General features: G+C 42.6%; 1 pseudogene; it reads left to right on the top strand.

Annotated features, from left to right (window-relative positions):
- Nucleotides 1–33,121: 33,121 nt before the first annotated feature.
- On the top strand, nucleotides 33,122–68,588 carry LOC131502054 (small ribosomal subunit protein uS9-like; annotated as a pseudogene).
- Nucleotides 68,589–72,089: the final 3,501 nt, after the last annotated feature.

The raw sequence follows: 72,089 nt of genomic DNA, 5'->3' as shown, positions 1-72,089 counted from the left end.
AAATAAATAAAAAAAACGTTAAAAAAAAAAAAAAGAAAAAAAAAAAGAAAATGATTTCTTTATTCCATTCATTAGGAAGATCTTTATGTGAAGCTATTTATAATGCCATCAGAAACTGCTGCATAGTGAGATACAGTTCTGCTTCGAGGGGGACCTACACTGCAAACTCACTGAGTGAACCCTTGGTTAGGTACTCATAAATAAGTGCTCAGTTTATGAAAGGAATATGATTTTCACCAGGAAGATGACTTAAAATTTTTTTTATATATTTATGTGTTTTTGAGAGACAGAGAGAGGCAGAGCATGAGCAGGGGAGGGGCAGAGAGAGAGGGAGACACAGAATCTGAAGCGGGCTCCAGGCTCTGAGCTGTCAGCACACAGCCCGACGCAGGGCTCGAACTCACAAACCGTGAGATCGTGACCTCATGATCAGAAGTCGGATGCTTAACCGACAGAGCCACCCAGGCGCCTCACAAGGAAAATGACTTTTAAAATAGACTGCTTTCTGTAGGGTTTTTTGATCTAGGGTTTGGTTGAGCTATTCTCACTTCCCCAGCTCGTTTTTATAGGAATGTAAGTGAAGTAAACAATGCCATCAATATCCTCTTTCTTACCACTCAAATGATTTAGGTGAAATCATTTAAGTTAAAAAAAAAAAAAAAAAAAGGAAAGTAAAAGGTTTTGGAAATAGACAAAAAATTGAAATGTGTGTTTTCCTGACTGTAGGAGCCAGAAATTGACAATATTGAAGGAGGGCATTTTAGTTTCTGTCCAAAACATGTAATCATTAAGCATAGAATGACTTCGGAAAACATGGTACACAGATTATTTGATCTCTATGGACATATTCTTCTAGCCCGCGTGCACCACGAGAGTGACACAGCTCTGTCACCAGGTGACTGCGTGACCTTGAGCAGATTCTTAAAAGAGCTTAGCCTTGGTTTTCTCATCTGTAGCGTGGAAGCATGTCTAGGGTTTCGTGAAGCTGTAATTAAAACCAGTGTAATCTTTTATGGTAAAATCAGATAGCCAATCTTGACAAAGAAGACGAGACCTCCGGGGTCGAAAAGTTATTTACGGTTTACATGTCAATAAATACGCACACCCTATAACTTGGTATTCAGGTGGAAGCTAGCCACCAAAGAAGTTTCCTAGGCAAAGTGGTGAGATCTAGGGCCTGAGAGACTTCCTTCCTTCCTTCCACCTCTCTTATTTTCCTATCAAATGTATGCCTGTTGTTTAAATTGCCAACTAGTTCTATAAAGCTTTGTTGTGAAAAACCACTTTTACCTTTCACACTGCTATTTTGGCACTTACCTCCCTCTGTCTAGATCAGTGCCATCCAATACAAATATAATGCAAGCCACATACATAATTTTAAATTTTCTATTTTTTTAAATTTAGACAGCACGAGTGGGGAAAGGGGGCAGAGAGAGAGAGAGAGAGAGAGAGAGAGAGAGAATCTCAAGGAGGCTCCATGCTCAGCACGGAGCCCAACACAGGGCTCGATCCCCCCACCCCGGAATCATGACCTGAGCCAAAATCAAGATTCAGATGCTCAACCAACTGAGCCACCCAGGCGCCCCCTAAAATTTGCTGATAGCCACATTAAAAAAAGTAAAAGCAGGAGGGGCACCTGGGTGGCTCGGTCGGTTGAGCGTCCGACTTCAGCTCAGGTCATGATCTCGTGGTCTGTGAGTTCGAGCCCCGCGTCGGGCTCTGTGCTGACGGCTCAGAGCCTTGAGCCCGCTTCGGATTCTGTGTCTCCCTCTCTCTCTGCCCCTCTCCTGTTCATGCTCTGTTTCTCTCTCTCTCTCTCAAAAATAAGTAAACATTAAAAAAAATTTTAAAAATAAAAAATAAAAAAGTAAAAGCAAACATGCAAATAATTTTAATAATACGTTTTATTTAGCTCAATATACCCAAAACATTATCAATTTAGCAGGTAATCAATATAAGAAATCACTGAGATAGCTTACATTTACTAAGTCTTTGAATTCCAGTGCATATGTTACACTAAGAGCACATTTCAAGTCAGATGTTAACGTTTCATCGAAAGTACTTAATCTGTATTTAGAGTTTATAAAACTCGCTATCGAAAAGGTAGATTTACCTGCTCAAGTTATTCTAAACATTAAACTGAAAATTTCCAATGACTCAATATACTGAGTGTCCAACTTATTTATTTACTTACTTATATATGGAGAGAGCGAGCGAGCGGGAAAGTGCACGTGTGCATGAGCAGGGAGGGGGCGGGCAGAGGGAGAGGGAGAGAGAAAATCCCAAGCAGGCTCCAGGCCCAGTGTGGAGCCGACTTGGGGACTGAACTTAGAACCGTGAGATCACGACCCCAGCTGAAATCGAGAGCCAGACGCTCAATCGACTGAGCCACCCAGGCGCCCCTGGGATATTCTATCTTGAAGCAGATAGCAGCTATGTAAGCAGTCCAACTGGCCCGAGTCTGCCAAAGCAGCCAACACGGAGTGACTACACTGAGAGATGCTGAGATTACACGAGGGAACCAAATGCGGTCAGCCCAGCTATTCCAGCACCAGCTGCCATCAGACCATGATCCAGTGAGACTTCAAACTAGAACACCCCAGATGAGCCCTTCCCAAGATCCCGACCCCCAGAAACCAAGCAAGGTAAAATGAATGGTGTTGTTTTAAGTCTCTAAATCTGTGGTGATGTGTTACACAACGATAGTAACCAGAACACAAGCTGTTACTCGTTCCTCTGGGACATTTTGGTACCCCTTCTCCAGAGCTCAGTGTCTGTCTTTCTTTAAATGTTTATTTATTTTTGAGAGACAGAGCGTGAGCAGGGGAGGGGCAGAGAGAGAGGGAGACATAGAAGCTGAAGCAGGCTCCAGGCTCTGAGCTGTCAGCACAGAGCCTGACGCGGGGCTGGAACCCACGAACTGGGAGATCGTGACCTGAGCTGAAGTCAGAGGCTTAACCCACACTGAGCCACCCAGGCGCCCCTTACATCTGCAAACCATTTTTCATAATTTTTTTTTTATATCCATTATTCCATTTAATCCTCCCCAAAGACCTGTGAGGCAAGCAAGGTGGGCGTGAATGAATGAGAAATTGAAAAACAAGTTGCATAGAGACCCGATACTTGAAAAACAGACTGGAAGAATTGAAAGCACCCTGGGTGACAATTCCTTTTGAAAGATAAGGAGACAGCTGTGGACATTTTAAATGATTGGTCCACATTTCAGATAGGTAATGGAAAACTGGAATTAAAACTAAAATCTCCTGATCTTGGTTTAACTCATTAAAATCACAGTCCATTTTGCTTTAGATTAATGCCCTGATTATGTCCACATTTATTTTACCCTGAGACATACTAAGTTGTCTGAAGCTTGACAGAAACCTGCTGTTCTCCTGTTAATCAAAATTTTTTCTCGTTCTTCCTTATTTGCCATCTTGAAAACTTTGTTAGTGTCTACAACATTTCACCGAAGTGTTTCATTTCAGTGTTAACTCAGACACAAGTGACGATAATTATGTTCCAAAGTTTAGAAAATTATGCACAAATTATCAATTAAGCAAATGCTTCAACAGTTATATGCCTCATCAAGAGAAATTATGCAAACTCTGGGAGAATGACAATTTTACGCAAGATGTTTTTATTTATTATGTTTCCTAAATTGTTGTGGATAATTTCCAATAACTTTATCAAAATATTGCACCATTTACATGCCAGATGAAATTTTGTGACGCCAATCTTACACGTGGGTACGAAGTATGAAAAGTTTGTCAGGCTCGGCGTATCTGAGACTGAACTCCTGTTTCCTGCACATCGGCTTTCTCAGCGTTTGTTGTGTTGGATAACACTATCGTCAGGTGCCTACTCACCTGAGTTATAAATTTCGTAATTAGTTCTATTGTTTTCTTCTTCCTCTACCATATCTGATGTCACCAAATCCCATTGACTCGCTCTCTGAAATATTTTATGAATCCGTCTTCTCTATTCCCATTCTAATTTAAGTTCCATATTCAGACAGCCTGAGGCAAATACACAAGCTTTAAAAGGCTGCATATACAGGCATGCCTCATTTTATTGTGCCTCGCATTATTGTGCTTCACAGATACCGCGTTTTTTACAAATGGAAGGTTTGGAACGACCCTGCATCAGGCAAGTCTATGGGCGCCATTTTTCCAACGGCATTTGCTCACTTTGTGTCTCTGTGTTACATTTTGGTAATTCTCACAATATTTCAAACACTCATTATTTAAAAAAAAAAATTTCTTTTTAACGTTTATTTATTTTTGAGACAGAGAGAGACAGAGCATGAACGGGGGAGGGTCAGAGAGAGGGAGACGCAGAATCTGAAACAGGCTCCAGGCTCTGAGCTGTCAGCACAGAGCCCGACGCGGGGCTCGAACTCACAGACTGCGAGATCATGACCTGAGCCGAAGTCGGCCGCTTAACCGACTGAGCCACCCAGGCGCCCCAAACACTCATTATTTTTATACTTGGTACGGTGATCTGTGATTAGTGATTACAACTTGCTGAAAGCTCAGATGATGGTTAGCATTTTTAGCAACAGTATTTTTTTTTAATGTTTATTTATTTTGAGAGAGAGATCATGAGCGGGAAAGAGTCAGAGAGAGAGAGGGAGAGAAAGAATCCCAAGAAGGCTCTGCACTGTCAGCACAGAGCCCAACATGGGGCTTATCTCACGAAATGTGAGATCATGACCTAAGCTGAAACTGAGAGTTGGACATCCCCCAAAATATGTATGGAAATCAAAGGTCAATAAAAATAAACTATAAATCAATAATTTGGCTACAAGTTAATTGCAGGCAATACTAACTTATGGAACAGTCAAAGATTTAAAAAGAACTATATCATGGGACGCGTGAGTGAGGCTTCAGTCAGTGAAGCCTCAGATTCTTGATTTTGGCTTGGGTCATGATCTCACATCTGCGACTAGCATGGAACCTGCTTAAGATTCTCTCTCTCCCTCTCCCTCTGCCCTCCCCTACTCATTCTCTCTCTCTCTCTCTCTCAATAAATAAATAAATAAAAAGAACTATATTAGGATGTTCAAAAGGGAAGAACAATTTTTATTCACAAGTACACCGAATTATAAATAAAAACAAAAAGAAAAGAACTAAGCAAGGTTGGAAGTGAAAAAGAATCAATTATACATTTTTAAATAAAAATATAATTGAAAACTAAAAAAAAAAGTAACAGATGGGATAAACTAGATCAAATACAATTAAAGGGACAATTTGGGAGAATTAAAAGGTAGTCCTGATGAATTCCGCTGAAGCAGAGCACAAAGAGAAAAAAAAGATTAAAAACAAATATGAAAGAGTAGTTAAGAGACATGGAAGATAAAAATAGGAATTCTAAATGAAGGGAGTTGGGGAAATGGAAGAGAATCATTATTTCAAGATGTAAAAGCTAATAATTTTCCAAAGTTGAAGACACGAGTTTTTGGGTCGAAAGTGCTAAATACCAAACTGGATAAAAGAATCTACAGCCAAAAACAATGAAGTGAAATTGCAAAGCATCAATGACAGAGAGGAAATATCAAAGGTTATTGCAGAGAGTGAAAAGTTACTTGTAAAAATACAACAGTAGACAATAGAGTAGTATCTTCAAGGTATTGAGGGGAAATAAAGGCAACCTAGACATTTATTTCACATTAAAATATCATTTCAGAGGCACCTGGGTGGCTCAGTCAGTTAAGAATCCAACTCTTGGTTTCAGCTCAGGTCATGATCTCATGGTTTGTGAGTTCGAGTCCCACGTTGGGCTCTGTGCTGACAGCGTGGAGCCTGCTTGGGATTCTCTGTCTCCCTCTCTCTCTGCCCCTTCCCCGCTCATGTTCTTTCTCTCAAAAATAAATAAATATTTAAAAAATATATCAGTTTCAAAAAACGGGGAGAAAATAAAGAGCTTTTCATACATACATGCTGGAAGAATTATGAAATGGGAGAACGAAAGTGAAGCCAGAGGGAAGGCTTAGGGTATAAGTCATAGAAATGAGAAGAGAAACTGACAAAATATGTCAACAAATTGAATTACCTGTTGACAATTACCTTAAACAGAAAATAATTTATTATACTAAAAAAGCAAAAATGAAACTCTAGATAAAAATGTAAGTATCATAGAGGGAGATGTTATTTTTTTTTAACACTTTATTTTATTTTTTAAGAGACAGAGAGGGACAGAGCACGAGCAGGGGAGGGGCAGAGAGAGAGGGAGACACAGAATCGGAAGCAGGCTCCAGGCTCCGAGCTGTCAGCACAGAGCCCGACGCGGGGCTTGAACTCGTGAACCGCGAGGTCATGACCTGTGCTGAACTTGGACGCTCAACCGACTGAGCCACCCAGGTGCCCCAAGGGAGATGTTATTTAATAGAGAGTTAAAGGGTATTAAAACCCATGTTATTTTCAGGAGGGGATAAAAATACTGAATAACTTTAGACTTGGTTAGAAAAATTTATAGTTACGTATTGATGTAAACATTAGGGATAACCACTAAAAGCATAGAAATGCAATTCTCAAAATATTTACAGATAGACTCAATAAATGACAAAGACTGTCTGATTGAGTAAATGGAACAGAGTCCAGCTACAATCAGCTTATAAAAGCCACAGCTAAACAAAACCATGCAGACAATTCTAAAATAAAGAGACGGAGCAGTTTCTTCAACTTTTATTTTACTAACAACATCATTTCAAATGGATAGAATTACAAGGAGAAATTTACAATGGACAATTACATTGTGAGAATTTAACAAAACTCTCCTCTGATTTATATCGATAGATTGTGCAAACTAAAATATATATATATATATAAATAAATATACAGAATATAGAGGTTGAATGTAGGACTTAGAATATTTATATAGCTCATACTTACCTAGCACCTGCTGTGTGCCAGGTTCCATTGCAAGTGGTTTACACATATTAACTTGCTTAATATTCACAACAATCCTTGGACATTGGTTCTACTCTAAATCCATTTTACAGGTGAGGAAAATGAAGACACAGAGAAGTTAAATAACTTGCCAAGGTCACACAGCTACTAACTAACTGAGTGCAACGATTCCCACCAGGACTCTGTCTCTGAGACTTAGGCTCTACCCCTGTGCTGCCCAATATGGTTGCGTGTGTGTGTATAAGAGAGACAGAGACAGAGAGAGACACATAGAGAAACAGAGAGAGTGAATTGCCCTTGGTTGAATTAGTGTTAAATTTGCAGAGACAATATTTTCTGGACTAATGTTTTACCTCTACTTCAATCCTTCTAAGTGCGTCCATGGAAACCTGTCTTAATGAGGTCACGATGATGTACGCGACCCAAGTGAGTAACAACCAGAAATTCTTATTTGTAATAGATGTCACATCTGTGGTCTCCGTGAAATTTTCTTTAGTGGTTTTGGGAAAAGGACAAACTCATGATGATATTTACAGTTTTGCGGTCCTAGATACTACCTTGACTTGTTTTTGTTTTTTAATGTTTATGTATTTTTGAGAGACAAAGCACGCACACCAGAGCGGGGGAGGGGCAAAGGGGGGGTGGACAGAGGATCCCAAGCAGGCTCTGCACTGACAGCAGAGAGCCCGATGCGGGGCTGGAACTCACAAACGGTGAAATCACGACCCCCGCCAAAGTCGGATGCTTAACTGACTGAGCCACCCAGTACTCCATACTACCCTGACTTCTAACACTATAGATTAATTTTGCCCGTTTTTGTGCTTTACATCGAAGGTTGGTCTATTTTTCCTTAAGGAGCTAGATGCACAGATGAATGAGCGTGACTGTGTTTGTGTTTCAATAAAACCTTAATCACCAAGACAGGTGGCCAGCCCATGGGCCGTAGTTTGATGACCCCTGCTTTCTGTCGATGGAATCCTGTAGTACATATCATTATTTGTGGTCAGGCTCTTTTGGCTCAACGCTCCGCTTGTGAAATTCAAGCGGAAAATTGAATTGTGAAATTCATTCCTCAAAGTTGTAGCTCATCGTTCTTATTGCTGTATCGTGTTCTACGGCGCGAATGAATTAAACGGATTTGTTTCTCCATTCCACCATGGATGGTTATTTGGGTTATTTCCAGCAAGAGGTTTTCATAAAAAGTGCTGTTGTGGGGGCACCTGGCTGGCTCAGTTGGTTAAGACTCCAACTCTTGATTTCGGCTCAGGTCATGATCCCAGGGTCGTGGGATCGAGCCCCCCTCCCCCCACCCCCCATATCGGGCTCCGTTTGGAGTGTGGCGCCTGCTTAAGACTTTCTCTCTCTCCCTTTCCTTCTACCCCTCCCCCGCTTTGTTTGCACACCTGCATAAGCATGTGCAATCTCTCTCTCTCTCTCTCTGTCTCTCTCTCTCTCAAAAAAAAAAAAAAAGTGCTGCTGCGAACATATGTGTGGGTATTAATACCTAGGAGTAGAGTCGCTGTTACAGGTATGTTTATTTTTAGTAAATACTGCCAAATCGTTATCTGAAGCGATTATGCTAAATCTGTGCCAGCAGCCTATGGGAGATTCAAATGCATCATATCCTTGCTAACACTTGATATTATCTGTCCTCTTCATTTTTTTTCTTTCTGGAGTGTGGGTGGAAGTATTGCATTATGGGTAGAAGCACTGCATTTTTAGTTGCACTGACCTTAAACTACCTGCGATCCCCAAATTGGAAGGTCACGTGCCAATATCAAGGAAAGAACATAATGCAAAAAGATATTGTTTCCGTATTGCTCTGTAATGTTGTAATACTTACTTCTCTAGTTGGGGGATGCACCAAAGCTTCTTATTCTTCAGAGAATCTTAATCAGAACACTTTAAAAAAAAAAAAAAAAGGAAAAGAACATTTTTACTGTTGGAAACCATCGCTTGAGTTAATTTAATCCCACGGTAATTATTCTTCATTTCACTGAACTAATTATTATCTCTGTCAAATCTGCTACAGCTACTGAATTTTTTAATTTCTCCCCATGACTTCAGTCACTCAGACCAAGACCAAAAGGATCAGAGTCATATTTGACTTTTCTGTGTCTTACCAGCATTGTTGCTTCTGTCATCGAGGCTCTGCCTTGGACCTCATTGAAGTTCTCATTACGTTGGACCAGAGCAATCCCAAGAAGAAAGGTATAACTCTTTTTTTTTTTTTTTTAATTTTTTAAAATTTTATTTTAGAGGGAGTGAGAGAAAGAGAGAGCATGTGAGCTGGGGAGAGGGGCACAGGGAGAGAGAGAACCCCAAGCAGGATCCATGCAGGATCCCACAACCCAGGGACCATGACCTGAGCAGAAATCGATAGATCCTCAACCAACTGAGCCGCTCACGCACCCCCTGGAAGGTATTACTTTTTTATTTTTATTTATTTATTATTATTTTTTTGATGTTTCTTCATTTTTGAGAGAGAGAGAGACAGAGACAGAGCATGGGGGGGGGGAGGGGCAGAGAGAGAGGGGAGACGCGGAATCCGAAGCGGGCTCCAGGCTCTGAGCTGTTAGCACAGAGCCCGATGCGGAGCTTGAACCCACAGACCACGAGATCATGCCCTGAGTTGAATTTGGACACCTAACCGACTGAGCCACCATTTAAAAAAAAAAAAAAGATCACCCTCACCAATGTGAGTGGGAATCCTCCAATCAGTCGAGGGCCTGCATAAATCCAAAAGGTGGAGGAGGAGCTAATTTGCTCTCTCTGCTTGAGCTGGAACGGCCATCTTGTCTTGCCTTTGGGCATGAGCCCTTGGGTTCTTGGGCCTTTGTACTGGGACTGAGACCTACACTACCCACTACCCTGGCCTTCAGGCCTTCAGGTGGGGGCTGGAATTACACCCTGTAATACTCCTTTAAAACATCTTTTGATAAATAGAAATTCTTCTAGCTACGAGCTATGTCATCATAGCTCAATGTATAAATATTTTCCTTTACATTTGGTCTTTTGAGTGCCTGGTTCAAGAACTATTTCCCTACCCTGTGCTTATGAGTGACCCGAGGACTGGAGTCATGAAAAGACTATCCTTGGTCAGGTTTTCCTGCCCATCTACTTGAGGGCATACCGGAAAGCAATGCTTACGGGATTCATGGTAGGATTTTTTTAGTGTAATATTTTTTTGAGCATCTACTCTACATGATGACTGAAAAGGGTTTTGTGATGTGTGTTTTAAAAGAGCTTTATCTGGCGGCTCCTGAGTGGCTCAGTCAGTTAGGTGACCGACTCCTGATTTTGGCTCAGTTCATGATCTCATGGTCTGTGGGATCGAGCCCTGCGTCGGGCTCTGTGTTGACAGCTCGGAGACTGCTTGCACTCTCTCTCTCTCTCTCTCTCTCTCTCTCTCTCAAAATAAGTAAATAAACATTGAAAAAAAAAGCTTTATGTCATGAAAATTTTCAGCCATACACAAAAATACTATATATTATCCAGTGTCAACAATGGCCAACATTTTTCCATTCTTGTTTCCTCTATCCTGCTCTCATTTTTCTCTTTTCTCTGGAATATTTTAAGGTGTATTCCAGAGATCAGACACCAACATCATTGGACCCATAAAAGTTTATGTAAGTACTCATAATTAAAAAAAAAATATATATATATATATATAACCGTAATACCATGATTAGACCTAATAAAATCAATTATAAGTCCTTAATATCTCATCTGTATTCAACTTTCCCTAAATGTTTTAATTTTTTTTTCTTATAATCGGGTTGTTTGAATCAGAATCCAAACTCAGGTTACACATGTCATTTGGTTAATATACCTGTTAAGACTCTTTCTGGGTCATTGTTTGAAGATATTTCTTATGTTCTCCATTTGGTCAATCTCATCCTTATGGTATCCCATGTTTTCATACTCCTATGGAAGCTTGACTGAATTCATATTTCGTTCTTTTGGCAAGAATACCACATAGGTAGCCTTGTATTCTTCCCACTGTATCACATCAGGAGATTTCACTTTGTGTGATGTTAATATGGATCAAAGGGTTTAGGTGTTGTCGGTTAGGTCTGACCTTTCGCCTAATGGCTCTAGAAGTCATTGATGATCTTTGTCTCCTTCCGTGATTTCATTTGGGGTTGCAGAATGGCAACATTCTACTTCTAGCATTCCATTTGCATTTATCGCCTAGAATTAGTTTATAAAACAGAATGTTCTCTCTGGGTGGCTGGATGGCTCAGTCAGTTAGGTGTCCGACTCTTGATTTGGGCTCAGGTCATGATCTCATGGTTCATGGGATCGTGCTGACAGTGTGGAGCCTGCCTGGGATTCTCTTTCTCCCTCTCTCTCTGCCCCTCCTCCACTCGCACACTCTCTCTCAAAAAATAAGCAACGGAAAAAAGCGTGTCCTCCTACATATTATTACCTTGTGTTTTGAGGCTCCCCGCCCATTCAAAAGTTGAAATCCGGATCCCCAATGTGATGGTTTTTGGAGATGGTACCTTTGGGAGGTCATTAAGTCATGAGGGTCGAGCCTTTGTGAATGCGATTAGTGCCCTTATAAGAATTGACGTGACAGAGCTTGTGTCCTATCTCTACTCACACCGTATATGGACACAACAAGAAGATAGCAGTTTGTAAACCAGGAGGCAGGTCCTGACCATACAAAGGATCTGCTGGCACCTCGATCTTGGACATTTCCACCTCCGGAACCACAAGGAATACATTTATTATTATTACTGTCATTATTATTGCTATTATTATTTGCTATTTAAGCCCCCCAATTTATGCTGACTTGTTTTAGCAGTCCAAACTGACTAAGATGCTTTGAAATACAGCTTTTGCCAGAACAACAGGACACATTTGTGGTATTTTCCCTGTTGGATTCGTTTTCTATTGCTCCATAACAAATCATCACAAATGTAGCAGCCTTAGTAACACTCATTTATTATTTTACAGTTCTGGAGGTCAGGGTCTCACGGGGAGCTCTGGAGAATCTGCTTCCAAGATCATTTGGGTTTTGGAGGAATGCGGTTCCTTGCTAGTATAGGTCTGAGGCGCCTGTCTCTTTGCTGGTTGTCACCAGCAGCCACTCTCTGCTTCGAGAGACCACCTGCCTTCCTTCTCATGTGGCTTCCCCATCTTCAAACCAGAAATGGCCATGGAGTCCGACTCATGCTCTGAATCTCTCGCTTCCTCTTTTGCCACCAATTGGAGAAAACTCTCTGCCTTTAACGGGCTCACCTGATTGGGACGAGCCCATTTAGATACAGCTCCGTATTTTAAGACTAACTTGAGATCTTAATTACGTCTGCAAATCCCTTTCACAGCAGTACCTACCTTACTGTTTGAACAACAGTAATTTCTACTTTTTTTAGTGGACAGAAGTAGAGAAATGAGTCTTTTTCTGAAAGAGAAAAAAAAATCACAATTTATACAGATATTCCCAGGTCAAGTTTAAGATTACAGGGTTTCAGGGTGCCTGGGTAGCTCAGTCGGTAAAACATCTGACTTTGGCTCAGGCCATGATCTCACAGGTCATGGGTTCAAGCCCCATGTCGGGCTCTGTGCTGACAGCTCAGAGCCTGGAGCCTGCTTCGGATTCTGTATCTCCCTCTCTCTCTGACCTTCTCCCGCTCATGCTCTGTCTGTCTCTTTCAAAAATACATAATTAGTTAAGAAAAAGATTGTAGGGTTTCCCTTTGATTGTATATTTGTAGGTCTTTTCTCCCATGCTATAAAATTTGATTTCTAGTAACCATAACATAATTGCTTACTGGTTTTCTTTCATTTTATGCACACATATACATATATTTTCAAAGTAACCATACTGATATTACTGTTAACAAGAAGACCACTGAATTCGGTTTTGTATTTCCTTGCAGTTCTTTGTGTCTTTTATCTATATCCCCTAGGGATTGTAGCCAAATTACTGGGGGGGAAAATTGTTTTTGGCTGTTTTTTAACAGCTTGCTGAGATAGAGTTCACTTAATATGTAATTCATCCAATCAGCACAGCCTAATTTTAGAACATTTTCATCACCCCCCCTGGAAGAAAACCCACACCCATTATTGGACCCTCCTCATTCCTGCCACTGCACAAACAGCTCTAGGCAATGACAATCACATATCCACTTTCTGTCTCTCTATATTTTCCTCTTATTTATTTTTTATTTATTTATTTAAAATTTTTTTTAACGTTTATTTATTTCTGAGACAGAGAGAGACAGAGCATGAGTGGGGGAGGAGCAGAGAGAGAGGGAGACACAGAATCCGAAACAGGCTCCAGGCTCTGAGCTGTCAGCACAGAGCCCGACGCGGGGCTCGAACTCACAGACCACGAGATCGTGACCTGAGCCGAAGTCAGATGCTTAACCGACTGAGCCACCCAGGCGCCCCTCTATATTTTCCTCTTGCAGACATTTCATATAAATGGAATAACAAAATAGGTGGTCTTTTGTGACTGGGTTCTCTAAGGTAGCATAATGTGTGCAAAGTTCATCCCTATTGTGGAATATAAAAGCACCTCATTCCTTTTCATGACTGAATAATATTCTTTGTTTTAACATTATTTTTTTTAATGTTTATTTTTGAGAGAGAGAGAGACAGAGCGCAAGCAGGGGAGGGGCAGAGAGAGAGGGAGACACAGAATTCCGAAGCAAGCTCCAGGCTCTGAGCTGTCAGCACAGAGCCTGATGCGGGGCTCAAACCCACGGACTGTGAGATCATGACCTGAGCCGAAGTCGGACGCTTAACCGACTGAGCCACCCAGGCGCCCCTACATTTTTTCTTTTAATGTTTATTTATTTTTGAGCGAGAGAGACAGAGTGCGAGCAGGGGAGGGGCAGCAAGAGAGGGAGACACAGAATCTGAAGCAGGCTCCAGGCTCCGAGCTGTCAGCACAGAGCCCCGATGCGGGGCTCGAACCCACGAATTGCAACATCATGACCTGAGCTGAAGCTGGAAGCTTAACTGACTGAGCCACCTAGATGCCCCTCTTTGGACTATTTAGTAAATTACTAATTCAGTGTCTTTACTTCTGTAGGTCTATTCAGATTTTATATTTCTTCTTAAGTCAGATTTGGTACTTTGTGTTTTTTGAGGAACTTGCCCGGTACTGCCAAGATATCTCCTTTGTTGGGATACAGTTGTTGACGTACTCACTCATAGTCCATTTCGCTTTCGAAAGGTTGATAGCAACAGCCCCTCTTTTCATTTCTAAGTTTAGTAATTTGAGTCTTCTCTTATTTTTCTTGATCAGTCCGGTTAAACGCTTATGAATTTTGTTGATCTTTTCAAAGAACCAACATTTGGTTTTGCTGATTTTTTTTTTCTGTTGTTTTTCTAGTCTCTCTTTCATTATTTCTGCTGGAATCTTTCCTATTTCCAGCCTCCTCCTTGCTTTGGTTTAGTTTGCTCTTCTGTTTTCAGTGCCTTATGGTGGAAGGTGAAGTTACTGATCTGAAATCTTTCTTCTTTTCTAATGTGGGTATTGACAGCTATACATTTCTTTTTTTTTTTATTAATTTTTTTAATGTTTATTTATTTCTGAGACAGAGACAGAGCATGAGTGGGGGAGGGGCAGAGAGAGAGGGAGACACAGGATCCAAAGCACGTTCCAGGCTCCGAGCTGTCAACACAGAGCCCGATGTGGGGCTCGAACTCACGAGCCGTGAGATCATGACCTGAGCCGAGGTTGGACGCTTAACCGACTGAGCCACCCAGGCGCCCCGCTATAAATTTATTTTTAAGCAGTAACTTTTGATACATTGCGGTTTTGTTCTCATTTCGCTCAGTGTTTTAATTTCTTTTTCGATTTCTTCTGTGACTCATTGGTCATTCAGGAGTGTGTTGTTTAATTTCTACGTAGTTGTGACTTTTCTAATTTTCTTCTGCTACACCCCATGTGGGGCTCGAACTCACAGACCTGAGATCAAGAGTCATACGGTCTACCGACTGAGCCAGCCAGGTGCCCCTCTTCTGCTTTTAATTGTTAATTTCATTTTGTTATGGTTAGAAAACAGGCTTTGTGTAATTTGACGCCTTTTAAATGTACTGAGTCTTGTATTATGGCCTAACATGTGATCTACCTTATAAAATAGTCCATGTGCCCTTGACAAGAATATGAATTTTACTGTTGATGGATGGGGTGGTCTATAGATGCTGGGGTGAGGTATATGGAGATAAGACAAATTCAACTGTCACGAACTCACTGTACTTACTGAGGTTCAATAGTTTATCCTGAATGAATGCTCTTTAGATTGTTGTCAGCCTTTGGTTCATTTCCTGAGTTCTGGAATAACTCCATTTTGACAATTACTGCTTTTGTGTTAACCGCTTTTTTCAAAGTGAGATTCATAGAGGTCCTCACTCTGCCATTCCAGAAGTCCCACCTCCAAATATTGCTTGAAAAGTTTTTTTTAAATGTTTATTTATTTTTGAGACAGAGACAGAGCGTGAGCAGGGGAGGGGCAGAGAGAGAGGGAGACACAGAATCTGAAACAGGCTCCAGGCTCTGAGCTGTCAGCACAGACCCTGATGCGGGACTCTAACCCACGAACTGTGAGATCATGATATGAGCCGAAGTCGGACACTTAACCGACTGAGCCACCCAGGCACCCCTCCAAATATTGTTTTAAAGATCCATGGGGCCCCTGGGTGGCTCAGTTGGTTGAGCGTCCAAGTCTTGATTTCACCTCAGGTCACGATCCCAGGGTCATAGAGCTCTGCCTCGGGTTCCATGCTGTGCATGGAGACTGCTTAAGAGTCACTCTCTGTCTCCCTCTGCCCCTCTCTCCCGCTCACACTCTCTCTCTGAAGTAAAAATAAATAGGCTAATTAAATTGAAAAATTTTTTTCATGAAAACAAATTTAAAGACACTTGAAATAATCCTCTATGATTATGGCAGAAATTTAAGGTGAATTAGGTTCATTCATTTCATTTTTTTTTTATATTTAAGGAGTCCTTTTTTTTTTTCTTCTCGACTTAATTTTTTCAAAGCATGTGAATCATTTGCATGTTTCCAAAGTCAAATCTATCAGGCAACACATGTTCGGAAAGATCCAGCTTTCATCATTGCCTCTTCTTCCCCTTTTTATTGGTTCTTTGATGTATGCTTCATTGTTTGCTTTTGAAAATAAAACCATATAGTTATATATAAATATTCTTTCCTTTTTTTTTTTTGCTCTTCTTTTTTCTTTCCTTTTTTTTCCTGCCTTTCACCCGCCCCACCCCCCACCCCCCCTTTTTAACAACACATCCTGGAAATCACTCCATAGCAGTAGCAGACGAGCAGAGCTGGCCTACGACTCACAAAGGTTTCGAAAAATTGTAAGAAAAAACTAATTATTTGAGCTTAATGAAATCAGATTGGGGGTAAATAGTATAGGAACAACATTGTACCAAAGACTTCAAATTTCTCAGCTATTTACAGGTATCATTTCTTGTTTAGACCCCTAAATTTTCAAGAGTCACAATCGCTCTCCAGCTGTGTGAGGGTTGGTTCAGAGAGTCTAATCTTCATATCCTGTTCTTTCGGGACCACTTCCTTTTTCTCCATGTAGGTCACCAGCAACTTAATTTCTCCATGTCGCCGTGTTGAATGCAAGATGGATGAGACGTGGGCTATCTAAAGAAGGCTAAGGCCACATATGGTAAGAAGCAGCTCAATACCAAGCAAATTGGTAGGACATAGCTACCAAATGTCACCACATTTAGCAAACCCAAGTACAGGCCACCCAGTTAAATTTGAATTTTGGGTAAGGGATGAATAAATTTTTTAGGGTAAGTATGCCCCATCTATCGTATCAAACACCATTCGTTGTTTACCCGAAATCCAGATTTAACGGGGCTTCCTGTATTCCATTCGGGAATCCTACTTGGGAGCCAAATCAAGTAAGTCATACGGCCTGGTCTCGGTGGTCAGTGTGTGAAACGGAGAAGTAGGCTGGGGCTGTGAGTGACGGAGTTTTGTCCCGGAAGAAAGCTGGTGTGGACTTCGTCGTGGTTCGTCTCTCGCTTTTCCGTGATAGACACTGCCACCTCCATTTGCGCTGAAATATCTGTAGCCTCTGCCGCTGACCACGCAGCCATTATGTTGCACATGCGGTTCCCTATACTCTTCTGACCCCCGTCCCTCATTCTCCACTTGACTAATTCCTACTGGTCCTTCGAACAAGTTTCCAACTCCAATGGGACGAGCAAAGGCCAGATAGAAGTATCACACTCACTTCCATTTTCTTACAAGAGGTCACCACCTTGATCTATCTCCCATTTTTCTCCTTTATATAAAGACATAGGTTCGGAGAGATAGTTTCCTCCTACAAGAAAACAACAATTCGAGTGTGATGATAGATGTCAATTACATATCAATTTTTTAAAATGTGGCAACTTATTCTCATTCCCAACATCAGGTTGGCAAGAGGTAATATTAGGGATTGTCATTAGCTAGCTGGTTTACAGCCCTTCTTCTATACGTATATATATTTTTTTTTTTTTTAGTTTTTTTTTAACATTTTATTTATTTTTGAGACAGAGAGAGACAGAGCATGAACGGGGGAGAGGCAGAGAGAGAGGGAGACACAGAATTGGAAGCAGGCTCCAGGCTCTGAGCCATCAGCCCAGAGCCCGACGCGGGGCTCGAACTCACGGACCGTGAGATCGTGACCTGAGCTGAAGTCGGCCGCTTAACCGACTGAGCCACCCAGGCGCCCCACGTATATATTTTTAAATGTTTATTTACTTTTGAGAGAGAGACAGAGACAGAGACAGAGTGCAAATGGAGGAGGGGCAGAGAGAGAGAGGGAGACACAGAATCAGAAACAGGCTCCAGGCTCTGAGCTGCCAGCACAGAGCCCAACACGGGGCTCGAACTCACTGTGAGATCATGACCTGAGTGGAAGTCGGGCACTTAACCCACCGAGCCACCCAGATGCCCGCCCCCCCCACCCTTTGAACTCTAAGCAGGCTAAATAAAACTCGCGTTGAGGCTGGATTGAGTCATAAGGCCACCAGTTCAAGATCTTAGATTAAATATGCAAATCCGACATCGTTTTTCAGAGGTCTATATAAACTGCACATCCTATGGGCTGCCCTAACATCTTGTGCTTAACGATCTGGGCACCGTAGGGCAACTGTCCGCTTTCCCGTTGTTGTCCCTGAAGACAGAAATTTTGAATTTTATTTTCTTAAAGCTCAGCAACTTAACTATGTCTGAGACCTAGTAGCTACTTAGGTGAGTGAATGAACGGATGAGTGAGTGAATGCATGTAGGTCACCCCATTTTCTCAGCCAGAACATGGCCTTGTCAAGGGCAGAACACTAACAGTCGTTTTCTTATCCCGGAACAAGGCAAAAAGGGTAAAATAATTAGTTTGGACATAAAGTTAGGAGTACTTTGCAGCTTCAGGCTGGCAGACTGTGGACGTTTAATAGTTTGCCTCTTGGAAACCTCTAGAACTTGGCACTGTTTTGTAGCTCTGCTTGCAGTGGTTTTAAAATCCTGTGACTTATGTTCAGCTCAAGTGCATTATTGTTAATATTTTATCAGAGAGTTATTGTTTTCCCTTTGAATATGTTTCATTACGGCCGCTGCTTCATCATTAAGGACAGATGTGTTACATCCAAGGACCAATTTGCCCACCCCTGTGATGTGGACTTGGGATTCGATACCAGAAGTCAGCGGGTAAGTCAGGTTCATCGAATCCAAGTTTATTTCTATGGCACACTTTTTTACAAATGCGCATGTTCTTTCCTTTGAGGGATATCTGCGTATGCACATAATATATTTCATGTTCTGTAGCAGAAGAAAACAAGCAAACGGAGCCAATTTCATGGTTCACACAGTGGAGCAGCTGTGTGGTGACCGTAGACATCCCTGGATACGTCACCTGGGGACTGTCAGCCATCGGGACAATCAAGAATAAATCTTCCACATGTTTGCAAGGCAACCGGAGCACATCCCAGAGACGGGCTCTTTGCATGCCTCTTTCTGGCAATTTTTTTTTTTTTAGTTAAAAAAAAATTTGTTTTGGGGCGCCTGGGTGGCGCAGTCGGTTAAGCGTCCGACTTCAGCCAGGTCACGATCTCGCGGTCCGTGAGTTCGAGCCCCGCGTCAGGCTCTGGGCTGAAGGCTCGGAGCCTGGAGCCTGTTTCCGATTCTGTGTCTCCCTCTCTCTCTGCCCCTCCCCCGTTCATGCTCTGTCTCTCTCTCTCCCAAAAATAAATTAAAAAAATAAATAAATAAAATAAAATAAAAAATAAAAAAAAATTTGTTTTTATTATGTTTCTTTATTTCTGAGAGGCAGAGTGTGCGTGGGGGAAAGGCAGAGAGAGAGGGGGACACAGAATCCGAAGCAGGCTCCAGGCCCTGAGCTGTCAGCACAGAGCCCGATGCGGGGCTCGAACTCACAAACCAGGAGATCATGACCTGAGCCGAAGTCGGATGCTCAACCGACTGAGCCACCCAGGCGCCCCTAAAGCCATCATAATCGTAGCACTCTGAAGCATTAAGTTAAACATGCCTTGGGCAGGCGAGAGTCACACAGGCACAGCCATTCTCCCCAGCCACATTGCTTAGCTGAAACCGAATTGGAAAGGGACGCTTTCAGTGGATAAGAGTACGCGTTAGGAAAAATTTACCCTGGATCTGGGATTCACCTTTGCCCTATATTATGTTGGAAATCATTGTATTTCCTAGAAGACAGATCCGAGAGGAGAATTTAAAATATAATTCATTGTTGAGATGAACAGCACGACAAAGTAGAGCCTTGTAGATGCGTGGCATCAGTCTTGGGGCAGGACCAGATTCCAGAAGCCTTCTGTGCGGGCCTCAGCCCCTGCTTTCCCACCAGACTCTATTTCTGGCACCTACACCGTGCCTCTTGGCAATCAACCCTTGACTGCTATTTGGAAAATAACAAACTTTAACAACTTGGGAATGAGAACATATGCAATGGGAGGAGCTTTGCAAATCGATTTTTAAATGTACTACAGTTGTGTCTCCTCTAAGGCAGCTGGACCCAAGACATTCCAAGAACAGTAAAATAAAGGAAATCCGTTTTCTTTTCTTTTTTCTTTTTTTTTTTTTTTGCTATGGGGGCTCTTAACTGTCCTGCCATGGATTGGTTTTTCATGGGGGGAAGAAGGGTTAGATTAAATCCATTTTCCCCAAATTATGGTTTGAGATCTTCAGACAGACAACCAGCACGAGCATCAGGTAAAAATGAAAACTCCTGGGGCCCCTGGGTGGCTCAGTCGGTTGAGCATCTGACTTCGGCTCAGGTCACGATCTCACGGTTTGTGGGTTCCAGCCCCACATCGGGCTCGGGGCTGATGGCTCGGAGCCTGGCGCCTGCTTCGGATTCCGTGTCTCCCTCTCTCTCTGCCCCTGCCCTGCTCACGCTCTGTCTCTCTCTCTCAAAAATAGACAAGCATTAAAAAAAAAATTTTTTTTTAAATGAAAATTCCTGTGCCCCAACCTACAGAGTGAGCCTCTAGGTCCTACCAATCTGCCCATTTTACTTGCTTCTTATGTATGTCAGAGTTACAGATCCACTGGGCTGGGTGACTATCAGGGCCCCTTCCTCCTACAAAATGCCATGAGGCCTGGAGGGTCTTTCCAAAGTTAAGCTTGTTGGTAATGGGATTCTACTCCTCCTTTGCCCTAGATTTACCAAACCTGAAACAAGCTTCTCCAAATAAGATTTAGTTGACAGACGAGGTGTGGTATCCAGAGATCTTCGTCACTCTTGGGTTATGTGAACAAACAGCACTTAAATATTTACTCAGGAAATTCGATTTAAAATAGATCGGTCAAGTAACTTGATACTCAGCAATTTCCATGATGTCCGGGAGGCTGATGAATCTATATTTCCATGCATCTTCTGTTTCATTTCACCAAATCCACATTCATTGAGGTTAGTTCCTGTCTGGATAGGGTTGGCCTGGCTTCAAGACCTGTGAGAAATTGAAGAAAAGTTCCCAGAGAGCCATGGAAGGCCTTAAAAATCCAATGAGGAAGTGGATATCAAGAAAGAAGAGAGGAGTCCTCGATTCGGCTAATCCTTCCGTATGACTGTCGAATCAGAACCAACCTTGCTTCGGGGCGCCTGGGTGGCTCAGTCGGTTAAGCGGCCGACTTCGGCTCAGGTCATGATCTCGCAGTCTGTGAGTTCGAGCCCTGCGTCGGGCTCTGTGCTGACAGCTCAGAGCCTGGAGCCTGTTTCAGATTCTGCGTCTCCCTCTCTCTGACCCTCCCCCGTTCATGCTCTGTCTCTCTCTGTCTCAAAAATAAATAAACGTAAAAAAAAAATTTAAAAAAAAAAAAAAAAAAAAAAGAACCAACCTTGCTTCTAGCTGGGAACGTAGGGGAGTAGCTGGAACTCTCCTACGTTGTTAAGGGGAGTGGGAAACAGTGCACCCACTTTCGGAGACGATTTGGCGGTTCTTTAAATTTAAAGATGCACCTTTCTTATGACCTAGCGATTGCCCTCTTAGGGGTTTCCCCGAGAAAAACCAAGGCTCACGTTCACACAAAGACTTGCACGGGAATATTCTTAGCACCTGTCTTCATAATAGGTAAAAAACCGGAATGGTAAATGAATTGTGGTATACTCACACAATGGAAAATATCCACTACGGATCTACCTGAGACATAGATGAATTTCAAAACGTGATGCTGAAATGACAATGGCCTTACACGAAAGGTCGCATACTAGATAATCCCATTTACGTGTTCCTGGGTCTGTTTATCTGCTCTTTGTATAGGCCTAGTTTCAGGCTGCTCCACAGAAGAGACTCTGGCAGGGGGCCTGGGCTGGAAACAGCACCCAATTACAATAATAACCACCATTACTGAATGCTTAAGGGCCTGGCACTAATCTGAAATTGGAGTATTACTCCTATTTGATGGATGAGAAAACTGGGTTTCAGTCAGAACATATGACTTGCCCAAAGCTTTATAGAGAATAGGCACTCTAGCTAGGTCATTTCTATCCCAAGACTGTCCTTTTTTTCCCCGAGCAGCACTTCGAGGTGGTTTTGTCAAGGAGAGGGTGTTGCTAATGCAGGGAGGGCAGTGAAATCAGCCTTGGTTCTCTGCCTGAGGCGGAGGGGGAGGTTTGGGGAGTGGATCTAAAAGAAGACGCACTCCTGTCTGGTAGAAATTTCTTTCCAGGGTAGAGACTATCTTGTCCACCCTATTTCGCAACGTATTGAGCAATTGCTAATTTGTTCCTCACCAAAACCCAGGAGTAGATAAAGGAGTTGTCCCGGATTAAAAAAAAAAAAAAAAAAAAAAAATACAGGGCTCAAGTCTTGTAACAGGATTTTGAACTGGTCTGCAAGACCCACGGTGAACCTTCTGGTAGACTAAGTTATCCGCGTGGGACCAAGATATAAAACGTTTCACGGAGTTTTTAAATGCTTAGTGACTTCAGAGGGTGCTAAACAAAGCACGACGTTTTCTACTCTCTCTTGGGGACATCAGTAAGAGCGGAGTTATGTTGAGGCGTGTCGGGGGTGGGGGGGTGGGGCAAGATGTTCAGATTCCGTCCATTCTGTTTCTCTGGCAGCATGAATGCATTTCTGTGATGGCTTATACCAGTGATTCTAAAGCTGGTACTTCAGATTCCTTGACAACCCTACCGTCTAACCAGATGAACACCTTCGGAAGCCATAATGGGTGAAACGGACATAGGAACTCACTTGGTGGGCGTGTGTCACAGATCCTTTGAGAAGCTGATGAGTACCTTGGAGCTTTTCTCCCTAGACGCGAACCCACATGTAAAATTCTCCATGCAATCTAAAAAGCTTGCCACGCTTACTGAAACCAACCTAAGGGGTCCTTGTTGAGAACCCTTGCGTTAGGTAGTAGCCTGGAAATTTACCCAGAGTACCTTGGTGTGGGAGTGGAGATCTGAGTGGTCCTAACATTACCATTTTACCAGCCGTGTGGCCTCAGACAAATCCTTTCTGAGCCTCAATTGCCTCATCTAGAAAATGGGGGCAATAATATCTGCCCTGATCCACCTTGCCGAGAAGAATATCAACGTGAGATAGTCTCATTCTTCTTCTTTTTAATGTTTATTTATTTATTTTGAGAGGGAGAGAGCGCCAGAGAAAAAGAGAGGGCAAGCAAGCACACGGGCGGGGGATGGGCGGGGGGTGGGGGGGGGAGAGAGAGAATCCCAAGCAGGCTCCGCACTGTCAGCACAGAGCCAGGTGTGGGGCTCGGACTCACGAACTATGAAATCATGACCTGAACCGAGATCAAGAGTCAGACACTTTATAGACTGAGCCACCCAGGCACCCCGAGACAGGCTCATTCTTGGTGAACTTTCGATCATTTGACAAACATGGATTGTGTCAGATGTGGGCCCGAGTGCTAGGTTTACAGAGGTGAGCCAACCATTAAGAATTTCCTGCCACGGGGCACCTGGGTGGCTCAGTAGGTTAAGTGTCCGACTCTTGGTTTTGGCTCAGGTCATGGTCTCACAGTTTGCGGGTTCGAGCCCCGCCTCGAGCTCTGTGCTGACAGGCGGAGCCTGCTTGGGATTCTCTCTCTCTCTCTCTCTGCTCCCCCTCATTCAGGCTTTTTCTCTTTCTCTTTCAAAATAAATAAACTTAAACAAAAAAGAATTTCCTGCCATGGTGGGGCAGGGAATCAGGTGACCAGTGATAAAGGAATAAATGAAAAGGACGAAACGAAAAGAACAAGTAGAACATAATGTCAAGGTGTTCGTTACTTTCATAGCTCTTATCACTGAGGGTAGCAATGGGAAAGAAGACGTTGGGGAGATAGAAAACTATTTAGAATAGTTAGGGGCAGTTCCTTGTAAGAGGAGCCATTTAAGTCACTAAGTCATTAAGAAAACAGGAGTGACAGTGGAGAAGCCAAGGAATAGGCAGTTTGTCCATATGCTTTATTTTATTAAAATACATTTTTAAACATTTTTTTTTTGGGTAGGGAGTACGTTGACATGATCTAAAATTCAAAAGGTACAAAGCGAAATACGGTAAAAATTTCCCTTCTACCCAACCACCGAGTTCCCCTCCCCAGAAGCAACGCAGTGCAGTGCGTTAACCAGTTCTCCATTCTTCTAGAGAATTCTTTCATATGCAAGCGAATGATAGCGCATTGTATATAATGTTCTCTACGTTGCTTTTTTTTCTTCACAGTATCTTGGAAATCACTCCCTGTTTGAAATTTTTTTTTTTAACATTTATTTATTTTTGAGACAGAGAGAGACAGAGCATGAACAGGGGAGGGGCAGAGAGAGAGGGAGACACAGAATCAGAAACAGGCTCCAGGCTCTGAGCCGTCAGCACAAAGCCCGACGCTCGAACCCACGGACCGCGAGATCGTGACTTGAGCCGAAGTCGGACGCTTAACCGACCAAGCCACCCAGGCGCCCCTCACTCCCTGTTTGTATTTAAACAGACACCTCATCTATTTTGCTGACTGCATACGATTCCATCATATGCATGTACCCCAACTGATTTAACCTCTTCCCTAGTGATGGACATTTAGGTTGCTTCCAAAACTTTTGCTGTTACAAATAATGCTAACTGTGTGTGAGTGTTATCTGTAGGATAAATTCCCGGGAGTGGAATTTTGGGATGCATTTGTAGTTTTGACAGGCATTGTCCTTTGCTCCTCTGAGATGTCCTGCCAATTTATAGCCCCAACTAGCAGAGGCTGAGAGCGTCTTTGCTCCATATCTTTGCCAGTTATGGGACTTTCAAATTTTTGGAGCTCGTGAATCTGATAAGTGAAGAGTTGCTGGGCGTGGTTTGTTTATTTTATTATGAACAAGTTCGCGCATCTTTCCCCGCAGTTCAGAGGCATTTGTGTTTTGTTCTCTGTGAACTGCCTACTCACAGCCTCTACCAATTTTTCTTTTAGGCTGATGGTATTTTATTTTTGATTTTATATCTGTCGTTTGAGTCACAACCACTTTTTCCAGTTTGTTGTCTGTCTTTTGACTTTGCTTCTGGTGCTGTTTGCCGTTCAGAAATATTTAATGTTTTTGTCATTGATATCAATAATTTATTTACTTTTATTTTTTTAATATTTTATTCATTTTTGAGAGAGAGAGAGAGAGAGAAAGAGCGAGCGAGCAAGCAGGTGAGGGTCAGAGAGAGAGGGAGACACAGAATCCAAAGCAGGCTCCAGGCTCTGAGCTGCCATTTTTATGGTATTCTAAATTTCTGGAGGGTAATTGTCTCATTTTTGGACCTTCTATTGAAGTGATCTGTCTATTCATGCATCATTACCACGTGGTCCTACTTGTCAGAGCTTTGAGATAAATTTTAATATTTTGTAAATCTAGTTCCTTTGTGTCTATCTTCTTTTGAAAACAGTGACTGTCTCCTCTTGATTATTCTTTTTTGCCCATATGTACTTTAGAAACAGTTTGTATATTTCCAGGAGAAATCCTGTTGATAACTTTTAATTGGGCTCAGATTAAAATTATAGATTCATTCAGGGAAAATGAACCATTTCTATGATACTGATTCTTTCTATCCGAAAATATTCCATTCTTTTCCATTTTAAAATGTTTTCTTGTGTGTCCCTTGGGAGCATTTAAGTGTTCTTCATATAGAACACGTGAATATTTTAAGTATATTCTCAGACATTTTGCCTTTTCAGTAGCTTTTGTAGATGAGAGTCTTTTCTTTCAATAGCTCTTCTGTTTGTGTATATGAAGGCTATATATTAATTTTGCGTATAGATTTGTACTTAAATTTATATCTACAGATTTCATTAAATTATCTTATTTTTATAGTGATTTTTTTCAGTTGATTCTTTAGATCTTTTAGGTTTACAGTTGTATCAAATATACATAGTGATGATTTTATCTTCTCATTTCCAACTTTAGACCTTTAACTTGTTTCTTTTGCCTAATTACATTAGCTAGTATCTCCAGATTCAAGTCAAATAAGAGTAATGGTAGTGAACTTTGTTATCTTTTTTTGAAGTTTTTATTTCTTTATTTTGAGAGAGAGAGAGAGAGAGAGAGAGCAGGGGAGGGGCAGAAAGAGAGGGAGAGAGAGAGAATCCCAAGCAGGTTCTGTACTGCCAGCACAGAGCCCGATGTGGGGCTTGAACTCACAAACCGGGAGATCATGATCTGAGCTGAAATCCAGAGTCAGACATTTAATCAACTGAGCTACCCAGGCACCCCGTGAGCTTTGTTATGTTATTCCTGTCTCAGATGAGAATGCTTTCATTATGTTCTCATTAAGCGTATGCTGACTTTATATATATATATATATATATATATATATATATAATACGTATTGACAGTGGGAGCTTGGGAATGTGGCAAAGTAGGAGGACCCCAAGCTCACTCCCTCCTACCTTACAACTAGATATCATTCACAGCCTTGTAAATAAACCAGACAGTGATCAGAATTCTGGCAGGACAACTGTTGGCGGGAATGCAAACCAGGGCAGCCACTCTGGAAACCAGTATGGAGGTTCCTCACAAAGTTAAAAATAGAAGTACCCAACGATCCGGCAATTGCGCTACTAGGTATTTATCCAAAGGATACAAAAATGCTGATTCGAAGGGGCGCATGCACCCCAATGTTTAGAGCAGCGCTATCAACAATAGCCAAAGTATGGAAAGAGCCCAAATGTCCACCGACTGGTGAATGGATAAAGAAATGTGGTATATATATATATATATAATGGAATATTGCTCAGGGATCAAAAAGAATGAAATCTTACCATTTGCAACAACGTGGATGGAGCTAGAGTGTATTATGCTAAGCGAAATAAGTCAGTCAGAGAAAGACAAGTACCATATGATTTCACCCATATGTGGAATTTAAGAAACAAAACAGATGAATGTAGGGGAAGGGATGGAAAAATAAAATAAGATAAAAACAGATAAGGAGGCAAACCATAAGAGACTGTCACATACAAAGAACAAACTGAGGGTTGCTGGAGGGGAGGTGGCTGGGGGGATGGGCATTAAGGAAGGGCACTTGTTGGAATGAGCACTGGGCACATAAGCACATGTCAGAGATGAGTCGCTGAGTTCTACTGAAACCAACTTTACGTTGTACGTTAACTAACTTGAATTTAAATAATAACAAAAAAAAAAAAGAAGTCTGGCTGAACAAACCCCAGAGCTAAATGTGGAGAAGCCGCACCTGTGAGGTTCAGAAGGGCAGAAATGGTGGTCAGGAGCTGCCTGCAGGGGGGGAGGGAGCTGTGGGCATGGATGGGGGAAAGTAATGCCTCCTCACACTGGGGAGCGCACACCAGAAGAGGATTCCTCCTAACATCCGGCTTTGAAAGCCAGAGGGGCTGAATTCCCCGAGTTTGTACAACCAGCAGGACTTGGAGTCTGGAGATTTAAAAGTCATCTGACTCAGCACTGAGCGAGAGAGGACAAGGGGGAGATAGCCAGGTCCCTGCCCTTAAAGAGACAACAGCCCACAGGGAGGCAACACAGAAATGACAGTTGGCACAACGCTGGGGACAAGCGGGAGGAAGTTCTGCTTGTGCTGATCTTGGAGCATGTTGGGGGACTTCTTCGGGAACAGAGTGGCTGGCAGATGCCATTTTCCTCCCTTGCCCCCCGGGCATAAGCACAGAGCCACCTGTGGGAGGCAGTGCTGCACAGATACTTGCTACCTAACTGGCTAGCAGTGCACCCTGCCTACACATTCTCATGAAGACTCAACCACTGCAAGCCTGCTGGCCTTGGCCCTGGGCTCAGCAAAACTTTTGTTGACCCCCAATGCACGCACCGTACACAAAGATGCTGCACATCCCTGGCTGCCTCTGCCTCCTGCCCAGCCCCTAGCCTCCGAGGCCATCACACTTCAGGGGAACCAGCCTAGGACTAGTGCCTCAGTGCAAATTTTGCTAACACGACCTCCCCACCCCTGCGGCCTCCTGCAGTCAGGCCCTTCAAAGCCAGCCTGCCTGGGTCTCACTAACACCACACAGAGCAAGCACAGCCCACAACAGGCAAAGTCAGTGCAGAAGTCTGGACTAAAAGAAAACGGGACTCAGACACAACAGCAGGAGGTAAGCAACTCATATAGGAGTCTCCCCCAAAGTGCCAGGTTCTGGTGAACATGGGACACTGCACTGTAGGCCCCTGTGGACCTCTTCTTCATAAGTCACCACTTTCAAGAGCAGAAGACGTAGCTGACTTTCCTAACACACAGAAATAGACACAAAGATGTAGACAAAATGAAGAGACAGAGGAATATGCCCCAAATGAAAGAACAGGACAAGGCTACAGCCAGAAATCTAAGTACAATGGAAATAAGTAATATGGTTGATAGAGAATTTAAAGTAACGACCATAAAGATACTGGACTTCAGAAAAAGGTGGAGGAAATCAGTGAGATCCTTGACAAAAGATAGAAAAAATAGCATATCAGAGATGAAGGACTCAATAAATGAGATTAAGAATGCAATGGATGGAATAAACAGTAGGCTACAGGAAGCAGAGGAACATATCAGGGACCTGGAGGATAGATCAATCAAGCTGAACTGGTGAGAGTCGAACAAATACTGCATAATGAGAATAGACTTAGAAAACAGTGACACCATCACTTTTATACATTTATACATATATGGGGATCTCAGAAAGAGAAGAGAGAGAAAGGGGGGCTGAAAATGTAGGTGAAGAAATAATAGCTGAGCACTTCCTGAATCTGGGGAGGGAAACAGAGATCCAGATTCAGCAGGCAAAATCAACCCAAGGAGGTCCACACCAAGACATGTAGTAATTAAAATGGCAAAAAATAGTGATAAAGAAAGAATTTTAAGGATTTCAAGAGAAAAGAAGACAGTTACATACAAAGAAAACCCCATAAAGCCTGATAAGTTCATTTTTTCAGCAGAAGCATTGCAGGCCAGAAGGGAGTGGCAATATATTCAAAGTGCTGAAAGGGAAAAATCTGTAGCCAAGAATACTGTATCCAGCAAGGCTTTCATTTGGAAGAGAAGGAGAGATAAAGAGTTTCCCAGACAAACAAAAGTTGAAAGAATTCATGACCTCTAAGCCAGCCGTACAAGAAATGTTAAAGGGGGTTCTTTTGCGTGGAAAACAAAAACCGTAAGTAAGAGTAAGAAATATAGGAAGCACAAAAGCAAAAAAAAAAAAAAAAAGTGTATCTTTAAAAATCAGTCAGGAAAAGCACAAAATAAAAAGATGTAAAATATGACACCAAATATCTGAAACATGGAGGGGAGAGGAGTAAAGAATGAGTCCAAAAGTAAGTGACCATCAGCTTAATATAGACTGCTATATGCAGAAACTGAATGGTAACCACACATCAAAGAACAGTAATAGATATGCAAAATAATAATAATAATAAAGAGTAAGGAATCCAAGTATTTTGCTAAAGAAAGTCAACTAATCATGAGACAAGAGAAGAAAAGAACAGAGAGGAACTACAAAAACAAACGTAAAACAGGCAACAAAATGGTAAAAAATACACACATATCAATTATTACTTTGAACGTAAATGGACTAAATGCTCCAATCCATAGACATAGGGTGACAGAATATATTAAAAAAACAAGACCCGGGGCGCCTGGGTGGCTCAGTCGGTTAAGCATCTGACTCTTGATTTCAGCTCAGGTCATGATCTCACAGTTCATGAGATTGAGCCCTGTGTCAGGCTCTTTGCTGACAGTGTGGAGCCTGCTTGGGATTCTCTCTCTCCCTGTCTCTCTGCCCCTCCCTTGCTTGCGCACACATTCACTCTCAAAATAAATAAATAAACATTAAAAAAAAACAAGACCCATCTATATGCTGCCTACAAGAGACTCACTTCAGACCTAAAGACACATGCAGACTGAAAGTGAAGGGATGGAGAAACATTTATCATGCAAATGGAAGTGAAAAGAAAGCCTGAGCAGTAATACTTATATGGAACAAAACAGACTTCAAAATAAAGGCTGTAACAAAGGACAAAGGACACCAAATAATCATAAATGGTACAATCCAACAAGAAGATATAACAATTATAAATATTTATGGCCCCAACACGATGACATCCAAATACATAAAGCAGTTGATGACAAACTTAAAGGCACTAATCGATAGTAAAACAATAATAGAAGGGGACTCTAACACCCCACTTACACCAATGGACAGATCATCTAAACAGAAAATCAACAAGGAAACAGTGGCTTTGAATGACACATTGGACAAGAGGGATCCAACGGTTACATTCAGAACATTCCATCTTAAAACAGCAGAAAACACATTCTTTTCAAGCGAAGCTCATTCTCCAGAATAGATCACATAGTAGGCCACAAAAGAAACCTCAACAAATTCAAAAAGACCAAAGTCATAACATGTGCTTTTTCTGACTACAATGCTATGAAACTAGAAATCAACCTCAAGAAAAAATCTGGAAAGCACATAAATATGGAGGTTAAATAATATGCTGCTAAACAATGAATGGGTCAATTGAGAAAGCAAAGACAAAATAAAAAAAATACATGGAGACAAATGAAAATGAAAACACAATGGTCCAAAATCTTTGAGATACAGCAAAAACTGTTCTAAGAGGGAAGTTTATACGATACAGGCCTACCTCAAGAAGCAAGAAAAATCCAAAAACTAAACAACCTAACTACATCTAAAGGCACTAAAAAATGAACAACAAACAAAACCCAAAACCAGTAAAAGGAAAGGAATAAGATTAGTAATCTTATTAACAACAAGATCAATAGTCTTATTAATAACAAGATCAATAATTGCATTAATAAGATTAACATTATTAATATATTCTGTTATTGTATTATATATTATATTTTTAGTAATATAATATTGTTATTAATGAGATCAGAGCAAAAATAAACAAAATAGAAACTAAAAAAACACTAGAACAGATCAGTGAAACCAGGAGTTGGTTCTTTGAAAAGATCAACAAAATCAATAAACTTTTAGCTAGACTCATCAAAAAGAGAAAGAGAGAGGGCTCAAATAAATAAAATCAGAAATGGAAGGGGATAATACCAACTGCCAACACATAAATACAAAAGATTGTAAGAGAACAGTATGAAAAATTATATGCCAACAAATTAGACAACCTAGAAGAAATGGATAAATTCCTGGAAACATATGACCTCCCAAAATCAAATCAGGAAGAAACAGAATAGACTTATTACCAGCAATAAAATGGAATCGGTAATCAAAAACTCTTATCAAACAAAAGTCCGGGGCCAGACAGCTTCACAGATGAATTCTACCAAACATTTAAAGAAGAGTTAATACCTATTATTCTCAAACTTCTCCAAAAAACAGAAGAGGAAGAAAAACTTCCAAATTCATTCTATGAGGCCAGCATTACCCTGAATCTAAAACCAGATAAGGACACTACAAAAAAAGAGAACTACAGGCCATTATGCCTGTTGAACATAGATGCAATGCTCCCCAACAAAAAATTAGCAAACAATGCAAGGATACATTAAAAACATTATTCACCGTGATCAAGTGGGATTTACCTCTGGGATGCGAGGGTGGTTCAATATTCACAAGTCAATCAGGGTGTTACATCATATCAATAAAATAAGGGATAAAAAACATATGATCATTTCAATAGGTGCAGAAAAAGCATTTGACAAAGTACAACATCCATTCATGCTAAAAACCCTCACCAACGTAGGATTAGAAGGAACATAACTCAATATATTAAAGGCCATAGGTGCAAAACCCACAGCTAACATCATACTCAATGGCGAAAAACTGAGAATGCTTCCCCAAAGGTCAGGAATAAGACAGGAATGTCCACTCTCATCCTTATTGTTTAGCATAGTACTGGAAGTCCTAGCCACAGCAATCTGACAAGACGAAGGAATAAAAGGCATCCAAATCGGTAAGGAAGAAGTAATACTTTCACTACTTGTAGACAACATAATACTATCTAGAGAGAAGCCCAAAGACTCCACCAAAAAAACTACTAGAACTGAGAAATTTATTTAGTAAGGTTGCCAGATACAAAATCGGTATACATAAAGCCATGGCATTTTTATATGCAAATAATGAAGCAACAGAAAAATAAGTTAAGAATGGGATCCTATTTGCAATTGCACCAAATACAATAAAATACCTAGGAAAACACTTAACTAAAGAGGTGAAAGACCTGTTTCTGAAAACATTAATGGAAGATATCGAAGGCAACACAAACAAGCGGAAAGATATTCCACGCTCATAGGTTGGAAGAACAAACATCGTTAAAATGTCCTTACTACCCGAAGAAAGCTACAGATTTAATGCAATCCCTGTTAAAATACCAACATTTTTCGCAAAACTAGAACCAACAACCCTAAAATTTATATGGAACCACAGAAGACTCTGAATAGCCCAAGCAATCTTGAAAAAGCAAAGCAAAGGTGGAGGTATCCCATTTCCAGATATCAAGTTCTACTACATAGATGTAGTAATCAAAAGAGTAGGGTACTGGCACTAATATAGGCACGTAGATCAATGGAATAAAATAGAAAACCCAGAAATAAACCCATGTTTGTATGGTCAACTTTGGGGTGCCTGGGTGGCTCAGTCAGTTAAGCATCCAACTTCGGCTCAGGTCATGATCTCACAGTTCGTGAGTTGGAGCCCTGCGTTGGGCTCTGTGCTGACAGCTCAGAGCCTGGACCCTGCTTCCGATTCTGTCTCCCTCTTTCTCTGCCCCTCCCCTGCTCATGCTCTGTCTCCCTCTCAAAAATAAATAAACTTTAAAAAACATTATATGGTCAACTAATCTTTGACAAAGCAGGAAAGAATATCCAGTGGGAAAAAGATATCCTCTTCAACCAATGGTGTTGGGAGAACTAGACAGCAACAGGCAAAAGAATGAAACTGGACCACTTTCTTACACCATACACAAAAATAAATTCAAAATGGGTTAAAGACCTAAATGTGAGACCCCAAAATATAAAACTCCTAGAAGGGAGCACAGGCAGTAATTTCTCCAACATCAGATGGAGTGACTTTTTTCTAAATATATCTTCTGAGGCAAGGGAATCAAAAGCAAAAATATACCATCGGGACTACATCAAAATAAGAAGCATCTGCATAGCAAAGGAAACAATCAACAAAACTAAAAGACAACCTACAGATTGGGGGAGGATATTTGCAAGTGACATACTGATAATGTGTTAGTATACAAAATATAGTCCTTTTCTGGTTGTGGCCCTATTTGGTGAGGAGCTCTTGTCTATGTTTGTAGCCATGCAGTCCAAGGGTCCTCTGCAGTCCATGCAGGTGTTCAGATGCAAAAAGATGGCCAGAGCCGTGGTGCACTGCAAATAGGGCAACGGCCTCATCAGGGTGAACAGTTGGCCCCTGGGGATGATCCAGTCACACACACTGCGATACAGGCTACTGGAACCTTTTCTGCTTCTAGGCAAGGAGAGATTTGCTGGGGTGAACATCCAAGTCCAAGTGAAGGGTGATGGTCACGAGGCCCAGATTTATGCTATCTGCTAGTCCATCTCCAAAGCCCTGGTGGCCTATTGTCAGAAATATGTGGATGAGGCTTCCAAGAAAGAGATCAAAGACATCCTCATCCAGTACGACCAGACCCTGCTGGTAGCTGATCTCTGGAACTGCGAATCCAAAAAGGTTGGTGGTCCTGGTGCTCATACCAGAAATCCTACCAATCAGTGTTCACCTTTATAATAAACAATTGCCAAGGGGAAAAAATATACACAACTCATATATATGCCCAAAAAACGAATAATCCAATTAGAAAATGGGCAGCAGACATGAACAGGCACTTCTCCAAAGAATAAGCATAGATGTCCAACAGACATATGAAAAGATGCTCAATATCACTTATCATCAGGGAAATGTAAATTAAAACTACAATGAGATATCGTCTCATACCTGTCAGAATGGCTAAAATCAAAAATACAAGAAACAGCGATTTTAACCGAAAAATACAAAAACACGATTTCATGCGCCCTGCATTTATAGCAGCATTATTTATAATCCCAAATTATGGAAACTTCACAAGCATCTGTCAATTGATGGATGCATAGAGAAGATGTGGTGTATGTATAGGAATATTATCCAGCCATCGAAAAGAATGAAATCTTGCCATTTGCAGCGACACGGATGGAGTTACAGAGTATTGTGCTAAGCAGAATAAGCTAGTCAGGGAAAGACAAATACCATATGATTTCACTCCTATGTGGGATTTAAGAAACAAAACAAAGACAAAAAGGAGACAAACCAAAAAACGGACTCTTAACTAAAAAGAAGAAACAGACAGATACCAGACAGAGGGGAGGAGGGTGGGGCATGGGTGACATGGGTAAAGCTGATTAAGAGTTCACTTATGATTGATGAGTGTCGAGCAACGTACGGAATTGTTGCATCACTATATTGTACCCCTGACGCCAACGTGATGCTGTATGTTAACTACACTGGACTTAAAAAAACTTACAAAAAATATGTGTATTTAAAAAACGTACAGTGGCAAAATATACATAACGTAAAATTTTGGCCATTTTTAAGGGTCTGGGGCATTAGGTGCATTCGTGCTGCTGGGCAACCATCACCACCATCAATCTCTAGAACCTTTTCATCTTTGGGTGTGGTATGTTCATATCATGCTGTTTCATCCTTTCTATCTTTAAAAAGAGATTTTTAAAGCAAGAATACGTGTTAAATTTTATTAGACGCCTTTTCGCGTTTATGAAGAAAATGATAAAATTTTACTGGTTTGACCTCTTAATGTAATGAGTTGTTTTAGTGAATTTCCTAATGTTGAATGATCCTCAGGTTCCTGGAATTAACCGCTCCTGGTCTGGGTGCGCTATCCTTGTAATGTGTTGTTTTCTTCTAATTAGGTTTAAGATAAAAATTAGCCTTAGTCAATTTGGCTTATGATTTTCCCCTTTTGCTCATCACGTGCTTTTACATGGTAGAAATGACAGAGCTTGCTGGTCGATTGGATGTGGGGATTGAGGGTAAAAAAGGAATTAGATGAAACCCAGCTTTATGGCGAGCTAGGGGGGTGTGGGTACCTTTCATTGAACTGGGGAAACCTAGGAGTGGGAGGCGCAGACTGGGTTCAAATCAAGGGTGAGCCTCCAAGGGAGTGCCAGGGAGGGGCTTATTAGGATCACCTTGTGAGCACGTTCATAGCTTTTTTTTGTTAAGTTATTTTTTTTTTACTTCAAGAGAGAGAGCACGTGTGCATGGGGGTGGGGAGAAAGAGCAGAGAGAGAGGGAGAGAGAGAGAGAGAGGGAGAGAGAATTCCAAGTAGGGTCTACACCATCAGCCTAGAGCCTGACGTGGGGCTCGAAGCCATGGACTGTGACATCATGACCTGAGCTGAAATCACGAGTCAGATGCTTAACCCACTGAGCCACCCAGGCGCCCCATGAGCACTTTCAATAGGCAGGCAGGCTGACGTTAAAGTAGGTTGTAAACCTTCTGTTCAACAGAGCAGGCTGTTTATTGCCTATCCCTCCCGAGACCACGTTAAGACGATAATAAAAGCATAAAATAAAAAATACATTAGCCAGTAAGAGAGAGACCAGGAGCAGCCAGTCATGTGTGGTAGGGGTGAGGGAATATCTGTTCCTGAGGGATTCCAGTAAGTGTCAGGGAGAGGAAAGCAACTTGAAGGGCCTCCTAGCCTAGAATACATGCAGTGGCGGGCTACAGCCAAGGATAGAGCCCTGCCTGGAGAGCTGGGGAGACACAAGGTCAGAATAGAAGTGAAAACAAGAAGTGTTGGCTCCCCACCCCCCTCACACCTGCACACGGGACGCCCAGCAGCCAGGCATCTGCTTAGTATCTAAGCAAAAGGAACAACAATAACAACGGCAATGATAATAATTCAATGAGACATGAAAAATTGGTGGGTTGCATTCCAAATCTATTTAAGAAATGGTCTGGGGAGAAGCAGGGCAGGTGGGGGCAGGAGCGGCATTGGCTCCCAAGTGCCAGGAGGATGACTTCTAGCGTGTAAGGGTCCCCTAGACAATAGTGTTTTCACTATAAGTGGATGAAACTCAGCCAGTCAACAAGACCTATCCAAGTACACATAGTCCTTAATCTGGTTTTCTAGTGCCTTACTCTTCCATGTGATCACAAAATTACTTAACTTAATTAATTAATTAATTAATTAAATGTCTATCTATCTTTTAATGTTTATTTACTTTTGAGAGAGAAAGAGACGGAGTGCGAGCAGGGGAGGGGCAGGGAAAGAGGGAGACACAGAATCTGAAGCAGGCTCCAGGCTCCGAGCTATCAGCTATCAGCACAGAGCCCGATGTGGGGCTTGAACTCGAAAGCCATGAGATCATGACCTGAGCCCAAGTCTCTTAACCAACTTGAGCCACCCAGGCGTCCCTTTACCAGATATTTGAAAAGAGCTTGCAGGGGCGCCTGGTCGGGAGTTGGTTGAGCTCCCAACTCTTGATTTCGGCTCTGGTCACCATCCCGTGGTTGTAAGATCGAGCCCCTAGTCGGGCTCCACACAGAGTCTGGAGCTGGTGTAAGATTCTCTCTGTCTCCCTCTGCCCCTCTCCCATGCTCTCACTCTCTCTAAAAAAATATAAATAAATAAATAAATAAATAAATAAATAAATATTTTGAAAAGAGCTTGCAACATGGAAAGGAAAGAAAAACCAAAACCAACCAAACCAAAACAAAACCAAAACCAAAACGAATGAAGGTACTAAAAATATGTTCTAACCACATTTGAAAGGAAGATGCGAGGGTGGTGTGTGTGTGTGTGTGTGTGTGTGTGTGTGTGTGAATGTGAGCTAAATTCTCAACTGTCATGCTGGTTAGTGGACAGACCATGTCTTAAAATGATACATAAAGAAATAGTGGTATAAGCAGATATTTAGAGATACGGAGACAAACTTCAAAAGATAATCAAAGAGTCAAATGCGGAATAAGTAACATTAGAGCACCAGGGGAAGGGTGAGAGAAGCCGTTCCAGAGCATTTGACGTTTTAATTGCTAACCTTGAAAAATATAACTGTCCATTCTACCAGGAAAAATGGATTTATCCAGGACTAGAGAATTACAATTAAGGAAGCGTAAGCTATGGCAAAGCCATTAGCAAGTTGGGAGAACAAAGGAGAGGAAACCTCTTTTCTAGAAGGGGCAGTTGGGAAGGGCTGTTATAAACAAAAAGTCCACTGGAGTAAACTGGAGTGGCTTTTCATTGGCTGAGTTGTGGCAGTCTCCCATTGGCTGGGCTGTTGTTGGGCAAGGAGAAATTCTTCTTTCCTCCTGCTAGGGTCGAAAAGTATAGGCTTATTCCTGCTGAGAATACAAGGTGCTCTCTTCACGTTGGGGTCTGCAATTGACCACAAGTGGCAGGGCACGAGAGTTCCCCCTTCTGGCCTCCAAACTCCATTTTAGTGAGGTTTACCCTTCATCAGTTTTTACATAACCATGTGCAAATTGCACTTCAATAAAAGACATAAAAAGTATTTTAAGAAACAAAAGCAGGCTGTCCGTGGAATGTGTGCAAATGGAGGGGAGGAGCACCGTCCGGAACACATACGCAGAAATCAAGGATGTATGCAGAATCATCCCCAGATGATTCTGATCTGAGTCTCTCCCTTCTGCTCTCAATGCTACAGCACTGTAGCCCCAGAGCTCCAGACAGATGCTGGTCTCTTCCCTGGGGTCATTGTGAAACAGACTTCTAACAGATACTAAACTCCCTGAAGTCAAGTTCATACCAACTGCCACGTCCTCCCAGCATAAAAGTATAAATAGTTGGAGGGCGTTGACTTAGGTTTGAGAAGGTCTCATCAGTAGGTGTTGGTGTCTATACTCCTGGCTAAATTTATAAAAATCAAGTGATCCTGTGCTCCTAGGTGGCTCGGTCGGATGGGCCCCTTAAAACAGGATTCTCGCACGGAGAGTCGTGACGCGAGGCTTTTCTTTCCGGGAAGCAACTTTATTTGTGCTGGCACGGCTCAGTTGGGTTCGTACCCGAGGAACTGACCCCTAACGCCATGTGGCGTAGTTTTTTTTACATATTTTCTATTTCTTTGTCTCCCATATATGGTAACACACACAAACATGCAGCCTGATTAAGTGGCCTCACGTTACAAGGTCGTGAGGGATGTTGTCACCTACACATATAGCCAGGTTGCCTTGAGGGGTTTTTTTTGTTTTTGTTTTTGTTTGGTTTTCTCTCCTCAGGGAGGGGACCCTACCACAAGCTGACTCTTGATTTCGGTTCAGGTCATGGTCTCAAGATCGAAAGACTTAGCCCTGAGTCCAGCTTGGCGTTGAGTGTGGAGCCTGCTTGGGATTCTCTCTCTCCCTCTCTCTCTCTGCCCCTCCCCCACTTGCATGGGCGCATGTGCACTCGCTGGCTCTCGCACTCTCTCTCAAAATAAGTTAAGTAAACATTAAAAAAAATTTTTTTTAAATCAAGAGACCCTGGAATGGGAGAGAGGACGCAATGGGGGGAAAAACGCACAAATAAAAATTTTTAACTGTCCCTAATACTAGGTTACAGTTGCAAAGAGCTGGGACCGAAACAGGAAGGAAAGTGCTCTTTCTGGAATTTTACTTGCTGTTCCTAACCCCCAAATGCTCTTCCACAAGGTCCGGCTGTTTCCTTGTTTACTTGGGCCTCAGCTTAAATGTCATTTCGTTCATTCATCCAGCATACTGGTTAGTGAGAAGCTTGAGGAGCTGGGTGGCTCTAGCTGGCTGAAAAACTTAGGAGACACCACAACGCCCGTACTCGCAGGCACTAGCGTGAGAGAAATTGCAAATAAGTAGATAAATCAGCCCAGGTTGGGTTGTCTGGGAAGCTGGCTGAGATGTATCAAAGGCGAAGCTAAGCCCGAGGTGAAATTAACATTGGCTCCCCATTCACAAACTTTCGGCAGGGGAACCCATCTGCTGTCATTTCCGTTTCAGCCTGACTTACCGGGGGGTCAGTGTGTTTTATAGAATGAAAAGAGGAAATGCCGAGACGGTCTCTGATTGGAAAGTGTTCTATTATGGTGGGATTTGGGGAAGCGGGGAGACTTTCTAATAGATCCCCAGGTACGTTTGGCCAGTCCCTGGTTAGAGCCGTCTGGGACTGTTTCAAAAGAGGAAGAATTGCTCGATGTTAAGGGCAAAAGACCTTTCTACGGCTTGCTGTTGCCTGGAACAAGTGGGGGTCCATGGAGGGATTTTTGCAAGGACACTGTCATAATGGTGTTTATGGGAGGTACTGACGGAGGGGAGGTGGCTACCATGCCAGGCGGTCTCTCGAATGAAGGTTAGAAGGCAGACTGGTCATTAGGAGAGCCCTTGCCATCAATAACCTGTGAGAGGTTGGGTGAGCAAGTAGGCATGGGCAGAGGAAGAAGATGAGCTAACATGAGGCCCGTTAAAGACCTCAGGCAACCCTCTGGGGCTCTGTAGAGCTAGAATCTTCCTTCAGAGGTGTCCTGAGGGGAAAGAGAAGACCGGCTTTCTATCCTCCAGCAATCATCAGTCCTTGGAAGTGACAAGATCAAGTTGCGCCTTATTTATCTACTTGGTTTTTTTACTGTTTTAATTCTTCTGGTGTTACCTCTTTATCTGCAAATGTGGAACAGGTTTTGCGTACTACTCTGAGTAAGACAGGCTGTGATTGGAAAAGTTGTGGTTTTGTTTTTTTTTAATGTTTATTTATTTATTTTTGAGACAGAGAGAGTGGGGCAGAGAGACAGGGAGAGAGAATCTCAAGCAGCTGTCAGCTTGGAGCCCACCTTGGGGCTCGATCCCACATGCATGGGATCGTGACCTGAGCCGAAATCAAGAGTGAGATGCTCAACTGACTGAGCCACCCAGGCAGCCCTGGAAAGTTTCGAGCAAGGAAGTGCCTTAATCTTGCAGGGACATGCTCTTACACACTTTGCAAGGATCACTTTGGCCGCAGTGTAGACAATTACCTGTAGGAGTGCAAGGATAGAAATAGGAGACTATTGAAAAACTAGCTCAGGGGCACCTGGGTGGCTCAGTCGGTTAAGCGACAGACTTCAGCTCAGGTCATGATCTCACGGTTTGTGAATTCGAGCCCTGCGTCCGGCTCTGCACTGACAGCTCAGAGCCTGGAGCCCATTTCAGATTCTGTGTCTCCCTCTCTCTCTGCCTCTCCCCTGCTCACGCTCTGTCTCTCTTTCCTTCAAAAATAAATAAACATTTAAAAAAATTAAAAAAAAAAAACTAGCCCAAAGGATGGGGCACCTGGGTTGGTTAAGCCTCCGACTCTTGATTTTGGCTCAGGTCATGATCTCATGGTTCTGAGATTGAGTTCTGCATTGGGCTCTGCACGGACAGCGTGGAGCCTGCTTGGGATTCTTGGGATTGGCCCTTCTCTTGAAATGTATCCAGAATCACTTGTCTCCTTATTACCTTCTCTGCTCCCACCCTGATTTATGCCCATCATTGTTTCCTTTGGGCTGGTTATTTTTTAAATGTTTATTTATTTATTTTGAGAGAGAGAGAGAGAGGGAATGAGCAGGGGAGGGGCAGAGAGAGACAGGGAGACAGAGAAGTAGGCTCTGTGCTGACAGCAGACAGCCCAACGTGGGGCTCTAACTCACCAATCCCGAGATCATGACCTGAGCAGAAGTCAGACGCTTAACCAACTGAGCCACCCAGGTGCCCTTTGTTTTTCTTTTAATATATCTTACCATGTTTCCATCCTATGTGATTATACCTCCTATGGTTATTCATATATTTGGCAAGTGGGAGTTCTAGTAAGTTGTTTTGATTCTTTCTTTTGATGCTTTCCCAGCAGTCTTTGATAGCTTCCTCACTTTCTAATATGACAGGATATTCCAAGCATCTCTTGTATATTTCCTACCTCAAAAGTGAAATTGACCATTTCTTTTTTTTTTTTTTTTTTTTTTTTTTAAATTTTTTTTTCAACGTTTTTTATTTATTTTTGGGACAGACAGAGACAGAGCATGAACGGGGGAGGGGCAGAGAGAGAGGGAGACACAGAATCCGAAGCAGGCTCCAGGCTCTGAGCCGTCAGCACAGAGCCCGACGCGGGGCTCGAACTCACGGAGCGCGAGATCGTGACCTGGCTGAAGTCGGACGCTTAACCGACTGCGCCACCCAGGCGCCCCTGAAATTGACCATTTCTTCAAGACGTCTGTTCTTTTTTACTGTGAAATGGGCATTCAGTGCTACTGGATTGGTCATTGTTTCCAGGCCTCTTCAATGTCAGAGCTTGGAAATAGATTTTTTTTTTCTATAAAGATAAAATACATTATAAGCTCATACATAGTACTTCTAATTTAAATTCAGAACTGCAGGGTTTTACTTAACGTCTTTCAACCTGTATTCAACCTGTACCTCTATTTATTATCTCATACCCAAAATTTTGGTTCCCAATTTCACCAACATATTATATGAAACTGTCTCAGAATATCAACACCAACACTATTATTAACATGATTGCTGAAAGGAGTTAAGATGTTTTTGGATTTCCTTTTGCCTTTAGAGTATAACCCATTAGGAGTATACAGACAAATTACTGTATTTAAAAGTAACTTGAAATAATTATTCTCTGTGTGGTTTTTCTGCCAATTTGGTAGACAATTTGGTTCATTTGTTTCATGTAATTTTGGGGTTTTCAGGATTGGGTTTTGAACATTTCATTGCGTTTTCTAATTTTTGTAAAATAGGTGGTTTCAAAATCAAATATACATGACGATGTATTCAGAGAGGTCTAGCTTCGACCTTTGTCCCTCCCACCCTGTTACCTTTGTTTCCCATTTGGTAATATTTTAAAAAATGTTTTTGTTTATCCTTCTGTTAAAAAATGTAAACAAATGCCTGTTGGGAGATAATTCTCCGTGGTTCTCTCAGGCTCTGCACATCTTGTGAACAGAGTCACTGATGGCTTTTATTCTGGACTGTCTTTTCAAGGGTGTTTATAAGAGCTAATAGCCTTGGAAGACAGAGATAGATCTTCCTTCGGAACATAGGGCAGGATTACAGCCAGCTATAAAGTATACAGGTTCCCTAAATTCAAGGTTCCTTTCCTGTCATGTAACCCTCTTCACGTTACCCTTTAGGAATTGGAGCTTGGGAACCTGGCTCAAATGCCAATACCCTGATTAATGCTATTCCCGTGAGTAATACATTCTTGTGTCTTTTCTTTGCGATCAGAGTTTTGAGCCAAGAAGTGCCTTGATTTTACAGGGACATGGCCTTCCACACTTAAAAAGGATCGCTCCGATTGCAATGTAGACAATCGCCTACCTGTAGGGATGAAAGGATGGAAATAGGAGGTAGTTGCAAAACTAGTCCAAAGGAAACAAAGATGGGCACAGCCCAGGGTGGGGGCAGAGAAGGTAACGAGGAGAGGATGAAGTCTGGAGACATTTGACCCTCCTGAATTTCAGATATTAGAAGTGTCAAAGTCAAACCACAAAAACATGTTTTAAAAGTTGTTTTAAGTTTGATGTTTATCAGTTTGTTCAATAGGTCTGAAATAGCATCAAAAGAGATGCATTCAGAAATCTTCTTTCCAACCTTGTTCCACAGTCATCCAATCCCCTCTACAAAGGCCATCAGAGGTACAAGTTAGTCAAACTGTCAAAAGAAATGGAACTACCAAGACACAAGATTCGTGTATCTTCTACCAGAATCCATGAAACTATGGCAAGCTAACTTGTTAGACTGCAAGCAGGATAAAATACAAAATCTTGACAACACGCGTACCTGTTTGTATTCTACCCTACCCATTTCTGAGACAAATGTTAGTGTCCTATACATATTTTGCTCATTTAAGGATAAACTACAGAAAATCTTTAAAATCAGGGAACTGGATGGGATCCAGGCGGTGAACGGAGACCAGAAAGAAGTCCAAGGATGAGCTCTGGGGCATTCTAACGTTTGGAGGTTGGAAAGATGAAAGAAAACCATTGCACGAGACTGAGAAGAAGCAGCTAGTAAGATAGAAAGGGAATCAGAATGAGGGATGGCCCGGGGGTGCCTGGGTGGCTCAGTCGGTTGAGCATCCGACTTCGGCTCAGGTCACGATCTCACAGCTCGTGAGGTTGAGCCCCGCGTCGGGCTCTGTGCTGCCAGCTCAGAGCCTGGAGCCTGCTTCGGATTCTGTGTCCCCCTCTCTTTGCCCCTAACCCACTCACATTCTGTCTCTGTCTCCCTCAAAAATAAATAAACATTTAAAAAAAAAAAAGAAAAAGAAAGAGGGATGGCCCAGAGACCGGAGTCTTTTTTGGCCAACGATCCTGAAGAACTCTAAAGTAGCACTCCACCTCCCACTGTAGCATTTGTACCTATCTGAAATGGTTTATTTAACTTCCACATCAGATCATTTATCCTATGAGATCACAGACTTGTCTAAAAGGGTTACCACTGCATCCTCAACAACTAAGTCAGGCCTGAGTGTCTTTTCTGAAGCCCGGGGAAGGACAAAATGTGTGTGCGCATGTGTGTGCCTGTGTATGTGGGTGTTTTTTTTTTTTTTTTTTTTTCAACGTTTTTTAAATTTATTTTTGGGACAGAGAGAGACAGAGAATGAACGGGGGAGGGGCAGAGAGAGAGGGAGACACAGAATTGGAAACAGGCTCCAGGCTCCGAGCCATCAGCCCAGAGCCTGACGCGGGGCTCGAACTCACGGACCGCGAGATCGTGACCTGGCTGAAGTCGGACGCTTAACCGACTGCGCCACCCAGGCGCCCCTATGTGGGTGTTTTAAGGATGAAAAGACAAAGGGTAATCCAAGTAAGTATAGACACCCACGTGCCTGGGGAAATATCAGAACGGATTATGAACCAATCGGTTTTCCAGCATTTCAGGGAGCAGAAATCAGTGTGCGGCTAGCAGCACGATCGCACGGGGAGCCAGTGTGCCAGACTGATTCTGTTTTCTGCTGAGTTCTATGTCATGCGGATCCTTGGGGAGGGAGTAGATGTAATCTACTCAGACTTCATTAAGGCTTACGTGTCCTCCAGCATGCTTTTCTAATCAACAACCTAGACTGGTAAGGTCTATATCTACTGTGTCCAAGAAGACTTTTTTGCTTGCCAACAGTGTAGCCAGGACCCAATCTTATTTATTACTACCCTTTAGAGCTAGGAGCCGCCTGGGGAGAGAGCGAGGTAAAAAACGATGGGCTTCTATGGAAAAGGGAAGCACACAAAGCCAAGGGGAGGAAAGGTATCATAATACTTTGGCCCAGATATTATTTATCATTTATGCACAGGAAAACATTGAGTTCTCCCCATATGGTACTTGACAGGTACAAGGGATGACCTTGGCCTAGCTGCAGGGCTTTGATAGCAGAGCTGATCTGGTTTAATAAATGAATACACTTTCTGAGCAAGGGATGTGTGGTTTTTTTTTTTTTAACTTATAGTACCTTTGAAAGTTCTTTTATTTTTTTCTGATGAAATATAATTAAAGGAAATTAAAAGGAAAAAATTACACGAAAAGGCAGAGAATAGTAAGAGGCAATATAGCATAGTGTCTAAAACAGCCAGGAACTTTGGTGCTAGACGATACCAGATTCAAATTCAGGCTCTGTTACTTGATAGAACCATACGATCCTTATCTTGCTTGAGCCTCAGGTTCTGCAACAATAAAATGGGGCTAAAAACACTTAATTTGTAGGGTTTTTGTAAAGATCAAAGAATCTTAGGGTGTGGTGGGGTTTTTTTTGTTTGTTTGTTTGTCTTTTCACTTCAGATTACATGAGAGACTGGATAGTCCAGTAAAACTTTCCATAATAAGGCATCTAGAAAATACAGGCTCCCTAGAAAGTAAAGGAAATCCCCAGAAGTCGAAAAGGAACAGAAAACAGAAACCAAAGTGATGGCAAGCCCAAACGCCACACATAGTTGCCATTATTAGGAACCCAGAACTGTGGTTTTTAATGCCTGCATAGAGACACAAGATAGAGGCCTTGGGCCCACACCACGAGGGTATTAGAACCACAAATTCCCATGAAGTCAGGACCCACTAAGAACTCTAACATCGTGAAATGACAGGCCAGAAAAGCAATCCACTTTCAGCAAGGGGAGAAAATGAGTCTAATCTGTCTCAATTTCCCTTCTAGGTAGGGAAAAATATTTCCCCTGAAAATTTATAACTATAAGCCTGTCTTCAGACGTGCTTAGAATTCAAGTTGATATCACATGAAAAGTCTAAGGGATTTAATTTAAATTTAATTTAAAATGGTCCTGGGTTCAGTGATTGATAGAAGACTATGGAAATTGTCTCTGGAGGAATCTGGCCCTCAAACCAGATTCCTCGGGATTTCCACCAAGTTCATCCATGTAGAAGCCAATATACAACGAGAAAACAGTTGAAGAGGGGCGCCTGGGTGGCTCAGTCGGTTGAGCGTCCGACTTCGGCTCAGGTCGTGATCTCACCGTCCATGAGTTCGAGGCCCGCGTCGGGCTCTGTGCTGACCGCTCGGGGCCTGGAGCCTGTTTCGGATTCTGTGTCTCCCTCTCTCTCTGCCCCTCTCCCGCTCATGCTCTGTCTCTCTCTCAAAAATGAATAAAGGTTTAAAAAATAATAATAATAAAACAGTTGAAGAAACAAGGCTGTGTAGAGTCAGGCAGAAACAAAAACAACAGAATTGAAACTTCTGGAATTTCAGATATTAGGTGTGTCAAATTCAGACTATAAAATTAGTATGTTTAAAAAGTTGCTGTCAGTGTAATTCCATCAAGTTATGCAATAGGTCTGAAATGGCACCAAAAGACAGAAACGTATGGACAGAAAATAGGAGAGGACAAGAGATGTGGAGGATTTGATGAGGTAATTGAATATACATTTAAATGAATATTCTGAAGGAGAGGACAGAGAAAACAAGGGAAAAGTCGTTTTCAAATCCATAATGGTGGAGAATTTTCTAGAAGTGTTGAAACACGCGAAACTTCCGGTTGAAGAATTATAATGAGCTCTGAGAGCACTGATGAAACATGTATTCTTAGATGTGCGATAGTAAAACCGAAGAACACCAAAGACAAGGAGAAAAAGTTTTAAAGCAATTCGCAAGAAAAATAAAGGACGGCTGAAAAATGGAAAGCAAGAAAATTGGCAACAGATTTAATCAACAGCAAAAATAAAACCAGAAAATAGTGGCTTATACCTTTAAAGTGGGTAAACAAGGGGTGCCTGTGTGGTACAGTTTGTTAAGTGTCCAACTCCTGATTTCAGCTCAGGCCCTGATCTCAGGGTCATGAGATCGAGCCCTGCATTGGGAAACATGCTGAGTGTGAGGTCTGCTTAAGAGCCTTTCTCTCTCTCTCTCTCTCTGGCCCTCCCTCCCTTGCTCTTGCATGCACCTGCTCTCTCTCTCTCTCTCTCTCTCTCTCAAAAAATAAAATAAAAAAATAAATATATTTAGAATATATTTTTAAATTATAAAAAGCAAGTAGCCCAGCCATCTGTATACTATTATTTCATTGTTGTAAGCAAAAACACATATGCGTGTAAATTAAAATCATATAGAAGAATGCACAAGAATCTCTTAACCGTGCTTATACCTTGGTCTGGAATCACAGGGTAGAGACTAAATGGAGGAATTTGACTTTGAAATGTATACTCCTCAAGTATTTTTCTCCTTCTCCTTTTTATTTTTAAAATTTTTATTTTAGACACAGAGAGAGAGAGAGCATGAGTGGGTGAGAGGAGCAGAGGGAGAAAGAGAGGATCTCAAGCAAGCTCCACACTCAGCACAGACCCTGACGCGGGGCTCAGTCCCATGACCCTGGGGCCGTGACCTGAGCCGAAATCAAGAGTCAGATGCTCAACTGACTGAGCCACCCCGGTGCCCCTCTTCTTCTTCTTTTCCTAATTAAGACAACGTTTTTAGAGAATTATCTCTCAAGAGCAAAGGGAAAGTAAAGATATTTCCAGATAAAGAAGGACTCAGAGTTTGCTACCATACGTTCTTCGGAAAGAAAGACCCTATAATGAAGGTCCAAAATATAAAAATGAATGATAAATAGATGGGTAAAAATGAAGGGAGGAAACTAAATGCGTATTGACTCTGTGAAAAATAATACTAATGTTCAATTTGGGTCACAAAATTTAAAATAGAACAAAATAAGTTAAAAATTGATAATACGCAGGACAGGAGATGGCTTATGGACTTAGAATGTTCTAAATTCCGTGTATTGTCAGGAGAAAGAAAGAGATATTGAATAATATTAGACTTTAAGTTAAGTATGCATGTATGCCAACATTTGAGTTTTTGTATAACTATAGAAATAATAGGGGGGCGCCTGGGTGGCTCAGGGGGTCCGACTTCGGCTCAGGTCATGATCTCACGGTTTGCTTGTTCGAGCCCCACGCCGGGTTCTGTGCTGACAGCTCAGTGCCTGGAGCCAGCTTCTGATTCTGTGTCTCCCTCTCTCTCTCTGCCCCTCCCCCGCTTGCTCTCTGTCTCTGTCTCTCTCAAAAGTAAATAAAAACATTAAAAAATAAAAAAAGAAATAATAGAAATAGAACGCATAATTACAGAAGAGGAAAAATAAATTTTAAAAACTTAACCCTAAATAAGACAGGAAAAGAGACAAAAATAGAAAGAGTGAGAAAAACAGAAGGCATAAATAAGATGGCAGAAATTATTGCGGATGCATCAGCAATCACAGTAAATATAAATGGGCTACATTTGTTAATTGAGTGTCAGAATAAAAAAAATAAAATCCAGGTTTGTGCGATGTGCCGACATCACACAATGCTTCAGAAAGATTGAAAAGAATAGGTCAGGAAAGATATTTGGGTAGCAAACACTAACTAAAATAAGTGTATGATTATATTAAATATCAGGCAAAAATAGATTTTATGATGTGACAGAGATAGCTAGCTATCCATTTGAAACCTCTACCTTTTGGGGCGCCTGGGCGGCTCAGCCGGTGAAGCATCCGACTTTGGCTCAGGTCATGATTTCATGGCTCACGAGTTTAAGCGCCTCATCGGGCTCTGTGTTGTGTCTCCCTCTCTCTCTTCCCCTCCCCTGCTCGTGCTCTGTCTCTCTGTCTCTCTCTCTCAAAAACAAACAAACATTAAAAAAATAATAAAAAATCGATCTCTTCCTTTTATATGGAGTTATAGCTGGGAGTGGCTGAACCATCCGTGGTTAAATTTCCAAGTCCTCCTTTCACCTATGAGTTGATGAGCGGAGTTGATGCTTGCTGAGCACAGGTCTCTGCGTATACTGGCATAAAATTTACATGCAAATTTCCTTGTTTGTGTTATTATAAACAGAATTTACCCTGAATCTCACCACCCAGGAAAGAAGTGTTATTGTACTTCTTATTAGGTGCCCCTACACACATTACTGTGTAACCATAAAACAAAGTTGGGATCTCATCGTATACACAGACTTGTCCAGATTCCTCATTCAACTCTATGCTCTTATTTCTCTTCCATGTTGTCAAGTACTCCCCTTAAGCATGACTTTCAAACTTGCCACAGAAGTCTGTAACTCAGCACAGGACGCCGGGAAGCCCTTAATAAATGTTGGCAGTAAATGAAGAGAAGGAGCGTGAGGACGATACGGAAGGAAATGGCGTATGTCGCGCCGTTCACCCACGCACTCTTCTGGCACTCGTGGTAATGAATAGCCCTCCCTATATCTTTGTCTAATATCTCGGATCATTTCCTAAGGATAAATTGCTAGAGGTAGACTTATGGGGTCCAAGAATGCAAGTCTGTTTAAGATTCTTGATGCAGATCGTCAAATTGATGTCCAACGAGATCGCACCGGTTTATAATCCTGGCAACTGCCTTGTACAATGGGGATCATTAATCCCATGTGACAAATCAGATAACCGAGGCTCAGAGAAGATGAAGAAACTTGTTTCAAGGCACTACTAAGGCTGGACTTCGAATCCAACTACAAAGTTATTATTCCATTTCATTTCTGACTTTTTTGGGGGCTTCGTTTCCCCCCCGCCCCCAAAATGTACGTCAAAGCTCCAGAACTGCTGGCTTGGATTCTTTAAAAATGTCCGTGTCATAAAAGAGCAAAAAACAAACAAGGAAAAACAACTAGGAACGCTTCCAGATAAAAGGAGACTAACGAGATATGTAGTGTGTGATCCTTTATTAGAAACCAAATTTTTAGGGGCGCCTGGGTGGCTCAGTCCATTAAGTCACCGGCTCTTGGTTTTGGCTCAGGTCATGATCTCACAGTTGGGAAATCGAGCCCCACATCAGGCGCTGTGCTGACAGCTTGGAGCCTGCTTGGGATTCTCTCTCTCCCTCTCTCTCTCCCCCTCCCTCCCCACCCCACACACATGCACTCTTTCTCTCAAAATAAATAATTTTACTTAAAAAAAAATTGAATTAAAAAAAATCTATAAGGGACATTTTGGGGTAAGTTGGGGCAATTTTAAAATAGACTAAATATTAGACAAGAGTATTATACCAATGTTAAATTTTGCCATGTGACAATCATAATGTGGTTCTATAGGAGAATATCTTTAATCTTTTTATTTATTTATTAGTTTATTTTTTATTTATGAGAGAGAAGGAGAAACCATAAGCAGAGGAGGGGCAGAGAGAGAGGGAGAATCCCAAGCAGGCTCCACACTGTCAGCGCAGAGTCTGACTTGGGGCTTGATCCCACGAACTGTGACATCACGACCTGAGCCGAAATCAAGAGTCAGACGCTTAATCCACTGAGCCACCCAGGCGCCCCAAGAATGTCCTTATTTTTTAAAAATGCACCTTGAAATACTAGAATTGAAATGTCATGTGTGCAACGAACTCTCAAATGGTTCGGAAAAAGAAAGGAAGAGAACAAGAAATGGGGAAAAAAGAAAGAAAAAACATACAGTGAGAGGAGCGGAGGGAGAAAATAAATGTGCTACGTTGGGTGAATCTTGGTGAAGAGTATATGGGAGTTAATTTTACCATTCTCGAAACTTTCCTGAAGGTTCGAAATTTTACAAGATAATATGCTGCTGATAAAAACGGAATACCAAAACGTGGCATTGGTACTAGGTCTGTAAAATGATTTCTGGGGTGCCTGAGTAACTCACTCAGTTAAGTGACCGACTTCAGCTCAGGTCATGATCTCGCAGTCCGTGAGTTCGAGCCCCGTGTCAGGCTCTGTGCAGACAGCTCAGAGCCTGGAGCCTGCTTCCGATTCTGGGTCTCCCTCTCTCTCTGCCCCTCCCCTGCTTGTGCTCTGTCTCTTTCTCTCTCTCAAAAATAAATAAACATTAAAAAAAAAAAAGACTTCTAAGGCCATAAAGACTTTGCACAGGTTTCCTTTCTTTAAAGTATTTGAAAAAAAAAAAATGCTTTAGACTCAAGGGGCCGTAAAGAATTTCCCCCACAGAGTTGATTTTTAGGCTGTTGAATAATTGCTGCTGATTTCGTTTGCATGAAAGGGACCACAGGTCCCTACATTTTGTAGTTTAGTCCTGTGATTATTGTTGTCTTGGTGATTAACAATCTCTTACATAATCAGACCTAGATTTTGTGTGTCTTCTGTCTCCATCCCAGGAGGCAATTGCAACGCGTCCCTCAGGGGATCATGGGTGTGCGCGCGAGGCAGTGAGAAAGGATAGCATTTTTTCCCTATATCTTCACTCTTTTTCTTTTTATTGGCTAGCTGTATCTGTCATAAATAGGCTGAGGGAAAATTAAAGTCTTAAGGTGTCCTGTATTTTTCTGACGCACAGTCCTTTTCAACCTAAAACACATTATCTAAACTGTGCACATTCATTGGCAACAATTGAGAGACAGCCTTGGTAATAGAAAATTCTATTCACAACTGTATAAATGTATACATCGTGTTTGCCTTTTTGAGGCAGACACTATTGTAAAATATACTATTAAAAGAAGACCTATTTAGAAATGAAATGGCATTGCCTTTCCTCTTATCTAAATAGGCAGAGTTTAATTTTCCAGCGCTAACGTCATATTTCTGCAACGGTAAAACGGTAGTGGGAAAAGAGAGTTGAGTCACCCTAGTCTCTTAATGAAAAGTTTGGGATAAGCTAGTTTCTGGGGAGCTGGCAGTTATGTGTCCATGAATGCATCTTGTGTCTAGGTCAGTAGCCCTTGAAATTGGGGTGTAGACAGCTTGGCTAATGGGTACATTTTAATCCCGTTTGCCTGTTTCTGTCACTCCGGGTGAGGAGTGACTCACTTCCTTGAGGAAGCCCAAATCTAGCAACATCCCCTTGCATGATATTTGTTGGTGAGAAAAACAAGGAGGACATCGATTAGGAATTAACATTAACTTGGGGTGAGATATTTGTGAACAAATTTAACCAAAAGGCTTACACAGCTTAAATTTTCTTTTTTAATGCTTATTTATTTTTGAGACAGAGAGAGACAGAGCATGAACAGGGGAGAGTCAGAGAGAGGGAGACACAGAATCCGAAACAGGCTCCAGGCTCCGAGCTGTCGGCACAGGGCCCAACGCGGGGCTCGAACTCACGGGCCGCGAGATCATGACCTGAGCCGAAGTCGGACGCTTAACCGACTGAGCCACCCAGGCGCCCCAAGGCTTACACAGTTTAATTGAGTTGTGTTAACATTTGCCTGCTTCGGGGCAGGGTATATAATTGGAGTCTCAGAATTGTCACAGCTGGAATATGTTTTTAATGTTTACTTATTATTCTATTTCATTTGAACTTTTTACTTTGAAATAATTTAAACTTACAGGTGAGTTTCGTTTAGAAATAGTATGTAGATCTCAGATTCTCAGGTATGTCCTTTACCCAAATTTACCAGTTGTTAACATTTTACCAAACTTGCTTTATCAGTTTCTCTCTCTTCCTCTCTCTTTGGGTCTCTCTCTATATATAATACATAGTTATAATTCGTTATAACTGCATATAAATATATAAATATATTTATATTAAATATAAGTATATAAAATATAGAATAAATATATATTTAAAAGAATTATAATTAATTATATATAATATATATTATTGTTCTTCTATATATATTTTATTGTTGTTGTTATTATTATTAGTTTTCTAACCCATTTGAGAGTAAACTGCACACCTTATGTCCTTTTAGCCCCTAAATATTTCAATGTGCAAAAAAAAAAAATAAATAAATAAATAAATATTTCAATGTGCATTTCTTTTTTATTTTACTTTATTTTTAATGTTTATTTATTTTTGAGAGAGAGAGAGAGACAGAGCGTGAGTGGGGGAGGAACAGAGTGAGAGGGAGACACAGAATCTGAAACAGGCTCCAGGCTCTGAGCTGTCAGCATAGAGCCCCGAGCAGGGCTTGAACTCACAGACCGCAAGATCGCAACTTGAGCTGAAGTTGGACGCTCAACCGACTGAGCCACCCAGGCGCCCCTCAACGTGCATTTCTTAAAAACAGGGACATTCTCTTTCACAACCATAGTAAAATGACCAAATTCAGAAAATGGAACATACGCAAATTTTGCCAGTTGTCCCAATAACGTCCTTTATACCAAATTTCCTCCCACCTTTGATCCAGAATCCAATTCAGGACCATATTACCCAGTTAGCAGTCATATCCTCTTTAACGTTTTAAAATCCTGGACAATGTCTCTATTTTTCTTTGTCTTTCATGACACTGACGTTTTAAATATGGTACAGGCCAGTCGTTTAGTAGGTATACAAACTTCAATTTAGGTTTGTATATTTCTTGACACTTGGATTTGGGTTGGGCATATTTGCCAGAAATATCAGAGAAGTGGTGTTACATTCTTCTCAGTGCATGAGATCGGGAGGTCAGTTTGTCGCACTGTTGATGATGCAAACTTGAATTACTTGACTAAGAAAGTAGCCTCCATGCTTCTCCACAGTAAAAGTACTATTTTTCCTTTAAAACACGATGTTTTGGGGGCCCCTGGGCGGCTCAGGCAGTTGAGCGTCAACTGTTAATTTCCGCTCAGGTCATGATCCCAGGGTCATGGGATCGAGCCGCCCCCATCAGGCTCCTCGCTGAGTCTGGAGCCTGCGTAAGATTCTGTCTCTGTCTCTCCCTCGGCCTCGCTGACCCCCACTCTTGCTCTTTCTCTCTAAAATAAATAAATAAATGAATAAATAAAATAAGATGTTTTTGAGGCTGCTCCTTCCGTATTTCACACTGGCTAAAGGTAGTAGCAGAGACTGAAAGTAGTACAAAGTCATAAATCTGGTACAAAAACAATAAAGGTAACTATTATTCCAAATAAAATTTGGAAATCTGATCACAGGTTTGGCTGTTGCACACAATCTTAATACAACGTTTCGTTCGTTCACATAAAATTGTATTATATGATTATTTGTCTGAACACTTTAAGTAAGCAACGTATTTAATGTGTTCCAACTTTGTGCCCAGCCTTGTTCTCATTGGGTACGCTTTGAGTTGCAGATAATATAAATGTAGGTCTATTTCAACGGCACCTATATGTTCTATGCTTGTTCTAACATGGCCCACGGGCTAACAGACATTTGTATTTTTCAATAAACATTTAAACAAAGCAACTGAATGCACCTTTCTTAATATCTACCCAAGAAATCTTAAAAGCCAAAGCAAACGTGAGTTTCACCATAATGCCGACACATGGCGCGTCTTAAAAACTACACAGAGCTGAGGAATATGCTTCTATCTATCAGTGCTGAACAAATTGGTATTCCCCAGATGACCTCACGCACATCAGGCAATCATCCAATGATGATAAGCAATTATTAGTAATAACAAAAACAGCTCCGTGGCTCAGGGTGTCCACAGCCCACGGTGCACATCATTAGGGTGTCCCTGATGTATTTCCTTGTGTTTTTGGTTTTTTTCTCTGACTACATCAAAGCTTGGAGCAGAGTATAGTGATTTAAAAAGATAGACACAGTCAATGTATTGATCCCTGAAATGGGCTGCCTGCAGGTCTGTGGTTGCTTTCTCATTTCTGGGAACCCTCTTAACAACTCTGTCTCTTAATTTCTGCCTGGCTTGAACTGCATTTCAACAGGCTCTAACTTTGCCGGAATGGAGAGTAGGAACACTGCCACCTTGGATAATGAGATCGGAATCTTAAGCTTCTCTGTGTTTCGGGACGTCTTAGCAACATGATTTTAAAAGAGCTTTACAAAGTCTCACCCCTTCCACCTACAAAGATGACCATATGTAGAATCCTTGAATTAGAATCTGTATTAACTTTTGCAAGACAACCGATCTTTTCTTCTTCTTCTTTTTTTTAAGTTTATTTATTTATTTTGAGAGAGACAGAGAGAGTGCGACTGGGGGAAAGGCAGAGAGAGAAGGAGAGAGAGAGAGAATCCCAAGCAGGCTCTAGCTGCCAGTGCAGAGCTGGAAGTGGGGCTCGAACCCACGAAGCCGTGAGATCATGACCTGAGCCGAAACCAAGAGTCGGACGCTCAGTCGACTGAGACACCCAGGCGCCCCTCTTCTTTTCTTCTTTGAACATGATTAATGTTAAATGCAAAGCATCCACAACCCTCTGAAGGAATAATTCTAACAGTAAGTAGGGAATTCACATGGCATTGAGCACCATCCCAGCTGGTCTGCAGTAATGCAATAATTATTTGGTTTTGAAGTTTTCTGAACTAATTATGATCTTATCATAATTCATATGACAATATTCCTGGGTTATAGAAAGTTCTATATTTAACCTGATAACTAAGCTTTAAAATGGCTCTTACTTCTCGAGGATAGATTTTCATTTCAGGCCACATATTCATTTCCACTGTTGCCATAACAGATTACCATGATTTGTGCCTTAAAACAAAACCCGTTTAGGGCGCCTGGGTGGCTCAGTCGGGTAAGCTTCCGACTTCGGCTCAGGTCGTGATCTAGCGGTTGGTGAGTTCGGGCCCCACGTCGGGCTCTGTGCTGACAGCTCAGAGCCTGGAGGCTGCTTCGGAGTCTGTGTCTCCCCCTCTCTCTGCCCCTCCCATGCTCATGATCTGCCTGTCTCTGTCTCTCAATAATAAATAAATGTTTAAAAAATTAAAAAAAAAAAAGAATAACTCTCGGGCGCCTGGGTGACTCAGTCGGTTAAATGCCCAACTTTGGCTCAGGTCATGATCTCACCGTTTGTGAGTTTGAGCCCTATGTTGGGCTCTGTGCTGACAGCTCAGAGCCTGGAGCCTGCTTCGGATTCTGTGTCTCCCTCTCTCTCTGTTCCTCCCCCGCTTGCACTCTGTCTCACTGTCTCTCAAAAAAAAAAAAAGAAGAAGAAGAAGAAGAAGAAGAATTATATACAGAAAAAAATTAAGTTTACATATGCACGTAAATAAACCTCACTAATAAGCCTCAAACCTAGAGATAAGCACTGTTAAAATTTTGGTGTGCTTCCTTTCGGTCATTTTCCATGCATTAAAAAAAAAAAAGTCTTCCCTGGCTTGTACCATGCAGTTCATTTCCATTGTTCATGCTCTGAACAGTTAACAATGTAGCAAGAGCATGTCTTGTTACAAAAGCCTCAGGGAGTTGGTCTGCCCAGGGTCGCAGGCAGATCAGCAGACAGAAGGGGAATGTGGCTCAACACATTTGGAGGGATGCTTGAACTTGAAAATAAGGGCAGCTTCCTATCACTTTATTCAAGGAGGTCTGCCGTGATGTCTGCATTGGAGAAAAAATCAGTCTCAAGTTTTAGAAAACCATAATTCAGGGGGCACCTGGGTGGCTCAGTTGCTAAGCATCTGAATTTGCTCAGGTCATGATCTCACGGTTCGTGAGTTCAAGCCCTGCTTTGGGTGAGCCCTACTTCTCTCTCTCTCTCTCTTTCTCTCTGTCCCTCGCTCACTTGCACCCTCTCTCTCTCTCAAAAAAAAAAAAAAAAAAGGAAATCCATAATTCAAATATGTTTAAGAAATCATATTAGTGAGATTGTATTATGGTTGATTGAGTTTAGGAATTCACCAATGACTGCCTTCCAAATCTTTTTGCAAAAGCAGCCTGTACTTGTCAAAAAAATTGCTCTAAATAGCTTGCAAACCACTTGAATCTGCCCCTTTTATGTAGTAAAATTGGTCAGTTTTCCAACAGTAAAGAAGAGGGAAAATATAGATTGGCAGCAACCAACGCTGCCCTGAGAACAACATAGGCTTTCTAAATCAAGGGCTTTTTAGGAGGAGACATAAGTAATTACAGCCTTATGTAGCCGTTAACTAACGTTTTCAAACCCCAGGGAAAAAAAGAGCATTATTTTGTTGGCTTTTGTTTCCGCTATGAGCTCAGGGCTGTAATCCTCATCCTGCTGGGCCAATCAGGGACACTGGTGACTTTTCACTCACCAGATCTGGATCCGCAGCCCACCAAATGGGCACTTTCAATCACACCCAGAAGCAAATCAGAAGCCCTTGTCTTCTGGTAAGGCTGGATATTTTGCGTGATGGTTATAACCTTCTGCATTTGGGCTTGAACTTGGCCCACATTTTTGTGGTTGCCCCTGGTGAGAGCCTTTTGGATTGTCACTGCAGACACAGCAAAGGAATCCCTGGTGTTAGATGTGTGTGCACGCCCATGCATGCGTGGCCATGTGTGTTTAATTGGGGTAAAATATACATAACATGAAATTAGGACACAGAGACACAAAGTGAGCAAATGCTGTTGGAAAAGCGGCGCCCATGGACTTGACTGACGCAGGGTCGTTCCAAACCTTCCATTCGTAAAAAACGCCTCTGTGAATTTGACTGGTCTGGGTACCCCACTGAGGTGGAATCTTAAGGTATTTGCCCTTTTGTGACAGGCTTATTTCACTCGGCATCGAATCTTCAAGGTCTGTAATGTGTTGCAACGTGACACAATTTCACTTTTCAAGGCCGACTAACATTCCATTGTGTGTATACACTCCCTTTCGTTTAGCATATCGTTTCCCGGAGTGTTGGACTATTTTACATTCCCGCAGTGCACGAGGGTTCCAATTCCCTCACATGTGTTTTTAAGTTTACTTACTTATTTAAGTGATCTCTACACCCCATGTGGGGCTGGAACTCACAACCCTTAGATCAAGAGCCACATGCCCCATGAATGAGCCAGCCCGGTGCCCCCAGACGTGTTTTAAAGTACCCATGTTCACATCTCCAAGCCACCATTTTTATCACTCCAAAAAGCTTCTTAAAAGTGGCTCCGGGGGCGCCTGGGTGGCTCAGTCGGTTGAGCGTCCGACTTCAGCTCAGGTCACGATCTCGCGGTCCGTGAGTTCGAGCCCCGCGTCGGGCTCTGGGCTGATGGCTCAGAGCCTGGAGCCTGCTTCCGATTCTGTGTCTCCCTCTCTCTCTGCCCCTCCCCCGTTCATGCTCTGTCTCTCTCTCTGTCTCAAAAATAAATAAACGTTAAAAAAAAATTTTTTTTAAGTGGTTCTGAAACTCTGGTACAGATAAGAATAACTTAGGTAGGGGCACCTGGATGGCTTGATCGGCTAAGCATCCAACTCTTGATTTTGACTAAGGTCATGATCTCACAGTTTGTGAGTAGAGCCTTGCATCCAAGCTCTGTGCCGACAGCATGGGGCCTGCCCGGGATTCTCTCTCTCCCTCTTTTCCTACCCTTCTGCTGCTCACACACACACACACACACACACACACACACACACACTCTCTCTCTCTCTCTCTCTCAAAATAAATAAATAAACATCAAAAAAAAAAAAAACCCAAGAATAACCTAAGGAGTGTGTTAAAATGCAGATTATTGGCCCCACGCCCTGAGATTCTCATTCTGCATTTTCACACCAGTTGTTCCAGATGGTTCTGATGCAGGTGGGGTCTCCAGGCTAAACATCGAGAAAAACTAAGATAAAAGGTCTAAACTTGGATGTGAATCCCCCCAAAGCTAAACTTTGGGTTTTTGCCTCTAGCTGAATTCAGCCCATTCTGATATGTCAGTGAGTTTTTGGACTGGCATTGAGTGACCGTGTGTGGCCCCGGTGGGAAAAAAAAATTTTTTTTTTCAGAAAAATTGATTCTAAAACTTCAGGAAAGAGTGTCTTGTAGAAGCGACTTTCTGACTTCTTCAGCTTGTCTACATTTTAATCACCTTTTGCGTTTTCTCCTATTTACTCTTTTCCGTATTTTTCAAATGTCCGGCATGAAACACGCACTCGTTACTTTGTAGAATTAGAAAAACGACCCTCCCTCAAAGTATGACACCAAATAAAATGTTTTTTGAAGGTTCGAATATTTCCTCTGCCTGATCTTCTTCGGCTCCTACTTCCCTTCCGCCCAAGACGTATCAGTCCCTCTGAGACCATGTCTTTCTGGCATTTGGTTTCTAATTCTTCTAGACTATGTCTCGCAGTGAGGAATAGTGGTTGCATTTAATAGAACTTGAGAAAGGGAGGCGGGTGACTGTCTCCAAAGGGGCCTCACGGGGAATGGGATTCACTTTGGAGGCTGGGACGCTGGAGTTCAACATGGAACCCAGAGACGATTAGATTCAGGAGACTGCTTGCTTCCTGGAGACCCCAATAGCAATTTATTAAATTATCCTCAGAAATAGAAGATCAAGCAAAGAGGACTGCCCACGTGAGCTGGTCAGCACATCTTTTTCCTTGCAGAAACGGGTACCCCAGGAGGCCAAGTGATTATTCCACCACTGAGTGAATATTGGGTGAGCATGGGAATCAGACAAACAGATCAGATGGTTAAACTCGCTGGTGTCATAAAGCTACATGGGCCCGAGAGTCAGAAGGAGAGCTCACCTTTTGTCCATCCTGAAGATCCACAGACAGGTTTGTCTCTGTTGCTACTTTTCACCCAGAATATCCCCTTTCTCTCGGCACATGGTTCACCGGACAAAACAAATAAGCAGGTTAACTCACATTCCAGAAAGGCCTTCCGGCGGATGCTTCCTCACTCTTCCGTACGCATTGGGTACCTAGGCAAGACTAGGAGGTACTGTTAGTGTTGAGACAGGACCCGGGCTGGGGGCGGGAGCGAGATCCTGAAAGATCCGCCTTAGACGCTGAAGCCTTCTTGGACAGACAGAAGGGGTGTTGCAAGCGTGACCAAAGCCGGTAGTGAGGCTGAAAGATAAGAAATGACAACAGGCAGGAAGACAAGAGAAAGCCCCTGAGCAGATCAGACACCAAAGCCAGGGGCGCGGAGAGTGTACGGAGACTAATTCTCAGGGACACGGTTTCCTGATGATGGCAGAGAAGTCAGCCTGGCCGAGGGACATGAGTCCCCGAGCCTTACAGACCCGGTCCTGTTTAGTGCATCTGATCCTGGTGGTTTCCAAGTATCACTGTCGGAAGCACATTTATAAAACATCTGTCAGGCAGGGGGGCTCCTAGAAATGGCTGAGCTCATTTCTCTTATGGTGATTTTCACTCAGAGTGTGACTTTTATCTGGCCTCATTAACAAATTCTGAGGTCATCCTATTGGACGCCATGGAGGTTTTTTATATGTCTGGTCACCCTGCTAGAAGGATTATCATGAATCCTGTTTGTGTGTTCCCATCACCAGAAGCAAGTGCTTTTAAAATATATATATATATATATATATGTGTGTGTGTGTGTATATGAATTTATTTATTTATTTACTTTTGAGAGAGAGAGAGAGGCAGAGAGACAGGGAGACAGAGGATCCGAAGCGGGCTCGGCGCGGACAGCAGCCAGCCCAAATGGGGGGCTCGAACTCATGAACCGTGAGATCGTGACCTGGGGCAGAGTCGGACGCCAAAGCAAGTGCCCTAAAGAAAATTACAAGTTCGACGAAAGTTTGCTGAACACATACATAATTAAATGAATTAATGAATTCGTGTTCTTGGGGCACACTCAGACCAATTAATTTCAGAGTTTCTGTGTGTTGCCGCTTACTACGACGAACAGAATTTCCGTGTTACTCAGATCATCCAATTCTCCTGAAGTACCGTCACATTCGCCATTGATTTGCTTAGCAGCTTCATTGAGATACAGTTCTCTTACTCTACGATTCACTCATTTAAAGTGTGCAATTCAGGGGCGCCCGGCTCCCTCAGTGGGTAAAACGTGCAACTCTTGATCGCAGGGGTATGAGTTGAAGCCCCACTTTGGATGTAGAGCTTACTTAAAAAATAAATAAGTAGGGGCGCCTGGGTGGCTCAGTCGGTTGGGCATCTGACTTTCGCTCAGGTTCATGATCTCGCAGTCCGTGGGTTCGAGCCCCGCGTCAGGCTCTGTGCTGACAGCTCGGAGCCTGGGGCCTGCTTCGGATTTTGCGTCGCCCTCTCTCTCTCTGCTCCTCCCCTGCTCATGCTCTGTCTGTCTCTCTCTTTCAAAAACAAATAAACCTTGACACAAATAAATAAATAAATAAATATAAAGCATACAATGGGATGGTTTTTAGTATATTCACAGATAAGTGCGTCCACCGCTATAACCGATTTTAGAACATTGTCATCACCTCGAAAAGAAATCCTACACCCTTTAGCTGTCACCGCCCCCCCCCATCCAATTGCCCAACCCTAAGAAACCACTTACCTACTCTCTGTCTCTATAGGATTGCCTATTGTGCATATTTCATATAAATGAAGTCGTATAATCTGTGGTTTTGTTGTGACCGTCTTCTCTCATTTGGCATAAACATTTCAGATTGGTCCGTGTTGTAGCAGGTGTCAGTACCCCATCCCTTTACATGGCCGAACAATATTCCATTGTATGGATTTACCACTTTTGTGTATCCATTCATCAGTTGATGAACATTTGGGTTGTGTTTACCTATTATGAATAATGCTGTGTTTGTATACAAGTTTTTGTGTGGACGTGCATTTTCATTTCACCTAGCACATACCTGGGAGTGACATTTTTGGTTCCTATGGAAACTCTACGTCTAACATTTGGAGAAACTGCCAAATTGTTTACAAAGCAGCTAAATCACTTTATAATCCAACCATGAACGTATGAAGGCTCCCATTTCTCCACATCCTTGTCAACACTTGTTATTAACTGACTTTTTGATTATGACCATCCTTGTAAGGGTGAAATGGTATCTCTCTGTGGTTTTGATTTGGATCTCCCCGATGACTAATAATGACTAGCATCTCTTCTTGTGCTTATTGGCCATTTGTATGTCTCCCTTGGAGAAATGTCTGTTCAGGTCTTTTGCCCATTTTTTTTTTTTAAATGGGTTTGCCTTTTTATTATTGAAGTATAGAGTTCTTTATATAAGGGCGCCTGGGTGGTTCAGTCGGTTAAGCGTCCAACTCTTGATTTTGGCTCAGGTCATGATCTCATCGATCGTGAGTTTGAGCCCTGCGTCAGGCTCTGCGTTAACAGCACGAAGCCTGCTTGGGATTCTCTCTCTTTTCCCCCTCCCCTACTCTCTCTCTCTCTCTCAAAAATAAACATTAAAAAAAGAGTTCTTTATATAATCTAGATACAAGTCTCTTATCAGATATACTATTTGGAAATATTTTCTCCCATCTGGTGTTTTGTCTTTTCACCTTCTGATGGCGTCCTTCAGAGGCACAATCGTTTTAAATTTTGATGAAGCCCAATTTCTTTTTAAATACAGCATGCATTACATTTTAGAGTATTTGATTGAGTTCATTTAGTCATTATCATGCCAAATGCACCCATGAGGGAACAAGAGATCGACAATTTCTGGTTCAGTCCAAAGAGTAAAAAGGAAAAAATTCAATCTCTACTTCCTATATCACCGTCCCGTTTTGGCATCCTTTTGGCACTTTCTCATGTCCCTCCTTTTGAGATAAGACTTTAATAACCAATTTATATAATGGCTTCATTTGTTCCCTGGACTTGTTGAGTGGCCAACATTGCAGACAAATTTTTTCAGGAAGAATTATTATTTTAATAATATTGATTCTCTCCAACAGTGATAATGGCAGAGCACTCTTCCTGGACAATGAGTTTGGAATAGTTCACAATGGGGGACCAAAATTGAACTTGAAGGGTTTACCTCGCCTGAAGGTTTAAAAAACTTAAGTAAACTCTGTGTTTACTCCTTACCAGAGATGGTCAAAATGTATATTCTGTTTTAGTTCTCTCTCCTCTTTAAAACCTATTGCTGAAGTCTATAGCTCAAACGCTATATTTTTATTTTATGTAATTATTTAATTATTTATTCATTCGAGAGAGAGAGAACACAAGCGGGGGCAGAGGGAGAGAAAGAGAGAATCTTAAGCAGGCTCCACGCTTAGCACAGAGCCCAATATGGGGCTCGATCCCACAACCCCGGGCTCATGAACTGAGCTGAAACCAAGAGTCAGACGCTCAACCAGCTGAGTTACCCAGGAGCCCCAACACACTGTAATTTTATTTTTTATTTACTTCTTATTTTTATTTTTAAATTTTTAAAAAATATTTATTTTTGAGAGAGAGAGACTTGGGAGGGGGCAGAGAGAGAGACACACACAGAACCTGAAGCAGACTCTAGGCCCTGAGCTGTCGGCATAGAGCCCAACACAGGGCTCGAATTCATGAACCATGAGATCATAAACCGAGCCCAAATCGGACAGTTAACTGACTGAGCCACCCAGGGGCCCCCACACCGTATTTTTTTTTTAATGTTTACTTATTTTTGAGAGAGAGAGAGAGAGAGCGAGCAAGCATGAGTGGGGGGAGGGGCAGAGAGAGAGGGAGACTCAGAATCCGAAGCAGGCTCCAGGCTCTGAGCTGTCAGCACAGAGCCATATGTGGGGCGCGAACCCATGAGCCGTGAGATCATGACCTGAGCTGAAGTCAGACACTCAGCCAACTGAGCCACCCAGGCGCCCCGCCACACCATATTTTTAAACCGGGGACTGGAAAGGAAGGACAGATGACCATTTGTCTAGTTCTTTGGGAGGGTCATCCCATGGCATGAGGTCGTGAATTAATTTATCACAAATGATTACTTTTCAGTCCACACTGGCCATATGTTTGAAATAAATAAATACATAAAGCATATATATAGCTGTGGTAGCTATAGTAGTAAGTAAAACGCAATGCAAAAAAAATCTCCAAAGACAAAGTAGCCTCTGAGAAATATCCTGGCAGAAATAAGGGTTTTCAACAATGGTTTTCTAAGACTGAACACGGGAAAGAATACAAGCATTAATGTCACTCTTTTTCCTGGGTAATAATTATATATATATATATATATATATATATATATATATAATATAACAATAAAAATATAAAAATAAAAAAATAAAAAATAAAATAAAATAAAAAAATTAAAAATATAGGGGCGCCTGGGTGGCGCAGTCGGTTAAGCGTCCGACTTCAGCCAGGTCATGATCTCGCGGTCCGTGAGTTTGAGCCCCGCGTCAGGCTCTGGGCTGATGGCTCGGAGCCTGGAGCCTGTTTCTGATTCTGTGTCTCCCTCTCTCTCTGCCCCTCCCCCATTCATGCTCTGTCTCTCTCTGTCCCAAAAATAAATAAAAAACGTTGAAAAAAAATTTTTAAAAAATATAAAAATAAAAAATAAAAATAAAAAATTATATATATGTATATATATATATATACATATATATACATATATACATATATATACATATATATACATATATATATATGTATATATATATAAAATCAGTGCAAAGTTTTATTTTTTTTTAAATCAATTCCCTATGGGAGCAAAGTCCCTGGTGAAATGGTTAGTAAGCAATACGAGTCTCCAGGGAATTGCTGCTTCCTTCCAAAGATTTTGTTGTTGTTGTTGTTAACGCTACAAAAATCACCCTCTTAAAATGTGTTTTTGAAAAAATAAATTAGTGACGAATTTCAATGTTTTAAAATTCTATTAAAATGGCGACTGATTTCTTTCAGGAATGGTTTAGCTTGTTTCAGCCTTCACAGCCGTAGTAATTTTTATCATTTGCAATGGAAGCCCTCGCGCTTATGGAGAATTACAGGCGTGCAGTTATATTTCAAGTGAATATTATTTAAGTGTTGGAGGATATGGAATTATATTCATTGAAACATAATTAAAGTACAGTGACATATAATAATACGTGGGTGGAAATATGTGCAATAATAGTTCAAGGTAAATCACTGTGTTATGATTGGGCTGCAGGTTACAAGAGAATATAATGAGGTCTCCATTTAATTAAGGCACTTTAATACTGAGCCAGATTAGAGGCGAAGGGCACTTCAGAGAAGTGCCAGGTCCTGCTCTTACTACGGGAGTGGGTGCAAATGGTGTTCTGAAAAGATTCTATTTTGAGATTAGGAATAGCCAGTGAAATGAGAGACAGAATTTTAACCTCTTATTCCATTGCTTCCTCGTGTGTACGCAGAATAGAATCCGTATGCTAAGGCGGTGCAAATGATTCCTGAATGGCGCACCCAAATGTCTCCCAATCAATCCCCATCTATCCCCTCCTACCTTAGCTCACATGATTCCTCCACAGAGATCCTCTGCTCTGGCCGAATGTCCTTGGCTTTACACTGGATGTCAAAATATATGTGCTGTTAAGACCTGGTTAAATGGGAGCTGGGAGCAAGGGAGTTATTCAGCCAGATTTTTCAGAGCTTCTCTGATCCGCCACCCTACCCATCCATTGGACCACCCCGTCTGACTCCCAGGAGGCCTTGAATCCCATCTTTTGTTGACCTAGCTGATCTGCCCTGCAAGCAGCCCTCCAGACTGGCTGCCGGGGTCCTCCCGGGTAAGAAAATGGCACCCTGTTCTGGCCCTCCTTGATCAGCGCCTCGTAAACCTGACCCTTCCCACCTCCTGGTGACGGCCAGAGCCATCCTCCCTTCTGATTCCCTTGCTGGAGCAACTTCCCAACCTCTCTTCCTCAATGAGCCCTTAAACCCCAGAAGTCATTTCTACTCTAATTGTCCGTGGGGCTCACAGAGCAATTCGTGGATGGATGCCGAAGTAAGGCGTCACACACTTCTCTTCCCAATAATATTGTAAGCTCTCTGTGAGGAGAATTCCTTCAATGCTCTTTGTATCTCCAATGGCTACCACAGTGCCAGCTGCCTGGCCGTAGTTATATATGGCATCGCGTGTGGCCTCTGTCTGCATGAGACTCATTACAAAGGGGAATATGGACTGGTCGGCACCACCTTAACCACGTGATCAACGTTAACATCGCCAGTAATGGAGCCAAGCGACACCAGGTGCCTCCGGATAGGATGCACGGAGGAGGACACCACATCATCTGTGCAGGCTTCTTGCCAGAATTGGATCACCTGCAGCTAAACACAAGGAAACATCAGACAAAACAAACCGAGGGCTATTCTCTACAATAACTGGCGTGCACCGTTCAACCACGCCAAGAGCAGGAAAGACAAAGGAAGACTGAAGAATGTGCCAGGTTGAGACATTAAAGTGATGTGACAACTGAATGCAATGTGCGATCAAGGATTTGATGTTGAACCCTAAGGCTTTTCTCTAGCACAGACATAATTGGAAGAATGGAAGAATCTGAATAAGATCCGAAGAGCTTATCGTATCGTTTCGATGTTAATTGACAGTTTAGTGACAATTATGCCATGTGTATATGGGAATACCCTTGTTTTTAAGTTAAGCAGAAGTATTTAAGGGTAAAGAAGCTTCATATGTGCCATCTGCTCAAACGGTTCAAAGATGATTATAGGGGCACATGGTGTCATGGTGGCTCAGTCGGTTGAGTGTTCGACTCCTGATTTCGGCTCAGGGTTATGGGATCGAGTTCCACATCAGGCTCCACACTGAGCATGGAACCTGCTTAACATTCTCTCTCTCTCTCTCTCTCTCTCTCTCTCTCTCTCCTTTTGCCCCTCTCCCCCACTCATGCGTGCGCTCTCTCCCTAAAATGAAAAAAGTGACGATCATAGATATCATATATGTATATATCATATATATCATGATGTATATATCATGTTTATTACACGCACATATAAACATATGTATACACATACAAAGAGAAAAATAAAGCAAAATGTGGTAAAATGCTAACCGTTGGAGAATCTGAGTACAGGCTATATGGAATTCTATGTTCTACTCTTGCGACTTGAAGTTAGAAATTATGTCAAAATAAAAGTCTTTTGTTTGCTTGCTTTTGTTATTTTTTTGAAGTATGGACTCTGGAATCAGGCGTCCTAGATTGGAGTCTCAACATTGCAAGTTACTAGGACCGTGAGGGACTCAGTTTTCTCATCTGTGTTATGTGACTGGAGCAGTACTATTAATAATTAATTAAGAATTAATTAAGAATTAAGAATTAATCTTAATTCTGTGAAAACTAAGCACTCAAAGCACTTGGCCCAGAGTCAGCTTTTGGTAAATGATAGCTTCTATTATGAGATGGCCCCGGTCCATGTTTCCAACTACTTATGATAAGGATGATGCTAGAGAATCATGAGTTACTAGGGTCAGGAGGGAACACCTTAGGCCATGATTCTCTTGCCTACTTCCAAGGGGGCCTCGCTAGCTGCTTGGATATCTGAAAGCACCTGGGGACTGACAGCAGCGAGCCCGATGTGGGCCTTGAGCTCACCAACTGCTAGATCATGCCCTGAGCCGAAGTCGGATGCTGAATTGACTGAGCCACCCAGGCGCCTTCTTGTTCCCGATGTTTAAGGATCATTAGGATGTTTAGATTAAAGAGGGCTTGGTTAGCCAGCCAGGGCTCAAGCACAATAGGATGATCACCCTACAGGTGGGTGACACATGATGGTCCATTAAAACTGACCATTCCCAGAACGGGAGAATTGCCAGGTGAATTGCATATGCTTTGGGCTGGATGCAGATATCCGTCCTTCTCTCTTACCCAACTGAGAGCTGTTTTGAAGAGCTCAGAATCTCATTTGCGTGATTAGCTCTGAGTCCTAAATCCAGAAGGATGTCCACATGGCAGAGAAATAAAGAGTTATAGATTCATCTAGACCAAATCCCTGACTTTACTGAAGAGGAAACTGAGGCCCAGGAAGCTGATGAGATGTGTTGGAGATTACCCTGCGGATTCTAGCACAGGGAGGGCTGGAACAAGTTTCCCCTAAATTTCATGTCGTTGTCCTTTCCACGAGGGCCACATTGCTTTGCAGCATTGTGACTGGTAAGAGTCAAGGAACTCAGAGAGGCGGATGCGAAGGGAACAACAGGAACCAGGGATGATGCTCCCCCCGTAGGCTCGTGCCAATCAGACTCTAAAAGATCTCTGCGGAGACATGGTTTTCGAGGACCGCATGTCACAGTGATGCAGGGAAAAGAAGATGGCCACATTTGCTGACATTGGGGCCACAGTTCTTTCTCTGTAGGCCCAGGTGGTAAATTTCATATTGCGTCAAATTTAGCGGTGTGTCTACTTCGTGGACCAAAACAAAGTGTTCAGTTTTCATTACACAGTATGTTTCCCTGATGTTTACATCCTCTTTATTATTTCTTTTTTTTCTTCATGTTTATTTACCTTTGAGAGAGAGAGAAAGAGTGTGAGCGAGGCGGGCAGAGAAAGAGAGGGAGACACAGAATCCGAAGCAGACTCCAGGCTCTGAGCCGTCAGCACAGAGCCCGACGCGGGGCTTGAACTCACGAACCGTGAGATCATGACCTAATCTGAAGTCGGACGCTCAACTGACTGAGCCACCCAGGCGCCCCCATCCTCTTTCTTATTTTTTAATCAAGGGGCCTTTCCCCACTCTCTCTGGTTCTAAGCTTCAGCAATCTTCTTCCTACTTTCTGCTTTGCTGTGACCATCTCGGACTTGAGACATTGTGAAGTTCACAGCTGACCTTGACCCTCACTTCTGACTGCGGCAGAAGGAAAACTCAGAGTTTCCTTTCGTTGCTGGTTAGGAAATCTATTTCCGAAACGACCCGACGGTGCCTTGAGAAACCGTAGACTCGAACCTGGATATTTCTTTAGATATGTTGCGTCTGATACCTGAAAGCAGGGACAATCCACTTTTTTTTTCAAATTCTCCTGGAAGGAAGGCAATGCAATTAACATAGAAAAATATGCAACTGGGCATCCGGAAGAATTGTTTTGCCTTTTTAGCAAACGGCTGCTACTTTGAGAAAGGGTCTCAAGGCTAAAGAGCTAAGTGAGAATCCGATGGCAACCAAACTCTAGAATGCTCAAAAAAAGCAATCTGTTTTGACTGAAGCATGCACCCGAAAGAGAGCAAAGCAGATTTCTGAATTCACTATGAGGCTTATGTTATTTGCTTGGCAAGGTGTTAAGACATTTTAAAATCTTGCATAGGCAACCAATGTAGGGAAATGGTGATTATCACGTGTGGAGCTCTTGCAAATATGTTTACTTTGATTATATCTGTCTCCAAAATATCAGGAATCAGCATTTCTGAGTTTGAACTAACCAACATTGGTATTATTTAAAACAAACAAACAAACAAAAAGAAGACCTTTGGCTTTGCTGTCTCTGAAGAATTTCTTTAAAACAAAAACAAATAACCATATCCAAAATCCAGAATCTCAACTCTCAGCTCTTAGATCTGAAGGTGTTCTCTTCAGGGAAACATAGACACCTAAACTCAGATTCTCTCTTGGTAAAAATGATGGCTTTCCGTAGAGAAAAATCATAAAATTTTAAGATAATTATTTTCTTTTCTTTAACTAGTGATGCAAACAATTCTGCTGGAAAGGGGAGCTCTTTGCTGCCAGCAGCGGTATTCAACCTGCTACTTGTTCCTCAGGGCAGAGGACCCCCAAGGAGTCGGCTGGCTTCAGCTCGGTCTACACTAGGGGCAGTGCAATGGGCAAATCACTGATGGCAAGTGCCCAGAATTATGGAGAGTCCAAGTTTGCTCAACGGGACAATGGAGAAGATCGAATCACCCAGAAACCACAGCGCGTTCTAAAGAATTAGAACTTGGTTACGTGACTGTGTCATAAAACTAAATTTTGGAGGCTATGGGTGGTGAGTAAAACAGACGTCTGTCTGTCTCAAATGGCCCAAATGCCTTTTTCCTTGCAAATCTGGTGTTGGTCTATTCCATTCTATTCCTTCTGCCTCCATCTGGATTCAGGATCTCATTCTGAGCCATCGCAATAGTTGGCTAAGTGGTCCAGACTCTATACTGCTGCTCGGGTTGCTTTCATTTAAACGAGAAAAGAAAAAACGCTTTGTGGAAAATTGGAGGCAGCCAGGGTGTCCAACAACAGGAAAATCGTTGGAGGTATTTTGATTCATTCATGTAACGAAGTATTTACTGTGTCGCCATTGAAGGCTGGGTGTTAGGAGGAGCTCTTCATGACCTGGGGAATGAATGGTGAGCACAGGGCACTAGGTGACAGAAGTCGTGTGGCCTATGTGACCTCAATGAGGTGGCCTGGATTTATGTATCAACTTAGCTGTGCCTGTTGGGGCGCCGGGCTGGCTCAGTAGGGGAAGCACATGACTCTTGATCTTGGGGTGGTGAATTCAAGCTCCATGTCGGTGTAGAGATTACTTAAAAAGAAAATCTTTTTATTTTCATTTCTTATTTTTGAGAGAGAGAGAGAGAGCACGAGAGCGCAAGCAGGGGAGAGGGGCAGAGGGAGAGAGAGAATCTTTTTTTTTTTTTTAACGTTTATTGATTTTTGAGAGACAGAGACAGAGCACCAGCCTATAGATAGAGCCCCAACATCTTTTTTTTTTTTTTTAATGTTTCTTTATTTATTTTGAGAGAGAGAGAGAGAGAGAGCAAGAGTGCAAGCAGGGTTGGGGCAGAGAGAGAGGGAGAGAGAGAGAATCCCAAGCAGGCTCTGTGATATCAGCACAGAGCCTGACATTGGGCTCGATCCCATGAACCTGTGAGATCACGACCTGAGCTGCAATCAAGAGTCAGACGCTTAACTGACTGAGCCACCCAGGTGACCTCCCCTCCAACATATCTTTTTTTTTTTTTTTTTGGAAAAAAAATTTTTAATGTTTTTATTTATTTTTGAGACAGAGGGAGACAGAGCATGAGCAGGGGAGGGGCAGGGAGAGAGGGAGACACAGAATCCAAAGCAGGCTCCAGGCCCCGAGCTGTCAGCACAGAGCCCGACACGGAGCTCGAACCCACGGACTGCGAGATCATGACCTGAGCTGAAGGCGGACGCTTAACCGCCTGAGCCACCCAGGCGCCCCTAATAAGAACCTACTAAGTGGTAGGCAGGCACTGTGTTGGGCACTGGAGATACAGTGATGAGTAAGATAGATGTCAGTCTATGTCTGTTGGCAAGGAGTTTATAGTTTAGACAGGCTAAGCAATGAGAAGAATAACAAGGTTTTACAAATTTCAAAGGAAAACTGCATTCGTCCCAAACTTTGCAGGTAAGCAAGAGAAAAGTGGTAAGTTGGGGACCAGATTGCCCAACGGACACCTTCTGATCCAGGCAGCTCTCACTGGCGCCGCGGCCAAGAAGGATGATATATGGGTCACAATCTCCTCGGGGAAGATAAGACACTCCCTCCATTGGCAAACAGCAGAGCCAACGGGACCCTGTCGATCTTGTACCATTGTGAGCTCAGGGGATCGAATCGATCCTGGGCTCGGTGTGTTTTGCCTGCTAAGACTGCGCTAGGGAGCTACGGGAGATGCTTTTTGTGTTTTGTCTCACACCCCCTTGCCGACTTCAGCTGCAGTTGGCCCGGATGCACCTCGGCATCCAGGGCCGCCTACAGGCTTTGTACCAAAGCTTTAGTGAACTTGTCTCCGCCCATAAATCATCCAGAAATTTGGAGGAGGTAAAGCCGCAGGGGCACCCACCAACCAATGGGAGATTGGAGTCCATGGATAGATGGTCTCACGATGGGGCGCCTGGGTGGCTCACGCGGTTGAGTCAGCCTCTTGATTTCGGCTCAGGTCATGACCTTGCGGTTCACGAGTTCCAGCCCCGCGTCAGTGCAGAGCCTGCTTGGGATTCTCTCTCTCTTTCTCCTTGCCCTTCCCCTCCCCCTCGCTCTCTTTGTCTCTCTCAAAATAAATAAATAAACTTAAAAATTTCTCGTTAAAAAAAAAAGAGGTCTCGGGGCGCCTGGGTGGCTCAGTCGGTTAAGCGTCCGACTTCGGCTCAGGTCACGATCTCACGGTCCGTGAGTTCGAGCCCCGCGTCGGGCTCTGTGCTGACAGCTCAGAGCCTGGAGCCTGTTTCAGATTCTGTGTCTCCCTCTCTCTCTGACCCTCCCCCGTTCATGCTCTGTCTCTCCCTGTCTCAAAAATAAATAAAATGTTAAAAAAAAATTTTATTAAAAAAAAAAAAGGTCTCGCCTCTTGTCCTCTGGAAGGACGAGTCTGGGGCTCAGTCTACTGGATCCAGGCAGCAGTTCCCAGTGGGAATGAGTCCACAGAGGTCACCAGCTCAACACGGCACCGTGTCTTTAGCTTTTTCTCCTTCCCTGTCTCCGTCTCCTCGCTGCCTCCCTCTTATTCCTGGGGCCACCTTCCATATAAACGCCCCGCAACCAAGTCCTTGTCTCAAGGCCTGCTTTGGAGGGCAACTTGAACAAGGACATGCCCCTTCAACAGCACCGCCTGAGCCCCAAAGAAAGAGCCTGTGTAGACCAGTTCCTGAGCTGGGGGCTGCCTCGCCCACGCCTGTCATCGCCCCCATCTGCCTGCTGCTTGTGTTATTGGTCCTCAGGCTCCCATCCTTCTCCAAGTTTATGACAGTCTTCCCAGGCACACTTGTGACTTTCTCACCTCTGCTTTTTTTTTTTAATGTTTATTTTATTTTTTAGAGGTGGGGGGGAGACAGAGGATCCGAAGCGGGATCTGTGCTGACGGCAGCAAAGCCCGACGCGGGGCTCAGAGTCCTAAGCCAGGAGATCACGACCTGAGCCAAAGTGGGATACTCAACTGTCCCGCACGTTGCTGCCGTCCTGCCCGGCTGGTGCCAGTTGGCCACTTGGAATGGTCTGTTCTGAGTGGGTACAGTCTAGCTCTCCGTGCCAGTGGTTCCTGAGATCGGCCCCCTCCCCCTAGGGCTAAGAGACCCCCCCAAACTGGAGTCTACCAAGCACCCCCAACGTCCCGGTCAGCAATGGACGGATTAGGAGTTCCTTCTGAGTGGGGGAAGGGGAGGCAGGGTTCAGCCTGAGGCAAGGGACGTTCCAGGGAGAAGACATTCACTGTCGGTGGCCCATACATTGTCTCATGACGGATCCACCCCAAAGATTTGATCTGGGCTTCTAAGAAAAAATGGAGAGACTGACTGAGGTGATGGACCACTGCCTCTAGGGATTCAAGAAGAGCCTGAGGGTAGGGTTGCTGGACTCTGCCTTGTGCCTGGAAACAAAGACACCTTGAAGAGACACGGGCTTTCTCCCCACCTTTCAGGAGAAGACGCAGGGCAGGCACACTTAAGAAAGTAAGGACCTGGGACGCCTGGGTGGCTCAGTTAA

This window comes from Neofelis nebulosa, chromosome X, assembly GCF_028018385.1.
Source record: "Neofelis nebulosa isolate mNeoNeb1 chromosome X, mNeoNeb1.pri, whole genome shotgun sequence".
Taxonomy (NCBI): domain Eukaryota; kingdom Metazoa; phylum Chordata; class Mammalia; order Carnivora; family Felidae; genus Neofelis; species Neofelis nebulosa.
Note: the sequence above shows the minus strand (reverse complement) of the source record. Positions and strands in the feature narration are given on the sequence as shown.